The sequence below is a fragment of the Salminus brasiliensis genome, chromosome 1 (genome assembly GCF_030463535.1).
Source record: "Salminus brasiliensis chromosome 1, fSalBra1.hap2, whole genome shotgun sequence".
NCBI classification, from domain to species: Eukaryota; Metazoa; Chordata; class Actinopteri; order Characiformes; family Bryconidae; genus Salminus; species Salminus brasiliensis.
In genome coordinates this window covers 20,147,095-20,219,183 of record NC_132878.1, presented here as the reverse complement: position 1 = coordinate 20,219,183, position 72,089 = coordinate 20,147,095, and the positions used below count along the sequence as shown (strand labels likewise).

The 72,089-nt window shown below is 41.0% G+C and overlaps 3 protein-coding genes across 4 annotated transcripts in view; 2 read left to right on the top strand and 1 right to left on the bottom strand.

Annotated features, from left to right (window-relative positions):
* LOC140550377 (neuronal tyrosine-phosphorylated phosphoinositide-3-kinase adapter 1) overlaps window positions 1-23,322 on the top strand; it is a 55,054-nt gene extending 31,732 nt beyond the window's left edge. For both annotated transcript variants that reach the window (XM_072674326.1, XM_072674327.1), the window contains exons 2-9: window positions 2,454-2,704; window positions 10,936-11,333; window positions 12,541-12,802; window positions 13,016-13,820; window positions 15,197-15,809; window positions 17,739-17,972; window positions 18,517-18,620; window positions 21,630-23,322. In XM_072674326.1, the coding sequence (XP_072530427.1) occupies window positions 2,520-2,704; window positions 10,936-11,333; window positions 12,541-12,802; window positions 13,016-13,820; window positions 15,197-15,809; window positions 17,739-17,972; window positions 18,517-18,620; window positions 21,630-22,034 (3,006 nt within the window). In that variant the 5' untranslated portion in view covers window positions 2,454-2,519 and the 3' untranslated portion in view covers window positions 22,035-23,322. The remainder of the gene's footprint in view (window positions 1-2,453; window positions 2,705-10,935; window positions 11,334-12,540; window positions 12,803-13,015; window positions 13,821-15,196; window positions 15,810-17,738; window positions 17,973-18,516; window positions 18,621-21,629) is intronic.
* A 9,580-nt stretch (window positions 23,323-32,902) lies between these two features.
* atp1b2b (ATPase Na+/K+ transporting subunit beta 2b) lies at window positions 32,903-55,081 on the top strand. The gene is made up of 7 exons (XM_072674325.1): window positions 32,903-33,148; window positions 43,705-43,833; window positions 44,264-44,368; window positions 44,981-45,186; window positions 45,619-45,678; window positions 49,377-49,472; window positions 51,098-55,081. The coding sequence occupies exons 1-7, from the start codon at window positions 33,058-33,060 to the stop codon at window positions 51,263-51,265; spliced, it is 855 nt and encodes a 284-aa protein (XP_072530426.1). The 5' UTR covers window positions 32,903-33,057; the 3' UTR covers window positions 51,266-55,081.
* Window positions 55,082-61,838: 6,757 nt separating this feature from the next.
* On the bottom strand, window positions 61,839-70,848 carry gltpd2b (glycolipid transfer protein domain containing 2b). Its single transcript, XM_072693529.1, has 4 exons — window positions 70,568-70,848; window positions 66,758-66,813; window positions 65,205-65,380; window positions 61,839-64,362 (listed from the first exon to the last, which is right to left on the bottom strand). The coding sequence occupies exons 1-4, from the start codon at window positions 70,638-70,640 to the stop codon at window positions 63,732-63,734; spliced, it is 936 nt and encodes a 311-aa protein (XP_072549630.1). The 5' UTR covers window positions 70,641-70,848; the 3' UTR covers window positions 61,839-63,731.
* Window positions 70,849-72,089: the final 1,241 nt, after the last annotated feature.

Here is a 72,089-nt window from a genome sequence, read left to right as displayed (position 1 = left end):
TGGTGACGCTGTATTTCTGAGACTCTGGCCTCGGTGGCCAGGATTTTAGGTCAGGAGTAAGTTAGAAATGAACACTGTGTGATATGCCTATGTGTTAATAACTCGATAAAAACGGGACTTGGGTTTCATCTTGAATAATGAATGAATGACAAATGACATGCTGCAGATACCTCCTTGTATGTGTCGTGGTTATGTAAAGACATTAATCATCATTTGTATAATCTTAAAGGAATAGTTTGTTTAAAACAATACCATTTACATAACGTTCTTCCTACCTGAAATGTCAGTAAAGACATTTGAAATCCAGAGTTTGATTCTTTAGTTTTCCACTGGAGCTATGAGGCTATTGTATATAAGGAAAGTTTATAACCCACTGATTAACACCCTGATTGGATTGGAATATTTAGGCGGATCCTTTTAAAAGATTTACCTCAGATCTGTAGTTATTTACCACTGTGTCGTCTGCCATCCTCTAGGCGACATAAACAGACATCATTTACGGCCTGCAGCAGCAGGGTGTGTTCCCAGCAGGTAACCAACATTTCTGCAGGGGGAATATACTTGTAGTAATATCTGCAGCTCTGCTGTTTTGATCGTCGTTTTTAGCCACTCGAAAGCATGCGGGTAAATACACTACTGCCTTGTCTTTCACTATTGAAACTTGAATAAGCTCAAATTAATTGGCACCTTTCTTTGGTTTTACACAAAACTAAGAGAAGAGGATACAGGATAGGTAGATTTGCCAATGGAGGATAACTCAAGCCAACCTGAGCAGCCTATTTTGCCCTTCATTAATTAAAAGCGAGGTAAAATGTTCAATTAATCATGATAATGATTTCACTTTGAGGTCATATTTCTTAGCACTAATAGATAAGTATGTATAAATGTGTCTAGAACTATATAGAGTGAGGTGGTGTATTCAGTATGTGGCAGTAGGGCCTATTGGTGTTGTGTGGAGTTCAGTTGTAATAGTAATAGTTGATGGAAAGAAGCTGGTCTTGAACCGGTTAGTTCTGGCATGGATGCTTTTTTCTCTCCTACCAGATGGTGGGGGGTTATACAGTGTGTGGCTTGGATGGGAGGAGTTCCTAATGCGAGCATGTTTTACAAAAATAAGACCATGGCACCTGGAATCAAAAATAGTTATCTGACAAAAGTAGTCCACAGAAACACAAAATACATCAGTCCATATTTTTACATAGCATAAAAAGTCTACTATAACAAATACTTACTTTAGTATTTGCAGCATATCTGGCTTAAATTATGTGGCTGTATTGTGCGTGGAAATAGCGAGGGGGCAAAATATGATTGAGACATCCTTAAACACTAAGAAACCTGGTCTATAAAATTGACCAAATTCAGGCTTCAGGATGGCTATTGTTGTCTGTATTTATAGATACCAGTAATGGGACTGTGTATTGGCAAGATCATGGCAGTACGAATCATGAGACATTGTTTACGATTCAATATATTGCAATTTGGTTAGGCTGCAAACTGATATCTTGTGATTATTTTTAATACAATTTTAAGGAAACTGCTGTTGTATAAACAAACACCGCTATCTGCACGGAGTACAACTGTGCTAGCTAGCGATCAGGGTTTAAACACGTCACAATATAAACCACTGTCTGCCACTGTCTGAGTCTTTGTTAAGTGTAAAGTTCACTCATTCAAAATCAGTACTGTGTTTTTAAAAAGTGACGCAATTTTGCAAGACATAATATTGCGATGCTTCAATATATCAATGTTTTTTAAACCCTAAACAGCATATCATATTCCCTGTTTACACTTGGCACTGACCTCTGTCTCAAGTGGTCTGATCATGGTGTACCGCCAGACGTATAACTGTCTACACCTTGCATTTCCATGTGACTCAACTGCATTTCCAGTGACCACTTGTTATTGGATTTCATGCCTGGAGTAAGGGTGACATGCTGCATTTGTCAGGTTCTCTCTGCATATCTTGCCAGACGGGAACGTCCTGTTAGTCCTTGCTTGTGTAAATGTATGGGCTGTTACAACTTATAAACAAACTGCAGAGCAGATGAAGAAAGAAGTCACACAAAGACGTTGCGGTCGTCTCTGCTGTCGTGATGAAGCAGTTAATTTTGTGGTCTTTCGTTGTTTCTGGGATGCATTGGGAACTCACAGTTTTAGAAACAGCAATACTTTGCTGTCATGGCAACCTTGCAAGAGAAATAAAAGCCCTCTTAACTTCCAGTGGAAGTCAGTGTAAAGTGATTTCATTCCTAGTGACGTTAGCACATTCCTATTAGTCGTGATATTCATCATAACATTTCGACACAATGTGAAGAACGACTGCAGAATGACGAAAAAATGGAGATGCATGGTTCGCATGCTTATCGTTGCACGACAGCAACGATAAGCAAGTCTGTTTGAGATTGCTTAATGACTAATACTTACACATAATACACTTTGTCTCACCTGCACAGGTAACTGAGGCGGGGCCAAGCGGTGGGAAAAAGCCCTTCCCCTGCTTCTCATTGGTCTTCTATACCATGAGCTCTGGCTCCGCCCAGGATGTGGCGGTGGAGCATTTCCTGCGTGACATAGAGAGGCGGGGCCAGCGGCTGCACTGCGCTGTGATTGGCTGCGAAGAGGAGCCTCTCCGTGGCGACATGAACCTACTGTACCGCAAGAGCCGACTGGACTGGAGACATCGAGATCAGGAGGGCAAGAAGAGGTGAGCAAGAGATTTGAGTAAATTCAGAGAGAACAGGAATGAAAAAGTAAGAATGGGCGACATCAATCTGTAAAGGAAGATGGAGCTGAGAGACCATCACTGAGTTCAGTGTTGTATTTCGGAGCCAAGAAAATAGACTTTTGTCGTTCATATTTCATGCAAAGCCTCCAAATTGTATTCTCCTTCAACTCTAGAGAGAGAGAGAGAGAGAGAGAGAGAGGAAAAGAGAGAGAAGGAAGAAAGAGTAGGAGTATGGCCTATATTCCAGGGACAATCTGGCCCTCTGGTGTCCCAGTAGATCACAAACACACATGCACATGCACACACACACACATAGGCACGGTAAAACAAATGCTTGCTTTCACACGCACACACACCATTCCTTACACACACATTTACCCGATGCACAAGCACAGGCACAGACTGTAAGGACACACTATTGCTCTTCTCCATGCATTGCACTGGTTTCTCGTTTTTTTCTCCTGGTTTCCTGGCAGATGCTGAATATTAGTAAATGCTACTGACTTGAACTCATAATTTGCCAAAACAAAAAAGAAACTACACAATATTTCCCTCCTCCAATCTAGTCAAGCCAAGAAATGTTTGGTGTGTGAAATTTGCTGCTTGAGTTTTGGTGCTACAAGGCTTGCTGAAGTAGTTTCTGGCATTATGTAACATACTGTTATCGATAAAAATGGACAAACAGAATTCACACATCAAGAATGCTACTCCAGATTTGAGTTAAGTTACATTATTGTTTCTGTTTTTCTAAAAAATGTTATTTGGGACAGTGTTCAATAAACTTTTATAGGCAAATCTATTTGAGATTACTTATACACATAATCTCTCTCTCACAGCCAGGGGCCAGATAGGTTCAGTTTTGTTTTTCTGTCATTGGCATTGCTTGTACAAATTAGGTGAACTACTTGACTGAGGCCTCAACCCGGGAGATGGGTTTACCCCTTCTTCGGGTCAGCTCAAAATAAGCGATACCACTCTTTACAGTAACAGTTGTCTTTAACATACAGTATAGGTGTTTTCGGCCTGTGTTTGAAGCAGTCTGGCAGTCTGGTTGGGTTATCAGTGTTTATCTATAAGACAGTGTTCATATATATATATATATATATATATATATATATATATATATATATATATATATATACACACACACACACACACATATATACAGCTTTGGGGGAAAAATGCAGACTGTAAATGGTATAAAGTCACTCAACAGCAGTGTGAAAGATTAGAGAGCCTGCCAAGACATGAAAGCTGTGTTTGGCAGTAAAGGTTATTTTAATAGTGATTTTTAAATGCTCTCAAAGTTCAAATATTAGTTCGGTGTTGTTTAAATTTGAATAATAACTTCTTTGCATTATAATTATTATAATCATTTATTTGCATTATTTGAGCAGTTGTCATTTCTTCAAATAAATGCTAAATTGCTTCCCTAATTCCCTAATGTCCGTGGTTTATGAAATACAACGCAAATGTTCATTTTCCTACTCATTGCCTATAAATAGTAAAACCAGAGGAACTAATAATGCAGGGTGGTCTCTTCTTTTTTTCCAGAGCTATATATATATATATAGAGAGGTCAGTCTTACCAGAATGTGTTTTTTTTTTGTGTTTTACGGTCCTCTTTATGCATTATTAGTCTTTGGTTTAAGATGTAATGTCATTTAATGGTTGATATTAGGAAATTTAACAGAGGATAAACACGTTTTTTTAAATGACAGTACAAAAGTATTTACATTTACACGCCACTGTTTTTTCACTTTTTGAAATACTTTAATGCTGACAGTTATTTACATTGTCTCAAAATATCATAATGAATGACTTGGAATAAAATATTTTACATTGACTTAAATGTTAGGAAGGGGCTTTTCCTTCTCTTGTACAGTTGCTGTTTTGAAGATATGAGGTTTTTGCATGACAGCAACTATAATAAATGATACAGAATAGTAAACCCTAATATTCTGTGTTTTGCTAAATCATTTTAAATATGTTTGTCTGATGCTAAAACTGAGCATTGTATTAAATTCCCACCAATGCTTGGAGGAAAAAAAACGTATGGAAAAAACGAGAGCTGATAAAACACTGCTTCAAACAAAGTATCAGGCCTATCTGAGAACTGTCTGGGTGTGGTCCGCTTGATTGACACTTGATTGACGTCCCTCTGTCAAACACTCCCAGCCTGCTACACAGCGGAAGTAAAGACAACAGGTCGTTACCCAATGATTAGGACCACCCAGTTTTACAGGCTTACTGGAAAGTTGCTCTTAGGTCATACTTTGTACGTGCATACTGTTTGTCCTCAAGAGCAAGATTAGCCTACTTAGAAAGGATCCAATAAAGATGCTTCAACATGTTTTTGAGTGATGACATGGAAGAACCATAAACCTTTGGTTCCCTAAAGAAAAATGTTTAATAGAGAGGTGTTTATGTGATGTAAAGGCTCATCACCCTTCAAAGCACCTTTATTTTTTAAGAGCGTTGGGTTCCCATGCAGTCTCCAGTTGGTGGTCATTAAGCTTCAGGTTAGGCTCTTTTCTACACTCTGTCAACTGTATTCAAACCTTCACACTCAGATCTAATCCTAATACCACAGACCCTGTTTGTCCATGTTTACGTGTTTACCTGAGTGAGAGTGTTCAGCTGTGTGCGTGTGTATGTGTGTGTGTGTGTGTGTGAGAGAGAGTGAGTGTGGTGGGAGATGTTCTGGATTCATGACACATAGAGAAGCTCACATCACATCCTGACCTCAAAAAACAGGCCTGCTTTTAGCTGCCTCTGGTTAAAACTACACACAGATGCACACAGAAACACACACACACACACACACACACACACACACACACACACACACACACAGAGTAAATTCCTAAATGAGCTTGAAAGCATCTTCTCTCACAGACTCTCTGTCCTTCTCTCTTGTGATCACTGACACACATGCACACACACACACACACTCTCTCTCTCTCTCTAAAATACATAAACCGGTAACCTGTGTACCTATATCTCTTTCACTCTCTCTCTCTCTCTTTCTCTCTCTCTACAGGAAACAGGCTGTTCACTCTTTCTGCCTCCCACTCGTTCACTTCCATCTTCCTCCGTCCTGGTGCTGAATTCAAATCGCTCCCTTTCATTCATCCATCCATCCCTCTCGCTCTGCTTCTGGGCATCCCTCCATCTCTCCCAGCCCTGCTCACAGCAAAGCAATCAACCCTGCAGTGCCTTCCCGAATGTATAATCATCTAAACGATCATTTCACTTGAACACATCTTTCTGTTTTTTGGGGTATTTTTTTCATATATAGAAACAGTTTTCCCAGTCAGACAATCCAGCTGTAGAGAGTACAGTCATTTGCAGAATATAGTTTTTGACGTTAAACGCATAGGAGGAGATCACCATAAGTCGGTTGATAATACTAAAAAGGAACAGTCTGGCCAAATATCAGTCAGCCAAGACGAAATCACCACACACTCGCTTGGAGTTGCGTCAGGTTGTTAAGTATTCACTCTCAGACCTGCTTGTGGTTTCGTGATTTCTGACAGTGTATGACATGCTTTTATCTTTAAAAACAGTCAAAACTACGTTTCATTCAAACATTACATTCTATACATTATTGTTGTTTATGTTTAGGACAAAATTGTACTCTCTTGGAAACTTTATACACTGATCAGCCATAACATTAACACCATCTCCCTGTTTCTACATTCATTGTCCATCACCTCCGCTTCCCACATAGGAGCACTGTGTAGTTCTATAATTGCAGACTGTAGTCCATCTGTTTCTCTGCATACTTTCACCCTGCTCTTTAACGGTCAGGACCCCACAGGACCACCACAGAGCAGGTATTATTTGGGTGGTGGGTAATTCTCAGCACTGCAGTGACACACTGACATGGTGGTGGCGTGTTAGTGTGTGTTAAGCTGGTGTGAGTGGATCAGACACTACACAGCACAGACGCAATAGCTGCCCTGTGGTGGTCCTTTGGAGGTTCTGACAAAAACACATGGACTATAGTCTGTGATTGTAGAACTACAAAGTGCTCCTATATGGTAAGTGGAGCTGACAAAATGGAGAATGAGGGGTATTAATGTTATGGCAGATTGGTGTATGTATATAAGTTATGTGTGTGTATGTGTATAAATTTATGTATCCGTTTCGGAACTGAAAAAGTCGGATTGGTGCAACCCTAGTTTTAAAAGCAGGAAAAATGGTCAAGCATTAGAATCTGAGCCACATGGACAAGGAGGAAAATTGCGATGACTAGACGACAGGGTCTGAGCATCTGCAAAACATCAGGAAGGCTTTGTAGGGTTTTTCTGGTATGCAGTGGTCAGTACCTACCAAAAGTGGTCCAAGAAAGGACAACCAGTGCACCGGCAACAAGATCATGGGCGCCCAAGGCTCACTGATGCTGATGGAGGCCTCACCTCCTTCTGGATCTGCTGCTAATGTCTTAGTGCCAGATACTACAGGACACCTTCAGGTAGAGCTGGGCAATATGGCGATATTTGTATCGTATCGTGATACATTTTGTTATTGTGATAACAATATGCTTTTCTAAGCATATTGAGGATACTGTTAGTGCTTAATAAACACTGTTCAGCTGCAGGTTTCATTACCAACAGTGTAATTAGACTGCTTTAATTAGATGAAGAGCAGAAGATGTTGAATAAAAATTGCTGTATTTAGTACAGGAGAGGATCTGAACTGCAGTTTATAAAAATCTGTTGCTACTGATGTTTTTTTGTATCGTGATAAATATTGTGTATCGTAAAATGTCTTTAAATATTGTGATGTAGTATTTTTACCACATTGCCCAGCCCAGGTCTTTTGGAGTCCATGCATCGAATGCTCAGATCTGTACAATATTAGGCAGGTGGTGCTAACATTATGGCATTTTTTTTGCAATCTCTTAAATGAAGCTACTAAACAGTAATTGTGCTTTTGAATGTGGGAAGGTGTGTCTCTGTAGAGTTTATGACTTATTTACACTTGTAACACGTGTAATTTGGCGGGCATGCACAAACCTTTACCTAGGAGCGTATGTATAAGGACATGTGTATGTGTATGTGTGTGTGTGTGTGTGTGTGTGTGTCATGCGTGTGCTAGGAACGACTGACTGAAGGTAATGAGTGGGTGTGTGTCCGGTGCTCGTAGCTTCTCTGTACTGTAGCTCGGACCACTGAAGCGGAACTCTGTGTGTTTTCTGTGACATGACAGTTCCTGCTTGCTGTGTGTGTGTGCGATGGGGAGGTCACACACGCTGCCTGAGCAGCTTCTCTATTCTCTGCCTAACAACAGAGTGTGTCAGTAGAGCAGTGCACACACACACACACACACACACACACTGCTGTCATGTCGTTTTTCCACACACAGCAGCATTCTGGTCTGCAATGAGTGGTGTCCATCTGGGCCTCCACCACCCGACCTTCAACAGGGTCAGAGAGAGAAAGAGAGAGAGTGAGTGAGACACAGAGATAAAACACAACGAGTGTTTTTGAAATAAAAATGATTAGTAATTGAAGACTAATAAATTGACACAACACAGCTAATATTAGTGTATAATAGGTCATAGTGCCCTAATTAATGTTTAGTGGTTCGTTAATAACATCATGCTACTATGGTTCATATATAATATGTTATTAACAGTATTACAGATCATGTACAATAGTTAATAATACTACAGTAGAATCATCTTTCTGAGAATAATAGGGATTATTATCTTTGTCTCTGTGGCTGGCATGTGTGTGTGTGCGTGTGTGAGAGTGTTTGCATGTTTGTTCCATTGATGAAAGCCTTTAGCCTTGGCAGTATGCTGCTGTGCCACACCTAACAAGCCAGACAGCTAACATTTATGTGTGTGTGTGTGTGTGCATGTGTGTGTTTATGCCAGGCAGATTGTTAAAAGAAACACAACAAACAACAAACAAATGGTGGTCTGGTTGCCATAGTAACAGTAACAGGGGCGAATGCTTGCAAAGGGAGTAGTTCAGTACAGGGAAAAGAGAGGAGAAGTAGGAATGAGGGATGGAGTGAAAGTCATGGCCCACGGCGAATGAGAGAGAGAGAGAGAGAGAGAGAGAGAGAGAGACGGGGAGAAAGAGCAGTGGCGTTTTACTGTGTTAACAAGGAAGAGCGGAAGGAGAAGAGAAGAGAGAGATAAAGCAGAGCAAAGAGGAAAGGAGCACAACAGAGAGGAGAGAAGTAAAGAGGATGACAGGAGCAGAGCAGGGAGGAGAGGAGAGCAGTAGATAAGAGAGAATAAATGAGTAGAGAAGAGTTAGGTGTAGGAGAGAGGAGAGGAGTTAGGCAAAAAAGAGAGGAGTAGAGTGGAGAGGAGCACTGCAGAGAGTAGAGAGGAGATGAGGAGAAAAGAAATGAGTTGTGATAAGAAGAGAAGTAGAGCAGAAAGGAGATAGGGGGAGAAAGAGCAGTGCTGTTTTACTGTGTTTAGGATGAGGATGAAGGATGAGCGCAAGGAGAAGAGAGAGATGAAGCAGAGCAGATAGGAAAGGAGCACAACTGAGAAGAGAAGAGTAGAAGAGGAGGAGAAGCACCGAACACAGGAGTAGAGAAGAGAAGAAAAGTAGAGCAGATAGGAGGAGAGAGGAGATGGGTATAGAGGAGAGGAGTAGAGAAGAAGGAACAGGAACGAGAGGAGAGGAACAGAGCAAAGAGATGAGGAGAGGAGTTGAGTCAAGAGAAGAGGGGTTGAGAGGAGAGAAGTAGAGCAGAGAGGAGTAGAGGGGGATAAAAGAAGTAAAGCAAAAAGGAGAAGAGAGGAATATAGAGAAAATGGGCAGAGTGGAGAAGTTGAGAGGAGAGGGATGGAATAGAGAGAAGGGAAGTAGAGCAGAGAGGAGAGAAGTAGGGAGGGAAGAAGAGCAGAAAGGAGAGGAATAGAATGGAAATGGGTAGAGGAGAGAAGTAAAGCAGAGAGGAGAGGAGTACAGAGAGGAGAGGGGTTGAGAGGAGAGAAGTAGAGCAGACAGGAGTAGAGAGGAACAGAAAACAGGAGAGGAGAGGAATAGAGAGGAAATGGGTAGAGGAGAGAAGTAGAGCAGTGAGGAGAGGGGTTGAGAGGAGAGAAGTAGAGCAGTGAGGAGAGGAGAGAAGTAGAGCAGAAAGGAGAGGAGTAGAGAGGAGATGGATACAGAGGAGAAAAGTAGAGCTGAGAGGAGTAGGGAGGAGAGAAGACAAGTAGAGCAGAAATGAGAGGAGAGAAATAGAGAGCAGAAGGAAGAGGAGAGGAGTAGGTAGGAAATGGGTAGAGATTAGAGGAAAAGTAGAGCAGAAAGCAGAGGGGTTGAGAGGAAAGGAGAGACATAGAGCAGAAAGGAGAGGAGAAGAGGGAATTAAAGAGTAGAGAGGAGATGGATAGAGCAAAGAGAGGAGCAGAGAACAGCAATGGTGAGGGAAGCAGAGAATGGGAAAGGAGAAGAGGGGGAGGAAAGGAGAGGATAGTAGATGAGCAGAACAGAGGGGAGGATGAGAGGGGAATGCAGAGTGGAGAGGTGGATTGGTTGGTGAGTAAAGGAGAGAGAGGGGGATGGAAGAAGAGAAGAGAATGGGCTGTGTTTCACACTCTCATCACACACTCCAGCTGGAGACTACACTACATGCACTGCACCACGTGTGTGTGTGTGTGTGTGTGTGAGGAGAGAGAGAGAGAAAAAGAGAGAGCTCAGGAAATGAGCAGAGGTGTGTAAGAGAGTGTGGCTGTGGAGAAATGAAATTGACTGATCTATTTAAAGCGTGTTTTTGGGAAGGAGGAGTAGAGAGAGAGAGAGAGAGAGCGAGAGTGAGAGAGAGAGATGGCAGAGAAATGATAATGAAATAAACGGTGAGGCTTTAATGGAATCTGATTGTTACTTTCAAAAAATATCCCCCTCTTCCTGATCCTGCTCTACTAACCTTAGACACACTCACTCCCTCCCCCTTTCTCTCTCTCTCTCTTTCTCTCTCTCTGCTTGACTTGCTCTCTCTTCTCGGTGCTTCATTGGTATTACTACACTTCATATGTTAGATAAAAGAGATGGCAGATGATAGCAATAATTAATATTAATGCATGTTAATATTATTATTAGCAGTATCTCATTCTCTCTCTCTAGTGCTTTCTGGGCGCCTCTGTTATTAACCATAAAAAATAATGGCATCAAGTAACCCCTGCCCACCTCTCTCTCTCTCTCTCTCTCTCTCTCTCTCTCCATCAGCTCCAGTTGTAAAGATGCCTCATCAGCGACGGTAGGGAAGGTCCGTGACCTGGCATCATTCCGCCGCCATTTCCGAATGGGTTTTATGACCATGCCGGCATCTCAGGACCTCTCCCCACACTCCTGCGCCGCTGCCATGGCACCACGCTCTCAGTCCTGCCACGCCGTGGGCACGGGGGAGGGCGGGAGTCTGGAGAATGGAGACTACCCTGACTCAGACACACAGACGTCCCATAACGCGGCCCGCTGCCCACCAGCCAAACCCAAACGCCACCCCAGTACACGTCTCAGCTCGACGCCACAGCAGGAGCACCCGGCCCGAGGAAGCCATGGCCCTCCAGATGCCCCACCCCCACCACCTCCTCAGCATCCGTCGAAACACTCAGATAAGAAGAACGGTTAGTGGGCTGTGACTTTGTGACGGATCAGGGCATCAGGGCTTTGTACCTTCAAGTACATTTCTATCCAAAAAGCTAGGATTTATACTTCAGTTCTTAATATCACTCCAACTTAGATTAAGGAAAGAGTCAAAACCTCTTTATTTAACCTCTCAATTTGATCTCTTACAGCAGTTCCAGAATTGGTAGCCATTTCTGCTGTTTAATATATTTTTCTCTATAAATAACCCGACTCATCCCTGATGTTGCTGCATTTATTTGATATATAATTGATATCTAAGAAACCTGAAATTTCTAGACGTTTATTGTGTTAGTGCCAGAAAGTCTCAAACACATGATTAGGCATAGAATGCACATATAATAATAATAATAATAATTCAAAATTATATATAATACGCGATAATAACTGTGCTCCACACACTTGCTTGGGAAAATTGTAGTTCCTTCAGAATTAAATCAAAAACCTCACAGATTAGTCTTCATTTTAGTCTAACTTACACCGACTAAAATAGTGGTATTAGCCGATGAAAGTAATGCCATGTTAAATTCACAAACAAACTAATGTATAAAATTTGACATTTTCATGCTCATGACTTGATGTTGTTCATAACTATATTCTCTACCATTTTAGATTAAATGAAACATTTCATAATGATGCAAAATAAATGGTACTTAAATGGATGCTAGGAGCTTGAAATGTGCATGATTCATTTAGACTTGCCTTGAGTGTGGGGGAGTAACTGCACAGAGGCACTAAAGCTAAATTAGCATTATCATTACAGGTTAAACTTATGGGTACAGTGGAGCTGATTGTTTTTACAGTAATTATTGTTGATAAAATTAAAACACTCTTCGTCAGTTAATATTAATGTCATTAGTGTCGATGATATCATTCATTTTCCATTTGTTTTGACCTTCTTCGCTCTTTTAACTGCCACTCTTTTTTACTGCCACAATTAGCATCCATTTCAGCGTGGGATTCCACAATGTGTACTAAAATACACTGTTACCAAATGTTTTTTACATTATGACTCATAGCTGAATAATAATAAACCTAGGGTTTCATGTGTTAATATCATTATGGGCATATTTTTATTTTCATATTATTTTTATTTTTTTAATCATTAATTGGTTCATTCATTAATTAGGTTTAACACTACTTTACCTAATCATAAACTTTTTCAAATCTTTTTTTCTACGTCTCCAGCGATGAAGAAGTCCGATTCAGGTGAGATGCCGGGGAGGAAGGTTCCACCTCAGAAGCCTAAGCGGAGCCCAAGCACTCAACTCTCCTTTGACCCCCCACCACCCCGTGTCCCACCCCCAGCAACACCTCTTCCCTTCCAGAGTGCAGATCCATCGCCTCATGGTGAGGGTGGGGACGATGAACCTGTCTACATCGAGATGGTGGGTCAAGTGTTTACCAGAGAGACCACTGGCGCCCAAACTCCACACCCACTTACTCCCAGGTATGACAGAAGAGCGTCAAATCTTCATCTACTGACAATCTTAGCATCTCTCCCCCTCTCTCTCTTTCTCTCTTTTTCTTTCTCTGACTGACTGTCTCTTGCCCTCCCTGTTGATTTATTGACACCTTTGACTTTTATATGATATATTAATGATATAAAATGACTAGCATCATCAGTAGTATTTTTTATTAACCATTTAATGCTTTCACCCAGCGCCACCACCCCTGACTCTGACTCGGACCAGGGTGAGGCCATTTATGAGGAGATGAAGTATCCTATAGCTGAGGATGCAGCACGTGACGCCCAACGCCGCCTGCCACCCAAACACAAGTCGGCCAAAGCCTACCACCATGCTTCTTCCATCTCTTCCTCCTCAACTTCTTCCTCCCTCCCTCGGCCGACATCCTCCTCGCCTTCCTGCCCTTCGTCCTCCTCCAAACCCAAAGCTGCCGTATCCATCTCCCACTCCTCCCCTCTTCCGTCCTCCACCTCCTCTGCCTCTTCCACCCCTGTGCCCCAACAGCCCCTTTCAGCTTCGCCCCACCCGCCCCGTGCTCCCACCCCCTTCCTCCTGCCAGGAACCAAGTCGGAATCGGAAATTGGCAGCTCCAGCAAGATCCCAGCGCCGTTTCCCAACCTGCTGCAACACAAACCACCTCTCCTGGCCTTCCCCCAGCCCGCCGCTGCCTCCAGTGGCATTTCAGCGCAGCACAAGAGCAGCTCTGGCAAATCAGGCAGCTCCAGTGGTCAGTCACCTTCGAGCCTGCCTCCAAATGCCGGCACGTGCAGCTCCAAAGAGGGATCAGGAGGAGAGAAAGAGAGAGAGAAAGACAGGAAGGATGGGCAGTTAGGTCCGGCACCAGGCCTCCGAGCAAGAAGCCACTCCACCCCTCTGCCTCCATCCTCCAAATCTTCCTCACCATACTCTCACCATCATCACCATCACCACCCTCACCATCGGCCCTCGCACTACCACCACTACCGGAAACCAGAAAAGGAGTCGTCAAAATCCAGAGAAGTAAGCAGGAGTGACACACCGCTTGTATCATTATTGCGATACTGGACACTAAAGGATATAATATGCAAATGAGCACAATAATGAATGGCTATAATACTTGCTGTAAGAAACCTCATATGTTTAAAAAGAGAAATGCCCCTCAACCGTTTGACATTTACCTTCTCTGCTCTCCTTAGGATTTTGGGACAACGTCTCCTTGTCGTCGTGTCAAAAACATGTAAAAATCATTGAAAAAGACTGACTGAACAACCACTAACAAAAATTAGCTTGGCTAGAACTAACATTGACGAAGGTAGTCAGTAGCACGTTACAAATAACAGATCACTAGCTATGTAGCCAGCTAACCTAGCTAGCAGCAGTCAGTAACTGGAGGAACAAAACTGCCACTTAACCAACAGCTTGTTAATGTCTAATTAAAGTATTTGCAGGGCAATCTGTACCTTAAAACTTGATTTAGAAAAAAGCTGGGAGACGAGTCATTCATGTGTTTAAATCAAAAGTCATAATACATGCAAACTTGCCTTTCACATGAATTCCTGTGGATTTGATAGGTAGTTTTTGATATTAAAGAAGTAGGGCTCAGAGTGGCTCCACAGTCTAACGCGCTACCACTATGGCCCAGGGGTGGGGAGTTTCAACGCTAACTAATGCCGCTTTGCCATCAGTAGGCCGTGCTCGTTCCGAGGGCGTAGATGGCACTCTCTCCCTTTATCACTATTAAGCGATGTTGGCTGGCACAGGCATCTGTTGGCTGGTGCAGTGAAGCTGGAGACCAGGCGCTTTCCACCAAGCGTGTCAACTGCCTGGCAATGCAGCATCGGTGGCAGTTCGATAAGAGGCGGTGTCTGGCTTCACATGTGTTGGAGGAGGCATGTGTTTACCCTCCTAGTGTTGGGAGCATTGCTAGTTCTAAGGGGAGTTACAAACGAATGGGTTACTTGGCAGTACCAAACTGGTAGAAAAAGGCTAACAAATTTATAAAGAAAGTCCAAGCAGTCTCTATTTATGGCAGGTCTTAAAGCACCATTATTTTACTCCTAAATTTACAGCTTAAAGATCTTTTTTGTGAAGCTTTTGATGCTTCACTGACTTAGAAAGAATAGTTTTTCTGTTGTTGCCAGCTAACTGAAATCAGGCAGCTCCAGTGGGGCAGTCCACAGCAAATGCCCCTGTACATTACATGTGGAGTGTATCATAATGGTCACGTTAGATTCAATCCACGACCAGACTGCGCTAGACCTTTTTCCACTGCTTTATAATCAGACTTTTCATTAGAGTTTTCATGTCCAATAATGCATTTACCAATGTGGTATAATGCATTGCAAGGTGCTTATGTATCACTGTGATGAAGATGTTATTTTGTGTGTATTACGCAGGCCTACAGAGAAGGAGGCCCCCTGCAGTCCTCGGCACAGACGCAGACCCAGGCCAAGGAGGGCAAGTCCGTCAGCTTCCTGCTCAAGTCAGAGAGAGAGAGGGACCGGGAAAGGGACAGAGAGAGAGACACACCAGATTCCTGCCAGGCCGATTCAATCATACACACGTCCCAGACCGGCACTAGCACCACTCCTACCCCCAGCCTTCCTCTCGCGACATCATCGTCGTCTTCGTTGTCATCGATGACGCCATCCGCCTCGTCGTCGTCATCTCAGAGGCCTCACTCTCGACCTCACCTACAGCGCTCGCACACCCCCCACCTCCCTGCCTACAAGCCGCCTCCCTCCGACAGCCCCCTGCTCTGGACCTACCCTTCAGTGGGCTTCCGGCGACCCCCAGCATACGACAGCCTGCGTGGGGGTCCGCAGCTGCCCATTCTGCAGCAGCCAGAGGGCGGGGCTAAGGGTGGAGCCTCAACCTCACAGGCCCAGCAGCAGGCCAAGGCCGGGTTTCTGCCGTGGGACAGCAGCAGCAGCCTTGGCATCGACGAGCAGGCCTACTGGCCCATGCACAGAAAACTGTCATTCAGCCACAGCAGCAGAGACACTGAGAGTAAGAGACTGGGGGTGTTTACATTTTTTTCAGTCTGTAGTCTTCATACAAGGATGGAGGGAAAGGTGTTTTTTTTTCCTAAACAGCATAAGAAATGCATCAATAGATGAATTTGAACAGCCTTTATAAGTCATTCTAGATAAGAGTGTCGATTAAATGCCATAAACGTAAATGTAGTCAGCTAGTTATCCGAGAAACACAAATACCTCTTAAAAATAACTCTTAAAAGTGTAGTTTTTTTTTACTTTAGAGATGCTTCAAACATAGCCTCAGAGTCTCAGTGAGTACAGTTTCCTACACCATCAAAAGACCACCAAAAGTGGAGAAACCTGAAAAGGTCTAGTACAGGAAGAGGTCTGACAGACTCAAATAAATAGCAAATACAACAGTACAAATACAACAGCATCCAAAGACAAGTTTTTAAGAGTCAATAGCTTTGACATTGTTCAGTAGAAATCATAGGGGATTGTGGGAGATGTAGAGCAGTGCCCTCAAAATCACGCTGGAATTTCATTTTACAATTCAAACCCTAAGAGACAAACGTCCGTCAGTACTCTGTAGTGCCGTAAAAATGTGACCGGGTGCATTTCACCTCCCAATCTGTTTATATGTCTTTCCATTCAGACCCAGGACGAAAAAGGGTTGGTCTGGGGTTCTCTTCCAGCGAACACTAGTATGGTCCACTGCGCATGTGGAAGTTTACTGCTCCACACAGCTAAAAGCCTTCTCAATCGAGAACGGCTCCTTATTTTCATGTGCAGGTGTTGGTATCCAAAGACGGCGATAATAGGGTTGAGGTTTCGATACATGGGTCCACCTAAGGCTCATTTCTACTTTTTTGTTACCTTTACATATAATAAATGAATATGTCCGTTTTTAAATGATGTAACTGTCTCTGCCCACATCCTTTACATTGACATTACATTGATGTTAAGTAATACATCCACTAGAGGGCAGTTTAGGGTCAAAAGTTTCTAAAAACACCATTGGTTGTGAAAACGTCCTTAATATAAAAAAGACAAAAGAGGCAGCGACATGAACGGCCTGTGGTCTGTGAGGCCACTGAATACTTTGCAACATGTGGACAACTTCTCTTTGAAAAGTACCGCCGTTTTCTATTCTGCCTGAATTTCTTCTTCTTCATGCCCATGGTCGCAGTGGTTGTGTTTTGCTAGAACTATTGGTTACACTGCCCACCATGATTTCCAGTGGTATTGCTCTGTTTCATCTGTATATGTAACTAGCAAAACGAGCAATAATGAGCCCATCGCCCAAAAAGGCACCAGAATTGATCCTGGGTGGGCACTTAATCTGCAACTTCATACAATGATAGAGGAAGAGAGCGAGATAAAAAGAGAGACAGAGGTGGATTGAAAGGGAGAGGAGCGAGATGCTGTAGAGAAATACACAGAAAGAGAAAAGTAGAATGGAGAGACTAGACAGAGAGTGGTGGAAGGAGGGGGAAGATGGGAGGGAGTGTGAAGAAGAGGGAGAGAGAGAGGACACACGCCTGACTCGGTTAATGAAGTGCTTAATAAGGAACTAAAGAGTTCAGACAGGTTTGTTAAAGCTAACACACTGATGCAGTTCTGTGGTCTTTTTGTCACCTTTTGACACTGAGAGAAACAGAAAAGGTCAGAAGGAAAGCCTCATCCTGCTCAGCACAGAATATAAATCTAAATAAACCTTAAATGTTATTCATTATGCAGCTGAGTGTGTAATTAATTATGTAATTATAGTTAAATTATACAGCAAAACATCAGTCTCACCTAATTTCTAAATGCAATGTTCTTTGTACTCTTTTTTCACACATTTTTCATGCTTCTTTGTTTGTGGAAATCACATTTGGGTCCTGAACTTATGCTTTTTTCCACCCTCTCTCTCTCTCTCTGTCTCTCTCTCTCTCTCTCTCTTTCTGTCTGTGTATAGAAGAAGATGGCCGTGTGTGGAACGGCAGTACTGACGCTCTTTTGAGGAGAGACAGAGATGATGTTGGAGTTGGAGTGCGGGCCGGAGGTCATTCTGGCATACCCGTGCGGGCGTCCAGCAGAATTGGGCACAGTGAGAGCCTGGCGGGGGCGGATGGACCCCCAGGGTTTAGGGCGCTGCCCAGAGCAGGACTGCCCTTACCCTGCCAGACCTTCCCTGCCTGCCGAAATGGAGGTAGGCTCACTTTGCCTGTCCTCGTATCTCATTATATTACATTTTTAATTAAATATTACTGTCATAAGAAGCCTTTTATTGCCAAAACAGCAACTTTATAGGAGATGAATGCGTTTAAAGTAATTTCCAAAAGGTCCCCTGTTCGAAATAGAGCTCTCAAGTTTTCTTATGGCATCCACTATATTTTTCACTTTACCCCTTAAATTGTAACAACCACACATTCACCACATCCACACCCTCACTATATCTTACGTAGTAGTTTCACAGTAGTTTACTGCATTATTCATACCAGTCACCAGTTAATAAGGCTTAGAAAAAGCATAGTTTAAGGAGTTAATATAAAACAGCTTATAATTACACGCCTTTTCCAGTACATTTCAGATATCAGCTTTATTTTAAAATAGCCGGGGGCTGCAGTTCTCTGCCAGCTCCCATCACTACTGGACTTACAGAACAGGATTTAGACCTGTTTAGACCTGTCCTGTTCCTCTGGGTCTCAAAACTGGTCTACAAACATGTCTGTGTGTCTGCTTACAATTTGCAGAGCTGGGTCGGTTGGGGAGATCATCCTCCACGTCAGGAGTGAGGCAGGCAGGAGGAGATGTTCAGAGACAGAGCAGTCTGCCGGCAAGAGAGGCTCTCAGTCAGGTAACTGTTAGGGTCACTGATACTATTAGTGTAACAGTTTGTCTCAATTGTACTGTTACTACTAAGCTTAACTTTAATAGTACCTGGTTCTGGTATTACTAGCTATAATGTAACTGCTTCTAATGATTTTATTATTAGCATTACAGTTACTGGAAGTGTTTCTCCTGATGTGCCTAATAATACTGTTACTATTACAGTACTGGTAATGTTACTGTTATTGTTGGTTACAATTGATCCTACTGGTTACAACTGCCTCTACTAACTGTTACCATTAATATTTCCATTATTGTGACAGTGTTGTTACTATTACTGTAACTGATACAGTTACTGTTATCGTTTCTGTAACTCACATTTTAATTACAATTATTGTAACTGGAACCGGTACTGCTACTCTTGCTTTATTAGTACCAGTATGATGCAGCTCATACTATTTAACTATTCTATCCAAGTGTTATGTGTATTCATCTCAAATAAGCAAATGAATAAATTAATAATGAAAGCATGCTTAATTTAAGTAACAAAAGCACAAAATATATTTATATTTTTGTTAATACATCAGATACATGTATGTGTGTATGTATATATATATATATATATATATATATATATATATATATATATATATATATATATATATATACACATTAATAGATAGATAGATAATTACATAAATGGATAGAATATATTGAGAATTTTGTGATTTTTGTTGTGAAAATTACACTGTTTGTCTGAGTTGTTTGACCAAACACTGCTTGTGTAATCTGCATAGAAAAGCATTGCTCTTAAAGTTGGACGTGCTGGAGGAAGCAGCACATGACCCTAATCTTCACGTCCAAAGACAATCCTTATGTCCACAAACTTGTGGCCGTATATTGTAGCACCTTTCAGCGGGGTGGCGTGTAAAACGAATGACCAGATATGGTCTGGAAAATGGTATACCCCCCAAGCCTACAGACATTTAAATAAAATAAGCCAGGGTATGTGGTTTGGATGTACTAGCCGCTCTGCAGCGTTCGATGTGATTAGACTGCGCTGCCTTTAACTGGATTATGCTGTGGTACACACGGCTAATGGCGCATGTGTGATTACGGCTGGCATTTATGGTATGTGGCATCAGTATGTGTAAAGAGTCTAATGAGAGTTGAATGCAGGAGGCGAGGGTATTGGCTGGTGAAAAGTCTGAGCCTCCAGCGTCCCCACCCAAACGCGTCTGCAGAGGAGACGAGCTGTGTGTGTGTGCGTGTGCGCGCACGCGCATGCAGCTGTAGGGTCACCGAGTCCAAAAAGGAACGAGGGAGGCATACAGAGATAGAGAGTGAGACAGGAGCTGCAGTGAGAGAGCGACAGAGAGAGAGAAAGAGAGGGAGGGAGAGAGAGAGAGAGAGAGAGAGAGAGAGAGAAGAGAGCAAAAAATAGGGAGAAAAACTGACAGAAAATAGAAGCAAAAGATAAATGGTGTGTGAGTACATTGCTGTATTGTGTGTGTGTGTGTGTGTGTGTGAGTGAGTGTGTGTGTGTGTGTGTGCGTTCTATAAAAGGGATAAGATAAATACAGATGATCAAGCAGAGATGACTGTGTTGCTGCCTCTCTCTCTCTGTCTCTTCCCCGTTTTGTGACAAGCTTTGATATCCTCATCCGTGTGTTTTAGTGACAGCCTGTCTGATGTGTATAAGCGTATATGTGTGTGTGCGCGCACACTCTATCACACACACACTCATACAGTAGCAATGCCTTGTGTTTTAGCTGCTCTGCTACAGTTCTACTCCCTCGTCTGCTTTTCATGTGCCGCCGTCTCTTGGCAGAAGCTCAAATGCTGACGCAGTCGGTGCGTGTATGTGTGTGCTGCAGAGACAGACTCTGTGTGCTGATTTGACCTTCCCTCTCGCAGCAGGAGGGGTTGGGAGGCGGGGCTGGCTGTGCAATACCGCCATCTGCTGGCTGGCATCCTTAAACCTGCTCTGTGTATTTTGTGCTTTCTGCAGTGTGATACGGTCTTTCAGACTTTAAAGCCGTGTGCTCAGGGCATCGTGACTGTAGGAGGGCTTATGGCTGTCAGATGTGAGAAGTTTGCTGGCGTGAGAACTTTACATATGTTTCAAATGTCTCTGTGGTGCAAGTCTCAAGTTTATGCAGCTCGAGTCCAAGTTGATTCACAGGACTCTGGGGTGTCTGGGGAGTCTGAGTCGAGTCATCAGTCTCTGTGGTGCAAGTCAGAGTCAAATCAGAAAAAAGTGCACCTTGAGTCATTATTCTCTGGGGTGTGAGTCAGAGTTAAGTCTCAAGTCTCTAGGGTGTGAGTCAGAGTTAAGTCTCAAGTCTCTGGGGTGAGTCAGAGTTAAGTCTCAAGTCTCTGGGGTGAGTCAGAGTTAAGTCTCAAGTCTCTGGGGTGAGTCAGAGTTGAATCTCAAGTCTCTGGGGTGTAAGTTAGAGTTAAGTCTCAAGTCTCTGGGGTGTGAGGCAGAGTTAAGTCTCAAGTCTCTGGGGTGAGTCAGAGTTAAGTCTCAAGTCTCTGGGGTGAGTCAGAGTTAAGTCTCAAGTCTCTGGGGTGAGTCAGAGTTGAATCTCAAGTCTCTGGGGTGTAAGTTAGAGTTAAGTCTCAAGTCTCTGGGGTGTGAGGCAGAGTTAAGTCTCAAGTCTCTGGGGTGTAAGTCAGAGTTAAGTCTCAAGTCTCTGGGGTGTGAGTCAGAGTTAAGTCTCAAGTCTCTGGGGTGTGAGTCAGAGTTGAGTCTCCGAATTGGGGTGTGAGTCTGAGTTGAGTCTTAAGCATATGCAGTGCAAGTCCAAATCGAGTCATGATTCACTGTGATGCAAATCAGAGTCAAATCATAAGTCTCTGGGATGCGCGGTCGAGCTGATTCTCAGGTCTCTGGAACGCAAAATGTTAGTTTAGTCTAAACTGAAGCTCTACATGCAGTAAATGCATCAGCCAGATTAGCTATTACCTTAGCTGACATAGTACTTGCTATCTTTGCAGCACTCACTCAGGCTTTCTCTCTCTCTCCCCCCAGCTTCATGCTCTCTCTCAGGCTCCCTGCAGCCCCTCCCTGACCCGTCCGCAGATGCAGGCACAGCAGCAGGCTCAGTTCCAGCTCCAGCAGCTACAGCAGCACCACCTGCAGCTGCAGTTCCAGCAGCTGGCTCAGCTTGCAGCGCAGGCGCAACCTCCAGCCACCGGGGGCAGCGGTCCCGGCTCGGGCGGCCCGACCCAACGGGACGGCAAACTGCTGGAGGTGATTGAGAGGAAGCGGTGTCTGTGTAAGGAGATTAAAGCCCACCGACGGCCTGACAAGAGTCTGTGTAAACAGGACAGCATGCCTATCCTCCCCAGCTGGAGGAAAACGCCTGAACCCAGAAAAACGGGCACTCCACCCTGCCAGAGACCGCAGGCCGTGGTGTGGGACACGGCCATCTGACAGAGAGCGAGAGGAGGATGGCACAGAGGGGAGGAGGACAGCGTTTGGACGGTCATGTGTCTGAACGCAGGAAGGGGAGGGATAACATAGAGGGAGATAGATAAATAGGCTATGTTCACATTACTGTTGAAGTTTTATTCTGAAGCCCTTATGCTCTTTCACCAATGCAAAAAAACAATATATATTTTTGCATTTATTAGTAAAAACTGTCTTAAATTACAACATTAAGCTTAACATAATTGATCTTCCTTTAATAATTAGCTGACCCATTTTACCTAATATGCAGTTAGCTCGCTAATGCTAATTAAAAGAATTCTAGAGTATCTTCTTTTGCTCAGATTAAATTAATTTTTATTAAAAATAGGTAAAAGTGGGCATCCTAATCAATTACTGAATTAGAAATTAGTAGCTAACTGGTTAGCTGACATGGCTGGACTCTTAGCCAGGGCCAGAGCGTGACTATTCTTTAGACCAGGATGCAGAAGACCAGCCCAACTCCACTCTTAACAGTATGTTCTCAAATTGAAAAAATTCACTTTCATAGGTTGGGGGAGGGGGGTGGTTGGCACTTATTGCAACTGCTCTCCATCGTCATGCAGTACATATATCGGTAATTAAACATTTTATACACCTTCTGTGGCATCAACCAGACCCAATTTCAATCTACTGAAACTCAAACTATATACTCGGCTACAGCATTCACAGTGTATTATGTATATTATGCCCACCTATCTTTTTGTGGGAAGGGAACCCCCACTTGGCTCAGAAAACTCTAACGAAACATTGTGGCATGGACTGTGTTGTGTGATAAAAGGTGCTTATTATAGAGGTTAACTGGTCCACAGTGGCACGTCGATTTCACAGTACCACTTGCTGAGTCGTCATTCTCCTCTGGCACAAGTGGCCCGTGGGGCACCCCGTTAAGCCGTTGGGAGGCACTCAAGTGTGTGAGAAGTCCATTCTTCCCACACTTTTACTACGTCTTTTATCAACCCTTTTTAGACATCACTCAAATCGTGTCCTTTGCCCTTGATGACCAATTTGCTCTCTGCTACAACTGACTGGTATGCTCGCTTATTCATGGTAGCATCTCGGAAATAACAAACTTCGTGGGATATTCTGGAGCCACCATAGTAAAGATGTAACAAAATTATAACATTCTATAACATTGTCTCCTGACAGTAGCTTAAGGCTAGCTAATTAGCCAGCTGTTAGCCAGGGACATTTTTTGAAGGACCATTCTATTTTAACAAATTAGCAATTAGCGTTACAGCTTGTAATGTGAACATAGCCATAGGGCGGGTGGGGGAGGGGGGCAATAAGTAAAAGGAACAATCAAAGATAGGAAGAGTACGGGCAAATGTGCTTTACTGTAAATCTCTGAGTGGGGGGGGGGAGAGTGTGACGAAGTCACGCAGTGTTTTTTGTGCCATATAAAGACAGCACACACACACACACACTGGAGAGAAACCTCAGTTTGAACTCTCTTTTACCTACCATGCCTCATCCTGACTACTAAGAGAACCACACTGAGTTTACAACCTTTTAAAAAAAACAGAACTTGAACTTGCTGGACGTCTCACATCAACGTTTGGAGCTCTGTACATGTACGAACATATCGCAGATGAGTGAAGAGTGGAGGGGTTCTCTGCAGTCCCCGCTGTGGTGAATAGAGGGTTCATGCCTGCTTTGAAACGATGGTTTGGATGGAGGACCCGGAGATGGAGCTTCCTCTTCTACATTCCAGAGGAGTGCATGTGTACGTGTGTATGCTGTCCTGATGAACTCTGTGAGGCTATGGGTTTCACACTGTCTGTCGATGAAGGATCAGCTGTGCGTGTGAATGTGTGTGAGTGTGTGTGACTGGAATGTAGACCTGAATAGCAGAAATGTGGAGAGTTATCGTACTGTAGACAAGCACACACAGCCGAGACATAGCTCACATTGCCAAATTGAATCATATACACACAAACACACACAATCACATACAGACAATAAGGCCCCAATTCAAACACATACACACACACACACACACACTGTAATGAATGGAGGCGTGTGGTGCTGGTGTAGATTGTACATAAGTGAATATTCGACTGGTTCCTCACTATATTGGTACTGATTACTAAATGACTGAGTGTGAAGCAGACTAGTCCATGGTTGCGGCTTGTCGAGGGTAAAACTACCTAAGAGTTTGCCTGTCTTTAACACTGTCAAACAGGCAGATCTTTCTCTCACACTTTATACGACTTTTGTAGCAATACGCCTCTGTAAATGCAGGAGTCTGCTCAAGTCCAGAGCAGTCTGTCACACACGTCGAGAAACAAAACATCCTGGCCAACATCGCATAGGGAAAATTAACTTCATCACATCGCACGCGGGGAAAAGAACAAGCAGTAGCGTTCGTTTTGAGGCACGTGATGGAGACAGCGACCGATAAGACCCCACAAAAGAGCCTCGTCGCTTAGGTCAGGCTCTCAACTTAAGGGCCGTCGCATGTGTACGCAAGGCAGACCAGCTCTAGCCTCGGGAACACACCAGCTTGTTTTGACCCGCTCAGTTGCAGTCTGGCACAAAAATGGCTTGGGGTGTCACACTTAAAGGATTCCTTTGGCTAAACGTCATATGTACACAGTTTTTCCCTTCGCCTATATACAACTGATCAGCAACTGGACAGGTTTGGTGTCTGAAGTTTGCTTTAGGGATGCACGATAATATCAGCACCATATCAGTATCATCAGACAATTGCTCAAAAATCTTATCAACATTGGGCAGATAACTTAGAATGGACTGACATTTGATAATATATTCATTGTACTCTGGAAAAGCGTGATGTTTAGCCATTTTTATTTGTAACGATATAGAAATAAATGCTACATTTCTATGTAATGCTAATTCTAAAGGTAGATGTAGTCCACGTTTCTGCATTTGCAAATGTTTCTGTATCACACTCAACAGGCATGTGCACAAAAACTGATTATCAGATTGTTGGACTATTCCCACATTGGGGAATCTCCAGTGTGCTGCTTTAGTTTTGCACTGGAGCTTCAAGGCTCATGTAGCTAACAAATAGTAAAAAAAGAAGCTCATAACTGCACTTTAGCATTGCCTGGCTACATCATCAGACATCAGCTCAAGACCAGCTCAAGTCGAAGTATATTCAAAAAGCTTGTATTACCAACATGGCGACTTTACAGGAGAAGAAAGAAACCTTCTGAACTTTTAATGGAAGTCAATGTATAAAGATTTTATTCCAAGTCATATGGGAGCATTTCTATTGGTCCAACTACACTTGACTCAAGTGCACTGAGCCTCTAATGCTAATGGTAACTACACTGTTAGCCAAGAAGTGGCATATTTCAACTATGAAACTAATATTAGTGTTCGTTTTATGTTCTGTGGAGTAACTAAAGTGTGGGCCTACATACAAGCCTTTAAAATAAAAATAATACTCTGTCATAAATCTTAGCATATTGCCAGATTCAAAATGTGTAAAACATTGCAACTGCACTACAGCAAAGATATGTATATATATATATATATATATATATATATATATATATATATATAGAGAGAGAGAGAGAGAGAGAGAGAGAGGCAGTCAGCTGTCATTCAGCTGTAGATGCCTATAGGAAATGTTTTGCCTGAACCAAAAGCTACGTTTTGACGCTCTGTTGTACTGCCCGGTAGAGACAGTGGTAGATTTACTGCACCTTAGCAGTTTAAATGAATAAATGAACAAGTAAGAGAAATAAAATGTCACATGCATATCGATGCTGTTTAGCAAAAACGTTTTTCAGTTGTTCTTTACATTGGGTCAGAATTTCATGATGGCTGGACCAACAGAAGTGCTTCAATATACAATTTCATACTGACTTCCATTGAAAGTCAAGAAGGGTTTGTCCTTCTCCTGTAAAATTGTCATTTCCTAGTTCTCCATCAGCTCTTTTTCACTTCAAAGCATTGCAATTGGGTAACTCACTAATCATGATTGACAAGTAACAGTGTTTTTATCAGCAAGTTGAAACGTTATCATAGTTTTAGTTTTAATATCATTGTGGAGTGAATTTTCCACCTCATTGTCTTTTTAAAGAAAGAATAATGACTCCCCTTGATGAGATTATCACAGTAGAACACAGTCTTATCTTGCTAATATGCTAATGGATAATTTTGCAATGGTGCTGATCAGCTGCATCAGGGTAAAGGGAAACAATGCATACATTTGACTTCTTTTTTTTTTTTTTTTTTTTTTTTTTTTGCCAAAGCAAAAGGCTGGACCAGAACAGTCCTCCACTTGTTCCTGGATGGATCTGCAGGTCTACGAACTCTGTATCATACACCAATCCATGTACATAAGCTAAAGTCTTACTGTCTTACCGTCTTCATTTCAGTGGCAGCGTCGTCACAAATGTCAATCATATGGAGTTGCCATGGAGATTAGCCTAGTGTAAGGGTGGGGAGGGTTCCGTGACAACAGGAAGGCCTACACACACACACACATACACATTTACGCACACGTGAACACGTGCGCGCACTCTGCCATTCATATTGAACTCTGACACACACGTCGAGCTCAATTTTTCTGTTTTTCCGTTCAGGCAGAGAGGGTCACCTGTTTGCATCTTGAAGAAGATTCCACCTCACACAGTCTTCTGCTGTACAGCCTGTACCGGCAACAGCACTCCTCAAACCAATGCTGGAACTATCCGCACAAAAACGAAAACCAACACACACACACAGACACACGAAAAACCAACCCACACAAAACGTGCTAAGAAAAGAAGATACACCAGAGTTAAAAATTGTAAAATAGATATGTACAACTGTATTGATTATGTAGCAATTATTTCCACTTTCATACTTGTAATCAACAAATATATTGTAGCATATGATGTATAAAAGTACAAGGTGTTTAATTGTTTTATAAAGGAATTTAGTAGTTCTATCTGTGGCAACCTGTCTACACTGTACCGAACGGTTTGGCCCGCTGAAATGCAAGCCCTCTTACTAAAGGCACAGTCACAGACACACCTACACAGTATTTTCTGCTAGATTTATGCAAGTCCCTTTAAAACAGGTCTACTTTTACTGCTTTTTTACATATTTGTTTATTTATGTACAGGAACCACCAGCCCAGTTCTGTCACTGTTTGGATATTTTGGAATACTTTTTGCTGCTATATTGAATTACTACTGCTGTTATAAATAGGTTGTCATATTCCTCACTGCTGGTAACACTTCTTTCAGTATTCCTCTTCTTTGTTTTCGTTTGCATTCGTTTGACTTTTCTCTTCCGTTTCTTTTGTTTCTTTTTTCTTTTATCAGAGGTCAGATAGGACAGAGTTTGTTCTCACTATCGATGAATGGATCCTTCCGTAACCGTACTATGGCACTCGAGTGGTTTTCAGTTCTTGTTGTGGTTGTGTTTTATCGTTGTTGTTATTTTCCGAATAGTTAGCACCAACCTGTACAGTTTTCACCTTGTCAACACTACTGAAAAATGTGAAGGTGACGTTGCAGTGTCATTAATGGGTCACTGTGGTGTTGCCACGGTCCTGACATAGTGTTCCTATTGTATATCATTGTGCTGCTTGGGTGTTGTCATGGTACGCTACAATCTTACCACAGTGACGCCGTGGTGGGTGTTACCATGGTGCACTATAATATTAACCATGGCGACACCGTGGTACTACTGTGATCTTGACTTGGTCTTGACACAAGTTACCAGTATATACCATGGTGTTGCCATGGTGCACCATGTTATTGCCATAGTGACACTATGGTGGTCTTCACATGGTGTTACTTGAGTGTTACCATGGTGTTACCACTGTATACCATGGCATTACTTGGGTCTTATTATGGTGTTGCCATGGTGCACTGTATTATCCTGGTGACACTTTGTACCATTGTATACCATGGTGTTACTTGGGTGTTACCATGATGTGTGATAATATTACTGACGTAAATCTGTTGTGTTATCATGGTGCACTGTAATATTACCATGGTGTCACTACAGTGTTACAGTGCTCTTCACGTGGTGTTACGTGGGTTTTACCATGGTGCTACCATTCTATACCATGGTGATGCTTGGGAGCTACCATGGTGTAGCTGTGTTACCATGGGGTTACTGTTGTATACCATGGACATACAAAAATATAGTGTACCATGGTACCATGGCTGTTACAGTGGTGCTGCTGTTGTACACCATGGTGTTTCTTAGGTCCTACCATGGTTGTCCTTGGGTGTTACCATGGTGGAGCGTAATTATTGTTTTACCAGAGTGCTACCATGATATTACCACGTGTCCTGGTGGTGCTACCATGATGTTACCATCGTGCTCAGTAAGTGTTACCATGACATCAATGACATTTGATGGCGACACCACAGAACCCAGCTGGCTACTACGAGTACAGTCTATATCAAACAGGAAGTAGAATCACAGTAGAGGAAGAGGGCTGGTGCAATGCATGCTGGGAGTTCTTAGAGAAGTCTCTCCAACATACAGAAAGAAAGGTTGGGCTGTGTCTCAGTCTAAATAAACTGTGCCCAATTTGTACTTCAGATATACTAAGTAATCATCTAGTTGCAATTTATTACAATGAAGGGGTAACTTAAGTATTATTGAGAAAACTAGTTTACAGAAGCTGTCGGCTTTGCGTGTCTACTTAAACGGTGGCCATATTATGAGTGCCATAATATATTGATATGGTAAGATACGATGTACCTTGGAAATCACTGTAGTGCTATATTTGCATTGATATCGTCATTAAATAAATTTTATATGATGAACTGACCGGTCCTCGTGTCCGTGTGGGTTTCCTCCAGATATTTCAAAAACACGTGGTAGAGGAATTGGCTAAGCTAAATTGCCTCTAGATCTTAGAGCTTGAGTGAATGTGTGTGTGTGTATGTGTGTGGTACCCTATGATGGACTGATTCCTTGGCTAAGGGGTATTCCTGCTTTATGTCCAATGATGCCTGGTAGGCTCCAGACCCATTGCAAGAAGCACATGAGAAGATGGATGGCTAAACTGATTGATCTGCTTCTCCATGTGCGGCGCCAGGAACACCAGAGGCCCTCTTTGAACCTCTGGGAGTATTCTGAGACCTATTTTATGTCACATGCTCTTTGCACTGATTACTCGGCGTGTTTGGTACTTGATCCTGGTCCAGCTGACTCCACTGATCTGCACACAATACAATCAATACTTTAGTGCTGGCTCAGGCTCTACAGTTTCAAATAGTTCTCATGCAACTCTGCTGTGAGACAGAAGAGGGTGCCAGTTGTACGGTATTCTTTCCCCTTTTGTGCTTTCCTGTGGCCTTCCCTGGGACATCGCCTAGAGATTAGCAGTCGGAAAGCTGCTCCTTAGGTCAGGCTGCACGCACAGTTCCTGGCTGTCCTGAATCAGCACAGACTGTTCAGTAATCCAGCTCTGCCTCTACACTTGACTCGAGTGCACTGAGCCTCTAATGCTAATGGTAGCTACACTGTCAGCCGAGAAGTGGCATAATTCCCAATCTGCCTTCATTTTAGGATGTTTCTCTTTAAAGCTACTCCCTTAAACACTGGGCTTATATTCTGTCATCATTCATATAACTAAGCAGCTGTAAATTATTCAGTATTAACTATGAAACTTATACTAGTGTTCGTTTTATCTTCTGTCGAGTAAGTAAGTAAGTGTGGGCCCACATACAAGCCTTTAAAATAAAAATAAATCTTAGCATATTATTGCTGATGTGATTACGGCGTGCCCACGTGGGAAAGCCATGTCATGTAAGGTCTTGTGTTGGAAACTTGAATCCACAAGAGGCCAAAACTTCCAGCTTATTTAGATCTTTTAGTTATTTTAGTTATGTAAGGGACTGTCCCGGAAGGGCGTAGCGACACCATGTCAACCATCTCCTTAGAAACAGCCCGCGAGACACTGCAGCAGAATGAACCTCGTGTTCTGATTGGTCGAGCTTTCCGTCGGTCACACTGAGCGCTCACATTCAGACCGTTGGAGGGGGCGGGACGAGCACAGCGCATCGGGCTGCTATTGGACGAGAGAGAGAGAGAGAGAGAGAGAGAGAGAGAGAAAGCGAGAGAGAGAGAGAGAGTTATTTTATTTATTTATGTATTTATTTATTTGCAATGGCTTAAGTCACATTTTTATTTATTTTTTATTTAATCTGCAAACCCTGTAACCATTGCTTGTTATGCCATTAACACAGCCTGATTTACACTGAAAGAGAGAGAAGTAAACAGAATCAGAGAAAGAAAGGGTGAGAGATATTAAGAAGTATCGTTATTAAACAAGTCAGAGAGGAATAAAGAAGATACATAGACACAGTTAAGGGGTATAATGAGGGAAAGTGGGAAAGACAGCAGAAAGAGTAAGAAAAGTAGGGGACAGAATGGGGGAGAGAAATTGGTAAATAGAAGAAAGAGAGAGAAGAGAACAAGAGGAAGAAAGGCACTGAGAGAAGATGAACGAGAGAGAGCAAGATAGAAGGAGGAGAGAGAAAGATAGAAAGAGAAGAAAACGAGAGAGAGAAATATAGGAGAAGAAGAAAACGAGAGAGCGCGAGATAGGAAGCGCAAGAAAAGGAGCGAGAGTGAGACAGAGGAAGAAAAAACAAGAGAGTGAGATAAGTGGAAGGAAGTGGAAGACAAGGAAAAAGAAAAGTAGAGAGAGCAAGATAGAGGAAGAAGAAAACAAGAGAGCGACATAGAGGGAAAATAAAGCAAGAGAGAGAGAAGAAAGTGAGAGAGAGTGAGACAGAAGAGATAGTGAGAGCGAGTGAGATAGAGGGAGAAGAAAATGAGAGAGATAAAGGGAGAAGAAAACGAGAGAGATAAAGGGAGAAGAAAACGAGAGAGATAAAGGGAGAAGAAAACGAGAGAGAGATCGAGGGAGAAGAAAACGAGAGAGAGATAGAGGGAGAAGAAAATGGGAGTGAGATAGAGGGAGAAGAAAATTAGAGGGAGATAGAGGGAGAAGAAAATGGGAGTGAGATAGAGGGAGAAGAAAACGAGAGAGAGATAGAGGGAGAAGAAAATGGGAGTGAGATAGAGGGAGAGGAAAATGAGAGTGAGATAGAGGGAGAAGAAAATTAGAGTGAGATAGAGGGAGAAGAAAATGAGAGTGAGATAGAGGGAGACGAAAATGAGAGTGAGATAGAGGGAGACGAAAAATAGAGGGAGATAGAGGGAGAAGAAAACGAGAGAGAGATCGAGGGAGAAGAAAATGGGAGTGAGATAGAGGGAGAAGAAAATGGGAGTGAGATAGAGGGAGAAGAAAATTAGAGCAAGATAGAGGGAGAAGAAAATTAGAGCAAGATAGAGGGAGAAGAAAACGAGAGAGAGATAGAGGGAGAAGAAAATTAGAGTGAGATAGAGGGAGAAAAAAATGAGAGTGAGATAGAGAGAGAAGAAAATGAGAGTGAGATAGAGGGAGAGGAAAATTAGAGTGAGAGAGGGAGAAGAAAATGAGAGTGAGATAGAGGGAGAGGAAAATTAGAGTGAGATAGAGGGAGAAGAAAATGAGAGTGAGATAGAGGGAGACGAAAAATAGAGTGAGATAGAGGGAGACGAAAAATAGAGTGAGATAGAGGGAGAAGAAAATGAGAGTGAGATAGAGGGAGAGGAAAATTAGAGTGAGAGAGGGAGAAGAAAATGAGAGTGAGATAGAGGGAGAGGAAAATTAGAGCAAGATAAAGGGAGAAGAAAACGAGAGTGAGATAGAGGGAGAAGAAAACAAGAGAGAGATCGAGGGAGAGGAAAATGAGAGCGAGATAGAGGGAGAAGAAAATTTGAGTGAGATAGAGGGAGAAGAAAATGAGAGTGAGATAGAGGGAGAAGAAAATTAGAGTGAGATAGAGGGAGAAGAAAATGAGAGTGAGATAGAGGGAGAAGAAAATTAGAGTGAGATAGAGGGAGAAGAAAATGAGAGTGAGATAGAGGGAGAAGAAAACAAGAGAGAGATTGAGGGAGAAGAAAATGAGAGTGAGATAGAGGGAGAAGAAAATTAGAGTGAGATAGAGGGAGAGGAAAATGAGAGTGAGATAGAGGGAGAAGAAAATTAGAGTGAGATAGAGGGAGAAGAAAATGAGAGTGAGATAGAGGGAGAGGAAAATTAGAGTGAGATAGAGGGAGAAGAAAATTAGAGTGAGATAGAGGGAGAAGAAAATGAGAGTGAGATAGAGGGAGAGGAAAATTAGAGTGAGATAGAGGGAGAGGAAAATTAGAGTGAGAGAGGGAGAAGAAAATGAGAGTGAGATAGAGGGAGAGGAAAATTAGAGCAAGATAAAGGGAGAAGAAAACGAGAGGGAGATCGAGGGAGAAGAAAATGAGAGCGAGATAGAGGGAGAAGAAAATTTGAGTGAGATAGAGGGAGAAGAAAATGAGAGTGAGATAGAGGGAGAAGAAAATGAGAGTGAGAGAGGGAGAAGAAAACGAGAGAGAGATAGAGGGAGAAGAAAACGAGAGAGAGATCGAGGGAGAAGAAAACGAGAGGAGTGAGAGAGAGGGAAATAGAGATAGAAGAAAATGAGAGAGAACAAGATAGAGGGAGAACAAAACGACAGAGCAGGATAAAGGGAAAAGAAAGAGAGAGAGAGAGAGAGAGAGAGAGAGAGAGAGAGAGAAGAAAGCGAGAGGGGGGGGTGAGTGGTTAGGAGAGAGGGCAAAAATGAGAGAATGAAAGTAAGAGAGAGGCTGAGAGAGAGTGAGTGTGTGAGAGTGTGTGTCTGTGTGTGAGACAGTGTGTGTGTGTGTGGTGGGGGAGGAGGGGTTTCTTTGACAGTGTGTTTTACTGCAGTATCTCTCTCCCCCCACTCTGCGGATCGTGCTCTCCTCCAATCAGAAGCGCACGTTCATGTGACGGGCGCGCGCGCTGCTCAGAGCTCAACCGGCAACCGGCTTCTTCAGTCCCCATCAGCGCTCCTCAGAGGATATCCGCTCTGCTTAATTCTCTGTACCTCCACAGCGGAGCGTCCAGCCTCCTTCCTGACCCAGTACACAACCTCAGAGGCACAATAAGATGGCAAAGGACGACAAGAAGAACGAGTGGAAGGAGTTCTTCTGGAACCCGAGGACCCGCGAGTTCTGCGGCAGGACGGCCAGCAGTTGGGGTGCGTTTATTTTTCATTAAGCCTTTTCAGACTTACCCTGCCACCGTGCACCTGCATGCCCTTGTGCACACGACCATGCTCGGGGGTAGATCACACGCCAGATGAGCTTAGTTTCCAGTGAATGTGTGCGCTCTGCTGCGCTCGGGCTGCGGTTTTGCATTGCGGTATTGGCTCGAGCCGGCGTTAGGCTCTCAGTGCGCGCGTGAACTGTAGGGGGAGTCCAGAGCAAAGCGAGAAGCAGAGAAAGCAGAGACCACCATAAAACACCAAAAACACCGAAACAAAACAGACACGATTCTTAACAGAAGACCCCCGAGCACGAGGGTTTACCCCGATTACTGCGAAAGACAGAGAGAGCGACAGAGAGAGAGAGAGAGAGAGAGAGAGAGAGAGAGAGAGCAAGAGAGAGAGAGAGAGAGAGAGAGAGAGAGAAGGGGGGGGGGTAGAGCGTTGAGACTGCAGCAGCAGGAGCTGAAAACTGTTGCAGTACAGGATGCGACTGCAGATGAGCATCCACAGTCTTAGCTCACTCTTACAGTCCTCAGCTCACTCCTACGGTCCTCAGCTCACTCCTACAGTCCTCAGCTCACTCCTACAGTCCTCAGCTCACTCCTACGGTCCTCAGCTCACTCCTACAGTCCTCAGCTCACTCCTACGGTCCTCAGCTCACTCCTACAGTCCTCAGCTCACTCCTACAGTCCTCAGCTCACTCCTACGGTCCTCAGCTCATTCCTACAGTCCTCAGCTCACTCTTACAGTCCTCAGCTCACTCCTACAGTCTTAGCTCACTCTTACTCCCACTCTTAATGTCTTCAGATATCTCTTATAGTGTTGAGTTCACTCCTCCAGTGTTGGGTTTACTCTTGCAGTCTTCATCTCACTCTTACAGTCGACAACTCACTCTTATAGTGTTAAGTTCACTCTCACAGTCTTCAGCTCAATCTAGCCTCCTTCAGTTCACTCCTACTGTCTTCACTTTCCTTTAGTGTTGAGATCACTCTTACGGTCTTCAGTTCACTCTTACAGTGCAAAGTTCATTAGGTTCCTTATACAGCGTTCATTTCAGTCTTAGAGGGTTCAGGTCACTCTTACAGTCTTCAGTTCACTTTTAGTCATCAGTTCTTTTTTTACAGTCTTCAGTGCACTCTTACAGTCTAAAGTGCACTCTTACTATCTAAAGATTACTCTTACAGTATTCAGTTCACTCTTACAGTCTGCAGTTCACTCTTACAGTATTCAGTTCACTCTTACAGTCTGCAGTTCACTCTTACAGTCTTCAGTTCACTCTTACAGTCTGCAGTTCACTCTTACAGTCTTCAGTTCACTCTTCATTGTGAAGTGAAGCCTCGGGAATGGGGATCTTTGTAAATGGGTGTTAAGATGATGAAGATTTTTAATAGTGTGCTGCAGTGTTCAGTTGACAGTTCTAATGTAATATGTGAATGATCCCTCTAGCTATTATACTGCCACAGCAGTCCCTCCATTTTATGTACTGTGTGTGTGTGTGTGTGTGTGAATTAGTGTTAGATGTAATCCGACTCTAATAGGCTCATTGGTGGCCTTGCTGGTGAATTTGCTTGGACAGACATCAGTTCAAAGACCTCAGAATGACTACAAATGAATTACAAAGAGTGCTACGGAAAGATCTTTCTGTAGGGAGTGAGAGAACCCTATTGTAGATCATTTCGGAGGTTCCAAGGCTGGGGTCGTTACATTGTTTCGGTGAATTAGTTAAAGATGTTGTCGTAATTCTATGTTAATACTATTTTATTCCTGTCAGTAATATTTAAGATAATGTTCAAAATCCTGAAGTTATGCCCATTGAATTTTAGATAGAAAAAATAGATTTTGCTTTCATGATAGATAATAATAGTTCATTCTATCCATATTTGTTTCCCCATCTACAGAAATCATTAAACTGATGCTTTCTGCAGCTGTAGGCAGTTGATTATTGTGCATACATTGACAAAAAAAAACATTCAAAGAATGAATTGTATTCCACAGATATAATTTGTGTGTTACGTGAATAGAAAATAGTATGTTAATTCTATAATTGATATAAAATAGTATCAAAATATACAATTCTGTTTGCTAACATTTTGCAGTAATTGTGCTGAAGCAGTATATTTTTTGATCGTGTGGAGATGTACATGTACACACTTGAGTCAAGTACATGTAAAGGCATCACCTTTATTAGTGCACGTGAGTGTGAGTGTGTGTGTGTGTGTAAGAGAGAACAAGACAGGTCTTCTTAGGACTTTTCGCCCGGTTAAGCTGCCGTGTTCTCTAAGACTGCTTAATGAGTCTATCTCTGTCTCTGGCCTGAACTGTGGTATATTTGGCCCCTTTAACGTATGTCCTCATTACCTGGGCTTAGCAATGGCCCAGGATCTGCCTCACAGGCTGAAGCTCCAGGCAGAACAGAGGGGAGCCTTATTTAAAGGAACAGGATGGCCAAAAAATTCAATTTACACAATTTCCCTGTGTGGTGTCACGTCACATAAAAAAGAAACCCTGTGCCGCAGAGCTAACAGCAGTGCCAGCAGCCATTTTGAAGCGTGCCCTTTCTTGTCTTCACTTTCGACTGTTTTTATTGATAACAATAGATCGGGCCGTGTTAGAGGCCACATTCGCCAGATTAAACAACTCACTACTGGATCATTCAGGCAGGCCGTTCGCGCAGTGGTAATTGCTGGGGTAATAGCCTCCATTTGTTGTTAGCTACATTAGACTCGTAGCTCCAGTGCAAAACTAGAGAAGCGAACCCTAGAAACTAAACATGTCTTTTCTGATTGAGGACATCAAGGAGATGGGAAGGGGAATGTTGTATAAATGAGATTTTTTCATTGAATTATTTGTTATTCTTCTCCCCACTGACCTCTGAGGGGGAAATTAGCAAGATGGCGCTGAACTGAGCAAAGGGCTTCTGAGGAGATTTGTGCTACTGAGCAGATGTCATTGACATGAATGGGGGAGGTTGCTGATCACCAAGTCTAGATATACTGACAGATCTGAGTCAGAGGATGTCCTTAACCAGGTACAAACCAGAGCTGACTGTAGAAATTATTAGCTAGCTATACTCAGTTTGAGTCTACATGAGTTTAAATTATGATCATTTCTGCTATAGTTTATGTTTTAAAGAGAAGATTTCTTAATTCCACTTTAGTCCTTCATATTTAGTTCCTAATTATATTCTTATTCTAATATATTCTTATTCTTATATCAGGATTTCTTATGTACATGTATTTAAAAAAATGGAATACCAATGCTATAAATTTCTTTATTTATATAGAATTACCAATGCAGTGTAAAAAAAAACAGATAATAACAGGTTCTTTGGCCCAGCATCACCTAAACATTTAGCTGTTCTACACCCTAATAAATATATCAGCAAATATCTGTCACATGTAAACAACTTTTATTATCTGTATCGCTTTTTTACACAAACGTTCCGTCTTTCGGTAAGAATTTGATATTATCATCCCTGCTGAGAGATCTGCTATCCCTTCTTTCCATTCCCTTTAGATTAATGCACTCCATTTAATTAGATTCCCCATACTGGGTCACAATTTAATATTCTCATGATATTTCAAACAAAATTTTAATGAAGCAAATGATGAGTACATCCAGTGGTTACATAATAGACTAATGAGTCTAGAGCTGGGAAGCAGGAGGAGAGTGGCGCACCACATGACCATGCTGGACAGGGTTGCTGAATGGTGCTATTTTTTATTTTTTTTGCAAACTCGACAAGTCATTTGAACCCCACGCTACGCTTTTTAACAGCTTAGCCACTGAGATGAAGGACTTTTCTAGAATTTAGCCTCCTCTACCCAACACTGGCTATAACTAATAACTGATTCTGAGGTAACTGATTGACTCCTGGGCATGCAGACCCAGTAAACATAAAAATACCTTCACTTTGCTGGACCGTGGATTAGTTCTGTAAACAATACAATGTGGGCTCATTAGGCCTCAAAGTGTTAAGGTTAGCTGCAAAAAAGTCAACGCCATTCACCATTTCTATGGCGAGACTGAAGTGAGAACTGGTGGGTTGTTCATCAATAGCCCAGTTTTTTTTTACATATCAAAGCGGGTTTGGAGGAAGTGTCCTGTGGGAAAACAGCACATTGCAATGGAAGCCTGTAAAGTCCAAGCAGCAGCATCCCAGGAGAGCTGTTAAAGGCCCTGTACATCCCCTCCAGCTGCTGCGTCATACTCAGATATTTGGATGTGGGTCTGATGGAGCACAGTCTGACAGTCTATGAGGAGGGTGGAACTGTATGCATTCGGTCTAAAACCCATGTAGAATTATAGGATAAAAAACATGCATAGAATAAGATTAGAATAATGATTCATTGTCATTCATTCTCAAATGAATTATGGATTATTCAGTAGTAACTATGAATTATCCTGGAATTCTGTTAAATATTCATTAACTATTGTGAATTATTCTGTCACCACTATACATTATTAAGAAGCTACTATAAATTATTCAGTACCTACTGTGAATTATTCAGTAACCACTATGAATTCAGGAACTAGTATAAATGATCCATGAACTACTGTGAATTATTAATTATTAACCATATGAGTAACTACTAGAAAACGTATACACACATACAGATATTTATATAGTATAATAACGATAACTTCCATTAGTCAACTTCAAAGTACAGTTTTTGAATATTCTACACATGTGGACTGTTTTTGCATTTTTATTTGTTTAGTTACTTTTTTTTGGTCTGCCAGAACAGTTGTTTAAACTCCATTGATCCAAATGTGAGTCCCCATTTCAGTATCTCACTCTCATAACGACACTCCTGACCTGTTAGTTTCACAGTAGTTAAGTAATAAGCCCAGAGTTTACAGGCTTTATTTGGGCCCTGTTGTAAAAAAGACATTAGCTTGTATAGATCAGAGGGGTGGCCTGCTCTTTCCCGTCTGCGCAAGCAGCTGTGGCCCAACACCTTTAATGATTGATGTCTGAATAAATCAATCAGCTTTAGAGAGAGAAGCAATCAAATGATCTAAAGAGGAGTGTGTGTATGTGTGTGTTCAGGTGTTTGTGTGTGTGTGTGTGTTAGCTTTAATTTAATTAATCATTCCCCTGGTCAGTTCTCTGATTAGAGAGATAAAAGAGTACAGAAAGCATTCATCATAGATGAACAGAAAGGAGACAGAGAGACATCTTTCACACTGCAGTGACGCATTTAAGAATACATCAAAAAAATTTAGTTTTACAGTGGAGACAGAATAGCAGTTTTGTGATTATAGCGCTGCATATTCCATTACGCATTGTAATATATTAAAAACACACTGTGGAAAATATGACAGTGTAAAAGACTGCATTATTTTGTTGGATTATATGAACAAATCATTAAAACACTCACAAAAACGCTCACCTGGAACTGTGATTGGTCAGGATGCACTATACAGTATATAAAAATAATGACACATGCTAAGCTGCTCCACATCTATGTCAACTGCCAAATTAACACATTTTATAGGGGGGCAGTGAGCTCACTGATTGGTGGTGTCACATGCTGATTGAAAATCCAGATAAAAACAACATTGCTGGTGCTAGCCACACATTTTGTGATCTTTCATAGTTTTGAAGAAATGATTTTTGTTGATTACACCGCCAATATGATGTCTAAAATGTAACTGAATTCATGTATTATTATTATTTAATTTATTACCTCATTTGGCAGTACTATTAACAACGGTAATATCTATGGCCATACACAAACCATACACATCAAACACAAAATAAAATATGGGTTGCTTTGACTTTGGGTTGGCTCCGTTTCAACATTGCGATAATGATCTGTCAAAATACTGTTTCAGAGGGCTCATATCCTGCGTATTTCTCCTTTTCTTGTAAATGGAAACATTATCTGGTGTTTTTGCAATTTCCGTGAACACAGAATCAGGTGTATCATTCTATCATGTCTAGCAGTGTATAGGCCTTTAGAAGAGCTACAGTCATTTATTATGTGTGCTGCTGACTCCAGACATTGAAAGGAAGCATGCAGCAAGCAGAAAAGAGAATGAATGGATGGGTAGCAGAGAGTCTATGAAGCATGTCCTACAAAAACTAAAGCTCTCCTTAGTTATTGTGGCATTGGTATGGATGGACTGTGATACTGAACAAGCAGCAAATATCAACTTGGCCAGCTTTCAGCTTTCCTCAAGTAATGCAGCTGCTGCTCTTATTGAACATCCATTAAATCTGTCTGGAAGTTCCTCTGCGTCTATTGAAATTCACCGAGGTCTCCACATGAATAGGTCCTTCATCACTGCTACAGAGATACAGCATTAACTGCACCCTGTCTGATTGAAGACCATTTTAATTCTGATCATGCAGATCTGGCCAATTCGATGAAACACAAACCTGTGGGCTTTCCTGTCTGACTTTTCATTATCCTTCCATGTAAATCTCAAGAGATTTAAAATTTTCCACATTTAGGATCCAGTAATTAAGAAGCTCTGGTCATTTCCTTGTCATCAATGTTTTGACTGTAGAAAACATCCCATCCTATTCTCTCAGACCAAACATCTCAGACCATCATTGAGTTTACAGTGCAGCAAGCAGATTTTTCCACTGGGTATCCAGTTTGTCCAGTAAGTGTAATGTATTTTATTACAAAATGATCTACGTTTCCATGAAATAACAGTACCAGGGTTCAGCTATGTTTCTGCTGCTGCTGCGAGAGAGTCAGCACACTCCACTGACAATTAAAGAGCGCTGGTCGAAACCGAGTACAAATACTACCAAGTCCAACTCGTCTTACTAGGCTAACGTTAGCCGGCTGGCTATCAGCTAATGAGATCACATTGGCCATGTTACGCTTAACATCAGAGTTACCAGCTAAGCTGCAAAGAACTTGGCGTGGAGTGTCTGTTAATGCAACCAACATCACAACACGACACCATAAATGATACTATGATTCACCATGACAGCACTATGACAGCTCGCAGCTACTCCATGTAATGGACAGAAAGGTCCTGCAGACAGTCAATCACTTTAGAAGTAAAGACACTTTGGGGGAGAAAAATGAGATGGAAAATGGGCTGTTTTGTCGTTGAAACATAGGAGGATGGGTGGAGCTATGCATCATACTGCAACCAGCCAGTAGAGGTGCTAGACCTTCAGTGGCTTCACGTTTGAGAGATTTTACGCTGTCCATGTTTTTCACTACAGTCACTGGTTTTGACAGAAGGAGATTATTGTATGACCCCTCCACTCCAGTCCTCCACTCTTCCAGCCCTGAAAAATAATGCACCAGAGCCACTTCCTCACTACTTGTACAGTCCTAGTATCCATTTCTCGAAGAACATTTTGTAGAACAAGAACGTTTGCAAAAAAGTGTTGGATTTCACTAGTGCAACGCTTCTTATTGCTTAAAACGTCATGACAGTAGTTAAATGTGATAAGTCATTAAGTCCTAGCCTAAATAGAAATTGATTTGCCATTTTTTCCACCTAATGACTCTCTCTAAGTCTCTTGTCTGGAGTACAACCTGATTGGCTGGCTGCAGGCTTATCAGTCTTAGATCTATACCAACAATTTCAAGTCATAAAAAACTTCTAGACCTGATGTAATATGTAGAAGACCACACACACACATTCACATAACTGCAACGTAGCCTCCTGCTATTGATCAGTGGTCACTGGGGCTCCAGACGGAACAGTAAGAGAGAGGAATCCAATATGTCTCCCCCAGAGAGGGACTCCCTTGGGCTCAGCCTCATTGAGTGAATGTGGGTGGCTTACCTCTCAGCCTAGGGCTCAGAAACGCGCAGTCAGGGATGGCTGTGACATCAATGGGGATCGAAGTGAAGATTTAAAAAAAAATAACGCACTTAGGTAGATGCACCAAGTGGTAGCCCTGGCTGTTAGATTGCACACAGAATAGGCTACATGGTTTTGTATTTGGGTTAATTGTTGGTACTGGCCAATAGAATCTTTGCTTGACATTTTTCAGATGGTCACACCTACAGTTTTTTCAGTTAGTTAAATTAGACATTCAAATGTGCACACTTAGCCTGAATCTGACAGACTTTTTGTTCAAGAACTATATATATATATATATATATATATCCTTAGTGTATCTTACCTACATCACATTTGATCAACATTCATATGCAGGAGTTGTACTACAGTTATCTATGAAACAGTGTTGACAGTGCTGTGCTGTTGTTACTTTTTAGGACTGTAACTTAAAGATAGTAATGATTATTAGGTTTTTAGTCATTAGTCTTGACTTGAGACTGTTCCACAGTTTATGAAGAAGTCCTGCAGAATATTTGTTGAGAATTAGGTTAGATTAATAAAATTAGGTATTGCTAGAGATAGATACTCATTCCTGTCTTACATCATCCTGTACAAACAACTGTTATGTGTTGTTAAAATCAATTAGACATTACTTCTCTGCTGCTTAGCCTTTTTACATACCTCACTGACTATTAGTAGTAGTAGTTTTCAAAGATTTAGTGTGTGTTTTGCCAGATACAAAATGAATTAATGACAAGCAAAACAGAGAAAACTAGCCTAAACATAAACAGCTGCAAGGAATTAGGCTCCTCATGTTATGCCAACTTCAGAGGTTAAGGCAGTATGTTTAACTTAATGGTTCATTATCAAAATAATACATTCATTAATTCAACACCAAGACCACAGTGTTTTTATTAGCTAATCTGCGTGTCAGTCCACGCCCACGGAGGCAGCAGGAGCCAATAGTATGACTATGTGCAGATTGGCAGATTGAAATTCTGTTGTGGTTTTTGTCAGTCAGCAGTATTGGAGCCCCTCTAGGCTGAGTATGCTGATGTCACTTTGCTGATCTAATGCATTTTAGCCAGCACTGATCCTCTGCACAAACACACACACACACACACACACACACACTGACGTTTTTGGTGTATTATAGTTGTTGTAATAAAAATGTTGTATATAGTTGCTCAGAAATGCCATATATGACTGTTTTCAGTTATATTATTATATATTATTATTTTTATAGAAGAAACTGTGTTACAGGGGTTAAGGATAATGTTAAGGTTAATATTGGCAAACCCTTCTGCAAAGTGTATGAGTATATGTTTATTTTTGAGGTATGCCCCATGATATCATACCCCCCCCCCACCCCCACCCCCTGTGACATAGGGTAATAATTTGAGCTAGAAACATTGTCGGGGCATGTGTGAGTGTGTGTGTGTCAGTGTGGAATAAAATTAATTAACAAGACGAATTATCCATAAACATCTAAGTGGATAAATAAATGACAGAGAGAGAGAGATCAGGGGGTCTCTAGTTGGCTGCTAAGCGGATTACTGCCGCAACAAGTGTTTTGCTCATTTGTATGAAGACATGAGAGAGAAAACACACACGCTTAGCTCAAACACACACTGCCTGCTCTAAGGACGAACACAGACACAAACCGAATGACACAACCCTGTCCTGCTTTTAGATCTTCCACACAAAAAGTGTAAATCTCTATACAGTTCAGTTGCTAACCTAGCCTCTGAAAATATTATCAATTTAGCATTAGCAGTTTTATTGTAGTATTCCAATGCGTTTACATGTTTTTAAAGCAGCATTATGCAAGAATCAGAGTATGCTTTGCTCCTGGGCTCCCCCTACATCTGAGAGTGGCAGTTCACTTTTACTCCACTGCAGTAAATAACAAATTGCGCTATGAGCAGCTGTAAACGTGCATTTCTGGACAAGCTGAGAGACCCAGAACCACCACTAAAAGTGAAAAAAGCATGTGGACTGATGCAGAAGAGTAGAATTACAGGATTTTACACAGATATGACTCGGGTTACACAGTGTTAAGCGTTTTTTGTGAGAGATCTCATGCTGTGTCACCACAATTACATTGTAGCATTAAAGCCTAGCCTGACAATGATCAAGACACCATTCTCACTGTTGCAAGTCCATTGCATACAGAATGAAGTGCATTCTGTATTGATGAGTTTGAGTCTGCACACCTGACCCTTATTAGTTTGTTTTTGTGAAAACAAATTACAAACCATGAGACACAAATGCGCATGGATTGAACGTTTAGAATCAGCACGCCTCTGCTCGGTTCAGTGAGCTATGAATGAATTTACAATTAAAGCATTTATGTGCTGCCTTTTCTTTTATTTATTTATTTTTTAATGTTGTAACATGCATAGAACATATATGAGGCTCAGACCCAGATCTCTGTAAAATTGCCCTAGAATTAAACAGGCTGTTCTAATTGGTTGCCCTGTATTATGTCTTTTGCAGTTCAGACAGAGGCACTCCCTATAACTTCCCTATAACTGCATTTGTCTAGAATTCAATCTGTTTATTTTTATAATACGGTTAATATACTTGTGGCATAGTGTTGCAGAGTGTGTGTCCCAAGTGTGATCTTTTTTCTGGGCTTTTACTTCACATTTCATCATGAAATGTCAATTTTAATTACATACTTATTTATATAATATACTATATATAATATTATAATATTTATGTGCAGTATTTGGTTATTAATGTGTGTAAGTGTGTTTGTGGGCAATGTGCAGGTTTGATCTTCTTGTTCTACCTGGCCTTCTACATCTTCCTGGCTGGAATGTTCACTCTTACCATGTATGTCATGCTGCTAACACTCGATGACAACACACCCACCTACCAGGACAGACTTTCTACACCAGGTAATGACACATACACATGTACAGTGTACAAATACTGTACAATAAGTCATACATACAGTACATAAATCAATGGGCCAAAACATTGTTAGCGTGAATGAAGAGAAAACCATTAATTATTTTGTATCAACAGTAACTAAACAATTAGTTGTCGAAATTAGGCCAAATAGCTATGGCCTGGTTCAGGGGATCTCAGAAACAGCAAGGCTAGTTGGGGCCAGCTGGCCAGCAGTAGCGAGTACCTGTGGAGGGACAAACCAGCAACCCAAGGTTGATTGATGCACGATGGCAACCAAGACATACTCTTACTTGGTCAAATTATACCCATAACACTTATTATACATCCAATAATAAAGTTTTTTATGCTCATGGTCTCTTTCTTTCTCTCTCTCTCTCTCTCTCTCTCTCTCTATCTCTCCATTCCTCTCTGCAGGGATGATGATCAGGCCTAAAGGTACTGATCTGGAGATTATTTACACTAAAGAAAACACAGAGAGCTGGGACACGCACGTGCAGGCCCTCAACAGCTTCCTCTCCCGTAAGTGTGTGTGTGTGCGTATGTCCGCCAGTTACTCAGATACCTGTGGTTCCAGTAAGGGCCATTCTGGGAATTCTGAGTCTGCACCAAGGTGACACTAAGGGCAATGGCACTATTAAAAACAAACACATTAAAGTGATGATGCCTAGAACTTAATGTACGATAGCTTTTATTTTCAGATTCGGAAAGTAACCCATGCATACATTTCATTGCTTGGTCAGTCACCTGAAATTAAAACACTGCCCCCACCCGAACTTCACAGCAGACTGTCCTTAGGGCCGCAAAATAAACCCCAAACCTGACTGCAATATGGTGAGGAAAGCCCGCTAAATTTGCTGTACAAATGCACATGTTCATTCAGAGCGCAGTTTAAATAACAACAAAACATTAGTGTGTAACTTGTGTCCCTGTTTTCGACACTGACACAATTAGAAACGATAAATGTTCAGTTTTATTAGATCATGTTAATTACATATCAAGTATGTGTTAAAATAACAATTAAGCTGGCTCTATATTATGGCTTAGGTATGCATCTCTGAACAGTTTGGGATTGAAAACTATCAAAACAACCCTGACTGGTCCCTAACATTTACTGATCTTGTTCTCCCTCAGCCTATAATGATTCAGTACAGGATCAGACGAACCACGCATGTACCCCTGATCAGTACTTCTTCCAGGAGGACAGCGACAGTGTGAAGAACAACCCCAAACGCTCCTGCCAGTTCAAACGCTCCATCCTGGAAGACTGCTCTGGCCTCAACGACCGCTATTACGGCTACTACGAGGGCAAGCCCTGCATCATCATCAAACTCAACCGGGTAGGATGAAAGGGAATAAAATACGTTAACACAATATTCAATTCAAATTCATTTAATTGAATGCTGTGAATATGTGAATATTTAAATAAAACAAGCCACTGTTTAATTCATGTTAGAAAGTTTTACAGCAGTCACAGTAAAAGTATATATATATATATGTGTGTGTGTGTGTGTCTTTCCACTGTAGTTCCACTGTATATATGTGTCTTTCCACTGTAGTTCCTTCTACACCTTTGGCCTCTGAGCTCTTTAGCTAAATGTAACTCTGTACATGGAAGCCTATCAGCAGTGAGCAGAAGTGTATTCTGGGTAAAGGACACTGCTGGGGACAGCAGGTCGGCCGGCCGCCATCCATTATTCACCACAGCTAGTTAAGCTTTCTAATGCCACTCAACTCACTCTCTCTCTCCTCTTCTTCTTTTACCATGCCAGGTGATTGGTATGTTGCCAGGGAAGGACGGCCAAGCACCCTCCGTTAGTTGCGCTCCCAAGGTAATCCATCTCTCTCTTTCTCTCTCTCTCTCTCTCTCTCTCTCTCTCTTACTCACTTTATCCCTTTTTCTTTCAGTGAACAGGATCTATTTCCTATTAAAGTTTCATTAAACCCTTCACATAGCAGTCAGGCTAGATGTTAGATTAGCGTATTGTGGGACAGTGTCGCTTGCCTGGTCAAACACCACAGTGGCCCGAATAAGTCACACCATAACAATTTTTCCAGTTTGCGTTACCATAACACCACACAGAACAAACCATTCATAACAGCATGTAGACTGACAGTATAATAAATAAAGCAATAATAACAGTATGTAAAACAAAACAGTAATAGCAATATGTAGAGTAAATAACATTGGGTAGAATAAAGTAGTAAGAACATGTACATAAAGCAATAGTAACAATATATAAAATAAAGAAAAGAAAATGTCAAATAAAGTAATTATAACAGCATGTTCAAAAATGCATTACATATATTTCAGGATATGGTTCAAAACAACATAACAGTCACAACAGTAGTTTTTAATGAGCTTGGTGCATTATAACAGAATTCTGCTGCTTTAAATTTGACTCTAAGCAGATTTGTGAATTTGTAATATAAACTGTTTTTTATGTACATTAAAGCACCCATATTTAATAAAATGGTATATAGATAAATACACAGTGATTTTATAACATTCCTCAATTCACAAGATCCACTGTACATAAGAAAACTAGGCTGAAAAAACAACCTACTTCAAATTGGTTGTCACGACAACCAGTGCTTTTACAAATTCAGCCTACAGCAGTTTAGCCCCGCCCATTCACACCAAAGTTATAAAGCCACAAAACACAGATCATTTACATACATCAGTTTTAAAGACACAGAAACACTGAGACACTGCATGTTTTTTGTAAGGGATAAAATGAGCCTAAATGGTTTGTGAAGCCACAAAAAGTGAACCTGTAATTGAGATGTAGGATATGGGCCCTTTAATGTCAGCTGAGAACACCTAGTCTTGTGGGATACACTGACGGGTCTCCTCAGGAAAACGTGACTCCACCTGCTCTCTCCATTGTATGGGCTGAAGGCTGCTTTTAAAAAGGTTTACTGTTTCACAGCAGAAAACAAACACCCAGACCATTAGACAGTCCACAGGTGTTGGGTTACTGTTACATTCTCCCAGTGTGAGCTTAAACTCCTCAGATGTACAGTCCACACTCGCTGAGTTTCCTTAAACAGTCTCTTTAGAAAGTAGTCTATCACTTTGCCTTAACTTACTCCAGTTTTACTACAGTTGTGTACAAGGCAGGAGTTTCAGTGAGTGAGTGGAAGTACAGGGTAGGGGTTTCTAATAAAGTGGCCAGTGAGTGAAAGTACAGGGTAGGGATTTCTAATAAAGTGGCCAGTGAGTGGAAGTACAGGGTAGAGGGTTTCTAATAAAGTGATCAGTGAGTGGAAGTACAGAGCTGAGTTTCTAGTAAGGTTTCTATCAAATTACAAATTGCAATTTGCACAATACTCCCAATTTCCATTATCCATTACTGACTCTACAAGGACAATGACCTTCCCATTCATCCAACCATCCCTCTTTTTTTTCTATCCTTTCTGTCATCCCTTCTTCTGCTACTCATATGCTGTTACATTTATCCGTGTTGCGTTGTTTCTACCTCCTGTTCTTGTGTTCCTCTCTCAGAAATACAAAATCGGCAAAGATGAATGGGTAAGAATGACAGAAATTCAAAGACCAAAGTAGCACTGTACAAGAAAAGAAACTGAGCAGATACATTGTTATGTTTATGGGAAATGATTGCCTGGATTTAGTCTTTTCTACTGTATAATGCTACATAAACAAGTAACTTAAGTCCATTTAAATGAGTTAAGGCAATTGTTTTTCAAAAACCTATTAGAATAAAAGTGTGTTTTTCAATAGCCTTGTCTTCACCGGCTTCTTACTTTCTCCATCAAGATAAGAGAAAGCTAGATTGACTGATAATGATTCTAGCACTCACTGTATGCTATTATTACTTTTTTACTTACTTATTATTGTATTATATTACTATTCAACAGTATGTCAACATTTAGTCAGCATTGTGTTTGAAGTTTGATTTGATGATTTTAATGATGATTTGTCATCATTAAAAGAAGACAACATTGATCCTACATTTTGCTGAAAACATGTCCCTAATTCTGGAAACCTGTGTTGTAATCTGGCCGACTAAAAGCATTCTTTAGTTAGACTGTAGACTTGACGCTGAATGTGGCCGGTGAAGACACAGCGGACATAGAACTGTAGAGGTTCTAATTAGCAGTCCCTTATATTCTGTATGCTGAACACAGAACGCAGTCTACCTTTCCATGCTCCACCCACAAATGCTACCTTTCAAAGCAAGTGTTGCTAATTCTAACATTAGCCATTTTTATTTGAAATCACTACATGATATTGAGTTTAAAATAATATACGCACGATTTGGGGGGCTGCAAGGGAACATCATCCCTCCACACTGTTAACAGTATAAAATCCTTGAGGAACCTTTAGAGGTTCTTCAATTTAAAACTGTTAATGAATCTCTTAAGGTGCTTTGAGGGACCTTCAATGAACCTTTTTCTTTTTAAAACCTTTTCCTGAAGGTTCCTGAAAGAGTTTCCTTCTAAACATTCTCAAGAATCCTATCTTATATCTTTTAACAGTGCAGGGAAAAAAAATATAACAACCATCCTTTAATGCATTGCATTATGCAAGAATTGGTATTTCTTGCTCCAGACCTCCCCCTACAGTCAGGAAGTGGAATTTGCACTTTGAGACACCCCTCAGAAAGAATACACTTTACGCATGCATTTCTGGATAAGCTGATAGATACAGACCTGTCACTGACAGTGAAAGAAGCATGTGGACTGAGGCGGTAGAGTAATATTAGAAACTTTTACACAAATATGACTCTGGTTATGCAGTTCTTGCAAGCGGTTTTCTGCCCGCTTCACCAAAGTGACATACTTCATACATCCACATCCATCTTTTCGAAACTGCTGTTAACACATCATTGGACAATTTAACTGACGTAGAGGGTGAGCACTACCTGCTAATTCTGTTACATCAGCTATTTTGTTATGCTCTGTGCTGTCTAGTGATTTGAGAGACAGAGTACCATCCTGCCCACCCATAAAGAGCAAGACCAATTCCCCTCTTTTGGACTCCTAGACATGGGTGGCACATGTTAGTGTGGTGGCCTCTTTCACAGCGAAATTGAACTAGGCAGGCTGGAAGCGACAATCACGAATATTGGACACCATGCTACAATCTACACCTGGTCTGTCCTAAGCGTGTGAGCTTTCACACAAATGCAAAATAAATATCATGTGGAATTTAAAGTGCTCTAAAATAAAATTTTAGCAACAACTGACAACTTGAGCTGCCTCTTATTAGATTAAATGGGTTTTTGCCGGCATTTCATAAAACTTTTAAACATACTTTTGTGGGTGGAGCATTGCTAGGTCAATTCAAGGATAATTTCAGTAATATATAAAGTGAGACAAAAGCGTTTGGGGTACATGTCATTTCCTACATGTACCTTCCCTGGAATTGTGGGATTGATACAACGCCAGTGTTCGAGGGATTTTTCTGGGTTGAAATTAAGATCAGTCCTGGGAGGTTCATCTACGCTATTATAACCCAACTAAGTGTCTTTTTCCCTCTCTCTTTCTTTCTCTCTTTCTGTAGGTTGATGACACAGATAAGATGGGGGAGGTAGCATACTTTCCTCGCAATGGCACCTTCAACCTCATGTACTTCCCATACTATGGCAAGAAGGCTCAGGTACATACTGCACATAGGCACTCACTCATTATAAAAAAAACAAAAAATATTATTTTCTAGCACATGCTATAATAATATACTTGGTTGGTTGGATACTCTGTGTTGTAGTTTGGTTCGAAAATCAGTCTGACCTGGATTGTATGGGATTAACTTCAGATCAGAACCTTTAAGAACCTCAGTCAGCCTCAGATATCTGAATCATTGAAAGACTGCACTGATACTGATTTCTTGGCTGTCCTAATATTCCTGAAATGGTAACTTTCTAGGAAAAGGAAGACACATTCCTAATAAAATATACATTAATGCAGAAAAATCGAATATTTTTGGATATCCAATCATTTTGGACCATTTCTGTTGGTTAATTCGTTGTAAAATACACACAATGCAGAGGTCAGCTAGCATTTTCAAACATTGTAGATGATTTGCTTCCCAACAGCTGGAATCAGCACATTTAATCATTTCCCTCACACTTCCCTCCACTCTCCCAACAAGTCTACCTGCAGCAACAACACCTCATCACTTCAAGGTGAATGAGCTGTAATACTACTGTAGGCTAAACTGGTGGTCTGGTATAAATATGGCCATTTATGTGATATCACAACCACAGTGTATGCAAGACTAGCTGTTCTTGCAGCTTGGTTTTCATAAAGGTGCTACGAAAGGTTGAGTGATGCCATAGAAGAACCATGGCCTTCATTCATCAATATCTTCCTAAGAATTATCTTACAAAAAGTCATGTCAGATTCATGATAACCATTGAGCTATGCTCTTTTAATGATGGATCCCACTGTCCTCGTAAATGGAACAAACCCTGCATAAGAAAACACTGGTCAATGTAAGAATCTTCATGAGAGAGAAACAAAAATGTATACAGATTGAATTCCATGGTATCCATATTAATTTGAGATAAATACACATTGCATCTTAATGGGTCATATTTCTAGCTTCCATGTTTTTCACAAGTGTCAAAAAGGACTGCTAGGTTACATAAAACTGTACTGAACTCTGGAAAGAGTATTTTATCTTCTCTAGTTTGAGATATTGTATAACTTTCCACCTAAGGAGTATTAGTCGCCTGGCTAGTAGATTGCAGAAAGCCAGTATACTACAAGTGGGGTTTGAGAAGAAATTTGGCCCCAGGTTTGTAAAAGAGATGTGTGTTCATAAAAGTAAGTCATAAAGGCTTATAAAACTTTCTCCTGACTAACCAATTTAAAAGCTCTTCCCATTCACACATCTCTTTTACAAGCCTGGTTCTTAAAGGCAGTGGTTCCCAGCTGTGGTCCTGGTAGATCCCGTGCCGTCCTGCACCCTTCAGTGGTTTCCTGCTCTAAAATACTGCCTTCAATTCAGTAAGGTCCAAAATTGAAATTTACATGTTACGGGGTCCCCCAGGACCAGAATTGAGAACCACTGTTTTAAGGAACTAAAAGTGGTTCTTCTATGGCATCACTGAAAGAACCCTTTGTAGCACCTTTATTGTAAAGAGTGTATGGATGTTTTGAAACTGGCTATCCACTGATCCAATGATACACTGCAGGTCATTTCGAATCTCTGGAGGCTTTTCTAAACCTCATTGTGGAGACAGTGTAATGAAAGTCCAGGTTCCTCTCTGTCCACTGCAGGTGAATTACTCACAGCCTCTGGTGGCAATCAAGTTCCTGAACATCACCTTGAACACTGAAATCAATGTGGAGTGCAAGATCACCGCCAACAACATCCCCACCAACAGCGAGCGGGACAAGTTCGCTGGGCGCGTCTCCTTCAAGCTGAGGATCAACTCCAGAAACTAACTGGACCAAAGTGTGTTACCTCCTTGTACGCACACACACACACACACACACACACACACACAGTTATATGCTTTATACACACATGTACACCCCCCTTTAGTCTATTCTATCATGCGCATGGTGCTCTCGGACACACACACACACAGACCGCAGCAGTCTGCAGATCTTCGTCTTTTCAGAGAATCCGTAACTCTCACATATGAACGGCAATAAAATTACAGCAGGATGAGTGAGTTTAGTATGGTTTAGTATCACATGGTAAGGATGTTGAAGGATTACCTCCCAGATCTAGTGTGTATAAACATTTGCAAAGCGTTTAATATTTAGATGGGGACATTACTGCAGGCCCTCTTTTAAAACGTAATGGCGCCCGAATAAGGCGTTAAATGTAGTGTGCCAATTTTGGCACCCAAACTGACCCTATCTTTTGATCAGCTTTGAGCTGGGATGCCTGAGGGACCACCACGGCAGCTTCATGAACAGACATTTTCTGCACATTTTGAGTGGTGTTGTGCAGTTATTAGGAATCTGGCCTGATGTGTTTACAGTGAATTTTTCGTACATTTTCATCTCCAGTCAGGGTTGTTTCAATATGTGTGTTTGTGTGTGTGTGTGTGTGTGTGTGTGTTAGGGCTGCACAATGTTGGCAAAATACCAAACTGCAGTTGCGGCTACCTCTAGATGCTGCAATTGCAACATGCCTTGCAATTTATTAAAACGCTATCAGCCAATAATGAGACATGGCTAAAAAGCGAAAGAGAGGCCTGCGTTGTTTCGTTTAGTGTTGTTTCCATTGTAAATTCATGTATTATTTATTTATTTATTTATTCAGAAAGACCTCAAATGGAACTGCGATAGTTCAGGAAGATCGTTGTGATTGGTCAGATGGCACAAGTACATTTTTAAATGTCAGTTTGGTGATAAGAGTTAACAACACAAATCGTGTGTGTGTGTGTGTGTGTGTGTGTCTGTGTGTACACCGAGCATTTCAGAATATGACCTATTTTCTCAAGACAAAAAGCTGAGAAATCTATTTATACTGCATGAGTATCTATAAGGAATCCTAATGACATAAAGTGGAGCGATTTTCAAAGCAAATGTCGTAAAAGAGCAGCATTACCATGTGTTTCTGGACGTCGCTGTGAGCGCTGCCAGAGATGGAGACGTCCGCAACCCTGCATGTGTTTTTCCCTCAGGGTGCGCTGAGGCAACAAGTGTGTGTGTGTGTGTGTGTGTGTGTGAGGGTGTGTGTGAGTCTATTCTACTTGTACTCCAGTTTTACTGTTTGTTTGGATTTGTAAGCGAGTTGTTCGTCTTTTCTGCAGTTTCCTTTTTCGCCGGCATCACGTGCGAAATGCTGACATCATGTGCACACTCTCAAACACTCTTACACACTCTTCCTTTCTACGAGATGTGTGTGTGTGTTCATGTTGATTTCTATGTATACATAGTTCATTTTTTCTGTTTTGTTGTGTGTTTTTGTTTCATGTATTATAATAATGTGAATTTCACATGTGGATGGGATTGTGTATTTTGTATTGATTTGCACTCGTCTGGTTCCATTTAGGAATGGGGAGAAGGATAGATGTGTGTTAATGAATGTGTGTGTGTGTGTGTGTGTGTGTGTGTGTGTGTGTGAGTGAGTGAGTGTGTGTGTTTCTTTCTCTTTTATCCTCGTTTCTTGTACAATGTTTTTTTGGTTTTTTTTGGCGGTTATTTAATGTTCATTTAGAAGTTGTGCTATAGTTAGGAAAGGCAAAGTTCATGTGTCATCCTTCAGGGAAATCACTCCAGAGCTCTGTAGCGCGGTTCTGTCTGCAACCTGCATGACTGAATAAAAAACAACCAGTTTTACTCATTCCATCCCCGCTTCTGTTCATTCCCTCCATCCACATTGCTGCACCATCTGTAGATCTGGGAATAAGAATGCTTACACTGACATGAAGTTAAAGGAATACTTCAGCATATAACATCCTAATCTTTATCTGTCACATCTGTAGCATATGGTTTGATTACCCCCAAACAAGAATTCCAAGGCACTTTCCTGAACCTATAAAATAGCAAAAATCCTGGTAACCCAAAATACACTGATTATAGAAGCTAATGGGCAGTTGCTGTAGTCCGCGAGGAGATTTTCTCATGTTTGTCTCATCCTAAGACCCCGGATCATTAGCATGGGATGATTGCAATTCCATATTCCTTCACTTCAGAAACCTTAACACCCATTGATTTGTATTTGAAGTGTTTTGGGTCAGTGGGTTTTCAGCACAGGGAAATGTGTCAGTACTGATAGAGATTAGAGTGAAAAACGCTGGATTATTCCTTTAAAGGGGGTCATCAGTTCCACTAGATAGATGACATATGTTTAAGTAAGGCTACACACACACACTGTCCTTCTGTGTCATACCCTCCAGCAGCACCAATATGTGCACTCTTCCTCTAACTGCCTAATCTCTTAATCTGATTGGATAATCCAGGGCAGGTAGTGTTCTTCATCCCTTCATCAGTCAGTTTTTCCTCCCCATCCCCCCAGCACCTGCTCTTTCCTTCATTCCGACATTCTTTCTTGCTCTATTTTCTGTTCTACTATTATTCCACTTGTTTTCCCCAGGATTTTTTTTCTCCTTAAATTGTGTACTGTTTTAACACTGTGTTAATGATGTTAGCATTAGCATGTGTGTGTGTGTGTGCAAAATCCGACCCCTGCAGTCCGTGTCCCTCTCTGCCCGATGCATATTTGATAGCCATGCTGCGAGGAAAGAAGCGGACAGCCGATCCATCAGACTACAGGGGTCAAAGCACTATTAAATATTCATGAGCCACAGGTTACATATCACATCTCATTACTGCAGCCTGCCACAGACATCCAGTCTCATTAGTATTCGCGAAATCACAAAAGATGTCTTAAAGGAATAGTTTTGCGACAAATCTTACAAACATGATTTATAACTAATTAATCCCAGAAATTTACACTTTAGTTTAGAAAGAGAGGTGCTAGGCTAACATTGCTAACAAACACTGGACTTAGACTGTAACCAATCTTGTCTCCCAAAAATATCTCTGCACGTTTATTTGTTTTTTACGCAGACAAATCTGTGTGGTTTAACTTACTTTAGTCTAAAAAAGATATTTTAGAATTTCATAAAATATAATTTAATGCATAGATTTGGGACAGTCTAAATTCAGTGTTTGTTAGCAACATTAGCCTAGCATATCCCATTCGAAACTTAAGAAGGGCACAACAGATATCAAACCTGTCTTGGCTGATTGGCTGCACCCTCCAAAAATATATGTCTGTTGCCTGGCCTGTGATTGGACATCATTATAATTATTTTATAGTCTTCTCGTGGCTAAGATGATAATATTATTATATTTGAAGTCCAACATTTACAACCACAGAGCTGTAACCACAGTCACACCTACCGTAACTCATTTCTCCCATCCCTCATAGGCTAAGGATGATTTAAAAAAGCAATATTCTGCAGCATATTTTTCTTTGGGTTGCCTTTTTTGGTCTTTTTCATGAGAGTGTATGAAGACTGGTTTGATAATGTACAGCAATATTAAATACAAAATATAATAGATATCAAATATAATAGATATATTATTCACAAATGTATATTTGAAAGTTCATGCGATTTAACACTACACTGGTTTGACTGTGTGCTGACACTTCTTTTGGAAAAGAAAAAAGCTGTATTTTTATTCTTGATGCTTTCTCATTTGAGAAAAAAAAGTATTGCTAAGGAATGTAAAAATGTTTCAAGCTTGAAGTTATTAACCAAATAAAATGCAAACCTAAGAATCACAGCCACATACCTGCTTCCCTGGTGTTCTTTATTTTTATTTTTATTTTTATTTTATTTTGGCTTGCTGAATATGACTGTCTGGTCATGGCACTCCTGCCAGCACACAGTTTCAAATAGCTGTCCAAACAGTAAAAGTGATGTAAATTGTAAACAAATGAATGTTTCTATTTTGTGCATTTATAGAAAATAACTGTAATTTTTAGAATCAATATTTTTCTCACTTGTTTTTAGGTAAAATTATTATGTTAGGATCATCCTGTGTAACATTCACATGTTTGTGAAGCCAGATTGTTGAACAGGGCTGTAGATATTTCTGAAATCTACTCTGTAGAACATCATTGATAAAGTTATAAAATAATTAACATCCAGAATGCCTTGTGGTTCAAAAAGAGTTATCAAAGCTAGTGGTAAAAAAATATTCTAAAAATATATATATTATATTGGTGCTCATTTTATGAGTAAAATAAATAAAAACTTAATTAAAACGTGAATATTTAAATCTGTAAAAGTTACTATTGAACCCAAAATATATTTTAGATTTTAATTTATATTTATTGTCAAAAATCTAAGTTCGGCTATTAACTGGTGTCCCATTAATAAATAAAGTATTAATAAACTAGAATGCCTTTTGGGAATGTTGAAATCAGTTGTGTTTGCAGTCAATGACATCCCTAAGATTTCCAGGTGCTTTTCCATACATGATGCAGTATATAGTGTCAGCTAGTTGCAGTTTTGTTCAAACTCTCAGCAATTCTCTGAAGTGCCATCAATTTAATTTTGAATTTCCAGCCAGTTCACTACATAAGTATCATGAAATCTGTCCTGCTTAATCAAAAGATGATTTCACTGATGCTGATGTTTAATCTGTCACCAGACCTTCATACCAGCTCTTAAAGTCTTGCCCTAATCTTGGCAAAGCTTGCTTAGCTAGGTCTTTTACTTGTCTACTGGTCTTTTACTGACCAGTAACAGTGTTTTCGTGTGGACGGGCAACTAAAACACAGACCTCCATTATTTTTTAAATATCCAGATGTGGACAGGGCCTAGATGACTTTTGAACAATGGAGCGCTGAGCCCTTGCTGAGATTTAAATGTATCATTATAGCCACACACATGAAGAGCAGGCAGTTAGACTGTTGTGCCATTCTAGAGCTGTGAAATTATACTACATTAGTTAACACAGTTCTGAGTAAATACCCTTCTGTTCTTTGTTGGACATGTATATGCACATGGTTTCACAGCCCATAAGTGGCACAACTGTCTAACTTCTTGCTTGTCAAGAGACCTATTAACACCTATTATACCTATTAACACCATAGTGGTCCATGGTCAAAGGGGTCTGATTACCCCTCTCCCCCTACAGATGGGAAACAAAATATTTTTTGAGTTGGTGCCACTGTATGGTCTCAGTACTGTTGAGATGCAGAACTAAAAATGTGAGTTAGGGGACCTTTTGACTAAGCTAGGTTGAGTTAACTCAAATAAAATGTTCTGTAATCCATTACTTTATCATTTTAAGTTAATCTGACTTTAAATTCATGACCCATCAAAAGTTTGGACACTGGAACCTGATTGAATATGTGCTGATAATTGTCTTAAAACCATCAGATCCGAATGCTAGAGTGACCACCAAGTTTTATGTTAAACTGAAAGAAGAAGATCTGGTCCTATAGTTACTTTTGCACACTGTAGTTGCATGAGTTGAGAGGTATTTCTAACATTACACACATACATTGCCACGGTCTTACAACTTAGGCCTACCTGACTCCCCCCATTCATGACATCCTAACTACAGTAAATACCTGTGTGGCCCCAGTGTTTTTTTGTTTTTGTTTTCTAACAAAAAAATATGGTCACCCTAGCATTTGGATTACATTTTACAGACTGTATGCAGTAAATAAAAAAAGTTACAGTGGGGAAAAAGTATTTAGTCAGTCGCTAATTGTGCAAGTTCTCCCACTTAAAAAAATGAGAGAGGCCTGTAATTGACATCATAGATAGACCTCAACTATGAGAGACAAAGTGAGAAAAAAAATTCTGAAAATCACATTGTCTGATTTTTAAAGAATTTATTTGCAAATAATGGTGGAAAATAAGTATTTGGTCACTTACAAACAAGCAAGATTTCTGGCTGTCACAGACCTGCAACAACTTCTTTAAGAGGCTTATCTGTCCTCCACTTATTACCTGTATTAATGGCACCTGTTTGGCTACCGTCAGTAACACACTACGCCGCCAGGGACTCAGATCTTGCCGTGCCAGACGTGTTCCCCTGCTTAAGCCAGTACATATCCGGGCATGTCTGAAGTTTGCTAGAGAGCATTTGGATGGCAACATCATGCTTTGGGGCTGTTTCTCTGCAAAGGGACTAGGACGACTGGTCCGTGTACATGAAAGAATAAATGGGGCCATGTTTTGTGAGATTTTGAGTGCAAACCTCCTTCCATCAGCAAGGGCATTGAAGGTGAAACGTGGCTGGGTCTTTCAGCATGACAGTGATCCCAAGCACACTGCCAGGGCAACAAAGGAGTGGCTTCGTAAGAAGCATTTCAAGGTCCTGGAGTGGCCTAGCCAGTCTCCAGATCTCAACCCCATAGAAAACCTTTGGAGGGAGTTAAAAGTCCGTGTTGCCCACCGACAGCCCCAAAACATCACTGCTCTAGAGGAGATCTGCATGGAGGAATGGGCCAACATACCAGCAACAGTGTGTGCCAACCTTGTGAAGACTTACAGAAAACGTTTGACCTCTGTCATTGCCAACAAAGGATATATAACAAAGTATTGTGATGAACTTTTGTTATTGACGAAATACTTATTTTCCACCATTATTTGCAAATAAATTCTTTAAAAATCTGACAATGTGATTTTCTTAATTTTTTTCTCATTTTGTCTCTCATAGTTGAGGTCTACCTATGATATCAATTACAGGCCTCTCTCATCTTTTTAAGTGGGAGACAATTGGTGACTGACTAAATACTTTTTTCCCTACTGTATAAGGTACTGATGCTAGTGATGATATAATCATTCTATATATTTGCAGTCTGACATTTGTGCTTTTTCCACATACTGATTGTCAGAATACGTCAACATCAAAAACTACAGGGTCTGGCTGAAAGATGTGTCCTCAAGCAGATGATGTAACAGTGCAGTGCTCAGCTGTTCCCAGTACTGATGCGGCACATCTGCACTCAGCCCAGTGATAAAATGGGAATTTTGTGAGTGTGTGTGTGTGTGTGTGTGTGTGAGGAAACAGGTAGAGGGACAGATGGAGTTCAACAGGGTCACTGTAATCTTTCTCTCTTACTCTATCTGCCTTTACTTCTGTTCAACACCCTCCTTCACACAAACACACACACACACACACACAATCACACACTCGCACACATTCATGCTGTCTTGTTCCAACTTATTGGAACAGAAGAAATGAAAGATATGACGAGCTGTTAATATCTGTTTGTATTGTTGATTATGGATGTGGCACTGCAAAACAAGGGTGTGTAGTCCTATAAACTGGACTTAGAGCAGGTGTGCAGGACATCCTGCACGACGTCTCTTAACACATGCACATATCGCTCTCTATAATTTGATTCCACTATAAGTCCTGTGCCAGTCATGCGTTCCTTTAAATGAATGATGAATGCATATAATCGGCTTGTGAAAGCAACCCTTTATCCCTAACCTTCACGTCACACAGCCTCTCTCTCTCTCCCTCACACTCTTCCTCTCCTTTCTTTCTCCCTCCATGAATGACATTAACTGAGAGACAGAGATTAGGCAGTATTAAGGGTATTTGGGAGTCTAAAATAGTCCTATCAAGAGCAGGTGACACTCACGCACAAGATGACACCAACCCACACACACACTTTCTATCACTCACATACACTAGTTAGACCCAGAACCTGTCTTCCACAGACTAATGAAAGTACTACTTAACAACTTTATGTTGGGCAATATTTTACTTAATTTAATGCATTCAAGAAGTCTGACTCGGCTCATTTGCAAAATGGCTTATTTGCAGTTCGCTCTCAGGCTGCTCTACAGAAAGAAAATGCATTTACATCCATCCAGCTGTGGCCAGAAATGGACATTCACTCATCATGGATATAATGTGGCGATACTGGGACCTAATAGACTGACTATAACCAGTGCCACTCTTAAGTAAAATGAGGCCAACTCCTCTGGAAACCTCAACTTTGCAGAGCAAGGCAGTCCACCATCATCACTGATAATCAATCTGAATCAGACTCAGCTGTCTTGCTGCACTGTATAAATGGTTATCTTAAAGTTTACTGGGGAGACTGGTGACAGCATTGTACAGAGAGCTTTAAACTCTAAACTGTGGAAAGTGACAATGAAAGTTACAATGAGTTCAATGTGGCAAGCATACTTTTCAGCCTTAAGCAACACCTAAGCTAAGTTCAGGCGAAAAAGTCAAAAATAACAAACACGTGTGTAAACACTGGTTAAAACTTTGTCAAATAAGAACATTAATTCACTAATGGAATCTTTACTAATCAAACTAGCTTGCATTTCTTTACCTCACATTAATAGCATTAAGTGCTACTTAGCTGTCACTTAACTGGACATTTTATTGAATTTATTGAGAAATTATGGATTTACAGATTGTATCAATTGTATTTAGGTTCATTTGTTTTATGAAATGAAAAACGTATGTTTTCTAAAGAAGTTATGGCTTTGTTAGTTTACTCGACAAACAAGTGGTAACATTAGCAGACCATCACTCATTTATTTATTTATTTTACAAAATCTGAATCGGTTCTCTATATTGTATCAAAATATGATGATGAATCCAGGTGACCTGGAATAAAATATGTTATATTGAAAATCAAGAAAGTTTTTTTCCATTTCCCGTAAATGTGTCATAATGGAGGCAAGAGGATTTTGCATGACAGCGACAGAATGCTAGCTTGTCAAATTGTTTAAAAAAATTATTTATCTCAGGATTTCAGATCAGAAAAGGCAATTGTTGCCTACTGTCATTATTTTTCATAAGTGAATGGCACATACAGTATTAACATTACTGGGTTCACCACTGCCACCCCGTTGTTCTGGCAGTTCTTTTCTTGGTCGAACCCATTGACCTCTGATTCTGCTAATTTGCAGCATTCTGTCTGACAGGCCTTCGGTTTAGGGTGAAGGTTCTCCTCTGTTCTTGGGCTATTCGTAGCGGCTGTTCTTGGAAACTTTGCAGGTGACTGACGTAATCTGATTTCTCAAGATACATGACTTTGGCTTGGCCGCGCCTTTAATAGGATGCAGTTTTCTGCTTTTGGCAAGTCACTGTGTTCCTTTGGGTAAGTTGCAGGATAGTTGAGCTGCTGCAGTGACTCCTCTCCACTGCATGGGTCTTCACGTGTGCAGCGCTGCCCTCTGCCTGCAGGTAGCGGAGGTGCACATGACTGCATAAAGAGCATTGAAGTGTAAAGCAATTCAGACCCACACACACACACACACCAAACATGTGCTAGGCATGACTGAAAGTAGCTGAAAGTAACACATAGTATCCAACATGTAGACTGCAATTGAAAATGTATCCTTTTAATGCAATATTTTAATCTCATACAGCTTACAAACCATTTCTGCACACTTTTTTGACTGCTACTGGACATCTGGCCTTTTCTTCCTCTGAGCAGGACAGCCCATCACCCTAATTAAAAACATCCGGACCTCCAGACATTTAAAAAGTGGTTTACAGACATGATTCTGACCTGGTGAAGTTACCATTCATTGAGACTTAGTTAACTACCAAATAAGACATATGTGCATGCAAAACTTCACCAATACTCTACAACACTTGTCCTATTAAGCTGGATTTCATTATAGCCTATCTGTTAGCTATCTAGCATGTTCTGGTCAACTGGTCTGTAGTAAAAATTACTACCCACACATCAGTCCAAAGGTTTGAAAAACAGCTTATTCCTACATAAAGCAACTGAGGTCACATACCATTATAATTTCAGTTATACCTGACAAGACAACCAAATCCATCATTTGTGTTGGACAAAATGTCCCCTCCGCCTTTAACCTACCTGTTCAATGAACACACACACACACACACAGTGAGCCATTGCTGCAAAGAGGTTTAAGGGCTTTGCTCAAGGGCCCAACAGTAGCTTGATGAGCCTGGGTATCAAACCCACAACCTGTCATCAATAGCCCAGTGCTAACCACTAAGCCGCTGAACCACCACTGCCCCCTGCTTTTGCCTACCTTGGCTGCTCAGAACTGCTCAGACTCAGAACATATGAGAATAAAGGTCTAGCGGCTGGCTAGTTCTCTTAATGGGCCGATCACTTGCTGCTAATAATCTCATTCAAAGTGTGACTAAAGTGATGCTATGCTACCCAACTACATAACAATTCAAATAAAACCTATACAAATATGTCGCGTAATAAGATTGATCTTAACAGTATGCCTGTTTTTCTCTGGGGTGCGTCCATGTATGACATGCAAGAAACGTTGTAACTTTTAAAACAACGTCAGGAAACCTGATACCTAATGTCATATTAATCACTCTAGGGCTGTGTGATTCATGTCTGATATTGGCTGTTTTCTAATCACTTTTAGTTTAGAAAATAATCATCATATGATAATATGATTATATGTGATACAAACACTCGAGCTTGTATAAAAAACTCACTAGAAATTCACTTGTTCTGTGGTAATTTTTATTGCTGTCCAGATGTGAGATTTTTATCACTGGGGTGACATGTAAAAATGTATTGCAGACATCCCCTATTTAAACTAATCCAATGTGAAAACCCATTTTAGGCCAAAGGTAAAGGTGTAAAAAATACATTAAACAATAAAACAAACACACCTGAATAAATGCATTTTAAGAGTTTGTAAGGTAATATGCATGCTCTCATTTGCACACACTTAGCATACACTTAGCATCTTAGAGTTGACTGTAATGGAGGTTATATATATTGTGACACATTACGATTAGCATTATAAGTAATATTAAGGGAGTTATAGTAACTGTGCATGTGTGTGTGTGTGTCTCATAAGGGCTTGATACACTCAGACCAGAGTCCAGAGTAAATAACAGAATCAGCAACTAAGTGTCATAAAGTTTGACATGACCCGATAGCGACCTGATAAAATAAAACCAGAGCAGCTGTCCTGATTTGCAATCTGCCAACACCTTCTATCCAAGACTATTAAAGACAGGTGTACACAGCTTAAGGGCACAGGGGGGTTACTTCTGGTTACTTTTTAAGTGTATGAAAAAAAAAACATTCCCAAATGTTTTTATTAAAGCCCAAATGAAAATGATGAAACAGAAAAAATCAGCTAAATTCTTCATTGGACTGTTTTCACTTTGAACACCTAAATATCCAACATGTATCTGTATTATTGGCTTTTATTCAGCAAAGATGCATACAGATTGATCTGTACAAAATAATCTGATTAGTATTTATTATACGTACTATTAAAATGAACATATTCAAAATTCACTAACAGTTTTGAAATCAGTTTTATCCTTATCTTATCGAATTCACATCTGGTTGAAGTATGTGTAAATTAGTATGTAAAAATCAGTCAGTAATAACAAAAATAGATAATACTAATGATAATACTAATTGGGCACATGACCATGGTTGTAGAAGTGAATGTACTTTATGTGCTCACCGATGTAAACAAACACTGAGAGTATTAAGCTTCTTTTGAACCTTTATTTGCTTTATAGCCACTGATACAGTGCACCACCACTCCAGAGTCTGCTGAATCCTGCTGAAAGGTTTTTTGCAGTCAAACAGGGTTTTGCATTTGCCTTTCTAGCAATCCCGTGAGCAGTTTTCTCTTAATTAATTAGCTGTGTCTGAAATGGTGCTCTATTGACTATCCCCTACATGTGAAAATCCAGATCACTATAGAGGTCTATTGTAGGTAGTGTAGGTATGATTTCGGACACCTTGTTTTGTATGCGAGCTCACTGCTGTACGACAGCAGATTATGTCGATTTTCCTTCCTGCGTGGGAATTTTTAAACGTTAAATGTTTTTGGACACCACTACAAAAAGTAGTGCTCTAGATAGTGAGGGGGGCATGGATTCAGACACAGCTTTGGTCTTTCAGGCCTCAACTCGACCTCCACTGTTCTTGTTAACTGCCAGGAAACGACTACCTGAAAACGGCCTGCTATTTCCTAATGGAAGTTGATATTGTTCAGTTCAGCCCATTTTTACTTAACTCAATAATCAAAGTAAAAAATATGTATTATTATTATTATGTATTATTATTATGTATTATTATTATGTATGTATGTATTATTATTATTATTATTATTATTGTATTATCAATTATGTATTTCCTCAGGTTCTCACTCTCATAACACATGTCCATCTGCTATGACAAGCATGCCATGTGTCCTATTGGTCTCAGTAGTATGCTTCCTTCCAGAATCACTAAAGCATGGTAAACCCAGCACGGCAGATTTTCCTCTTTAGAACCATTAACATGCTGCTTCTTTATGGACCCACTTAAACGTGTGTCGGAAAACGTCCAGAGAAACTGTCCGTCAGGGAAAGTGTTAAGTGCTTTGTGACACTCTCACTTAATCTGAAGTTAAGTAAGCTAAAAATATACAGTCTGAGGGAAGACATCATCTGCACACCTGCACACTGTATGTCTTTACGGTAACTCCAGCATGCCATGCTCCTCTAGTGCCACTTGAGTCCTGTCATACACCTTCTGTATGGCCCTTACCACCCTGCTGAGAATGGCTGTAGCCTCCGCCTGTGTCTCTACACACACCAGCCTGTAGAAGAAGGCCCTGTCAGGCATGGCCACGAAGGCCAGCTCGGCTGCTTTCCTCACCCACCACAAGTGGTGCTGAGCCAGGGTGAGCCGGTAGGCCTCCCGGCAGAGCTCGGCAGGGCTACGGGCTCGCCCTGCTTCCAAATCCTCATTAGCCAGGCTGTGCAGAAAGAGCTGCAGCCAGAGCAAGGCACGGTGCAATCTCAGAAGGGTCCGACAGCCCGACGTTGTCTGCTGGGTGAAGTCCACCAGACCCTGGTCCAGCTCTGCTTTGATCATGGAGCGGACAGACGTATAAGCTCTGCCCACAGTTGCATCTGAGACGGGAGAGAGTTCAGGAAGAGGCAGTGAGGATTCTGAAGCTTGATTATCTTCTGCAAACCCTTCACTCTCTTGTGTTTTGCTCTCTGCTTCTTCTTTTTTGGCAAGTTCACGGATGATGGAGGTCTTGGACTCAATTTCTTGAGAGATTAAACCCACCATCGGGCCTAGTGTATCTATAAACCTTAGGAAAAAGAAAGGGGAGTATTACCTAACCTTAAAGTTTTATCATGGTTTACAATGTTAAAAAACATGTAAACATATCCTGGATATCCAGATAGATAGATGGATGGATGGATGGATGGATGGATGGATGTGTCTAGGTGAACTGCATGATCTTAATTAGATGTCTTTCCTCTGGGAGTGTGTTTGTGCATATACACTAGACTCAATAGGAGGCAAGTGGAATGAGTTCACACTAAACAGATTAAACAGGTTAGCCTGTGACCCTGATATCATCTAGATTTCCTTCCATTGACTGGACAAAGATAGTTGTGCCCCTTAGTAATTTAGTTTGCCCCCTTGTCTGTCTAAAGATCACATTGAGTATGAAAAGACAACACTGAGCACTGCAACATTTACTATAATCTGTGCACTGTAACAGCTGTACGAACATTAATAAAGTCACATGATCAGAGTGTGACAGTATAGTGGGAGATTGTGAAAACTGTTCTCTTCTGCATGTTTAAAAAAAATCTTTGGTGAAATTGTAAAATGCAGTGATTGTATTTCACAGTGTCCACAAAATCAATGTGTGTTGAATAACACAGAATACTGTATACTTTGTAGTCTCGGGCACTGGTCTAAAGTCAGAACTTTGAATGTCAGTTTTTGAGAAAGTATAGTATAGTACTGAAAACACAATGCAGTAAAAACAGAAATAAATATCTTCACTGTTGATTTTTTAAGGAGTCACTGTTGACCCCTTAAAAAAACTTTACAGTAGAAGACCAAAACTTTCAATTGAGGTCTATGGAAACAGATTTTACTCCAAGCCATTCTGTGTGTGTGTACATTTTCACTCACTTGATAAGCTCATCCCAGCTGGCCAGGTAAGGCTTCAGCAGCACATCATTGGTTGACACAGGTGCAGCCTGAAGGTGCATCAGCAGAACCGCAACCTGGAATTTCTGCCCCGGACACATCTCCATTGGAGTCATGTCATCTTCTTCTGATGTGCCATTTCTGTGCAAAGTGAGGGACTGCGGACAAGAGACAGAGACAGAGAGCGAGTGAGAAAGAATAGACAAACGGAGAAACTTCCCACTGCTGTAACAGTGTTAGGAATACAGAGAGTCTTGGCCAGATGTACATACGTACATGTACATGAACTGGATGCATTCTTCCCACATGTGGTGTATGAAACTGGCACATATACCTAAACATGCAGTTTTACTATGTGGATCATGTGCCTAGAAAACTGCTAAATGCACTTCTCTGCTTCAGATAGACTGTATGTATTTCAGGGAGTAACACATGGAAAATGAATGAAGATATTGGAGATGTCACTGATGATGTATGTCACTCTACAATTTCCCAAATTCAGTTATTTTAGCCAGAGTACACTTTCTTTGGTGGGATGGGCCTACAAGCACAGAGACATCTGGTATTCTGTATTACTGTTGAAATAGAAATTGTACCAATCTGTGGATCAACCTGTCACTACCCAAATCATGCCTCCTGTCCGATTTGTCTAGAGCATGCACATGGCTCGGCTAGCCAGAAGCAATCTGTGCTGCCCGCAGACGATCACAAAATGATAGAGCTAATGTTAATTGAGCATTTGACTGTTAGACAGGAGGGTGTTTCAGTGTAGATCAGCTTACGTTAGCTAGCTAGCCAAACACCTGCTGCCCTATATACAGCTATATATAATATATAATGTATGATATAAGTTAATTTTTCAGTAGAGGACATAATACGGTCTTTGGTTTCCCCTCAATCAGGGGTGTCAAATTTATGGCCAGTTTCTCTAATAAAGGTTCTAATCCAGCCCACCAAAATAAATCCACATTCTTTACTCTGTGGCATTTCTATTCAAAATTAAAGCTGCTTACTGAAAATCACACACAGTGACATATTGGCCCAAACAGACAACCAGTCAAACTCCCCAGTCACCAGTCACCAGTCAAAGTTAACTCAAAAAGCCTATCTGCACTACGCATGCTTGCCACAAACTGGTCAGGGGACGCAAACCAGATATGGACACAACCATAACAATAGCTAGGATAGCATGATCATCAGCTAAATGACCTATAGCATGGTGGTGGTAAGAGTTAACATTGTAAGCCAGCTTGCATTAATTATCAGCTAGAAAAACAAACTGAGGCCTAGTTAGCATTAGTAAATGAGCAATGAGCCGTTTTAAGTCATCCTAGTTGATTCAGATGTCAGGGCTTCTCGTACTCTTAAAATATCACAAAGCTTTTTTTTCTGACAGATAGTCTGGTTATATTAGCTGGTGGAATGGTGGAACCCTTTACACACATTACAAACAGTCCACAAAATACTCTTTCAAGCCTATTAACCAAGTGTGATAGAGAATTTCACTCCTCTTGCAGTTACAGTTTCAGACTTACCTCTTTTTCCTGAATATACACCTTCAAGCAATAGTCCCAGCGGTCCAAACCTCCATCTATGATAAGAGAAGGAGGAGACGAACATGATTACACAGTCAGAAGTGCTTGAGACACATTATTCAACGGGTAAACAGATGCATAGCTAAACTTTGCGAGCAATAAATCTCCCCCGCGCACACACAGTGCACACAGCATGGGGCCGATCTCATCGCCAAGAACAAAGACTGTGTTCTCTTATGTATGCAAATCTTCCTCTCGTCAAACGGTCTAATCCAACGCCTTCTCACTTTATCTCTGAAAGAAGCCCGGTAGAAATACACGGTTCACAAAAAGTGCCAAATAAGCGTGACAGAGACAGATGACACATTACAGTAGGCTGATAACAACATTGCTAGATGTTTAGGCCCGGAGGAACAGAATTATATCTCAGGCTTGGCAGGTCAGAGGAACAAGGTCGCTGGGGAATCTCAGTGGATTCATGTGCACTAAAAACAGCCACTGTGGCCATTTTAAAGGCTGTATGTTTACTCATTTTAAAGACAGTGTCTCTATACAGTGTCAGAAACCACACAAGCATGAAATGACTTGACCACTCAGTGCAGTTTGAGGTAAGCATGTGATCATTTAGGCACCCAGTTTGCACAATGCTAATTGCTAGGTTATTAGCTTCTTTTTTAAGCTTTACTATATGGACACAAGTATTGGGACATCTAACCATTACACATTACCGGAGCTTTTAAGACATCACATTCGAAAAATTTATACGTATTAACATGAAGTTGGAGCTTTGCAGCTATAGCAGTTTCCACTCTCCTGGAAAGGCTTTACCCATTCGTCCTGAAGAGCTTTTGTAAGGTCAGGCACTGATGTTGGACCTGGCTCATAACCTCTGTTCTAATTCATCCCAAAGGTGTTCGATGGGGTTGAGATCAGGGCCCTGTGAGGGCCAGCCACATTCTTCCACACCAAACTCACCCAACCATGCCTTAATGGACCTTGATTTGTACACTGGGGCACGATCATGCTGGAACAGAAAAGGGCCTTCCCCAAGCTGTTTCCACAAAGTTGGAAGCAAACAACCTCATAGCATTATGCCTCCTCCACCAAACTTTACAGTTGGCACAATGCATTTGGGCACACCACACACTAACACATTTCCACTGCTCCAGAGTTCAGTGTGTTTGACACAACTCCATCCAACACTTGGCATTGTGCTTGGTAATGTAATGCTTGCATGGAGCTGCTCAGCCATGGAAATCTATGGCATAAAGCTCCCAGTTTTTGTGCTGATGTTAATGCCAGCGGAGGTTTGGAACTCGGCAGTTATTGAGTAAGCAGAGCATTGCATACTTATGCACTCATCCTCAGCATTTAGCGACACCACTCTGTAACTATATGTGGACTGCCACTGCATGGCTAAGTTGCTGTGGTCCCTAAATACTTCCACTTTTCATTTCACAAACCCAAAATTTTACAGACCCATTCTTTTACTAATGTGTGTAAAGGCAGACTGCAGGGATAGGGGGTTAATTTTATACACCTGTGGTAATGGGATTAATTGAAACACCTACATTTAATTAGCAAAAAGTGGATCCCAATACTTTTGAAAATGGAAATCCTGTAACAACCGAATGAATCACTGAAATATGGATACACTGATTCTGCATCCATTATGTAAATGTGAAATTGTGTGATTATCTTGGATATATGCAAAAATATGCAAAAGTTTGGACGCCCCTGTTTAAATAAACATTTCTAACATTTCTCCTCCTAATCTAACATCCTCTAAATACCATCTCTACCTTGTTCATGTGTCTATGATAAGTCTTTGCAACCCTTCACCATCCCACCTCCTCCCAATAACTGTTATTTCTCTCATTCCTGTCACCACATATCAGAGAGGGTACTAGTTTTCTACCACCAAGCAGAAGCCCCCTGAAATCCAGCTGAAAGCCCTGAAGGCATGGTCCAAACTGCAAATAAAGTGAAATGTAGTAATAGTGAAATATAGTAATATAGTAAAAAAACAAAGTAAAAATAAAGAAATACAATCTCCACAAGAAACAAAGTAATAATTAGGAAAAAAAACAAAAAAAGAAACATCCTTTTTCACAGTTAAAATAATATCAACAGTAATGGTGCAATAAAATATACAAAAGTGTGTATGTACTTATTTGTTATTTACATGTTATTTGATCAGGGGGGTGGGGTCCTGCCAAGGATTTTGGGCACCATGCAATGATATTTCACTCAGCTCTGATCCAGTATTAATATAAATACAAATAAATAAATAATATATATAAATACAAAGATAAATGTGAACGTAAAAATAAATGCTTGGTAAAAAAAAGGGGGCTTGAGGTCACTAAGGTAGTGTCCCAATTGTACCTATTCACTGTGCTCCTCTCTTCTGTTTATACTGTAGCATAGCCAAGAATGAACAACATGCAGGTTACAGAAAATGCTGGTTTCAGGACTTTGGTACGAAATATTTTTATGTAAACACTGAGGATAAACCGACACACACTGCCAAAGCTAACAAACACAACACACAGACCAGGAATTCATGCGTTTCAGTATGCTAAGCTGATCACATGGCTATGCTGACTGATCTGCACTAACACAGTCACAAGGGTCAATGTGCTCAAGACAATTCACAAAACACAACTGGCTACTTTTATATAGCAAAATAAACTGTGCAGTATGATACTGATGACAGAAAGTTATTAGATTAGAAAGTTAAATGGAGCATTTCCCTTGAAATATTAAAGAAAGCTAGCTGTTTTGTAGCTCTATAAACTAGAGCTACAAAAACTCAACACCAGTACCACAGGCTATTTAATTTACTTGAATCTAAACAGGAATTTTATCGTTGTGCGTGGCTTGTGCAGATACCCAAGGTGGTGCTTGCAGTAGCATTAGCGTTTAGCCTTGGTAGCCTCGCTTTCACATTCTCTCAAAGTAGAGGCTGCATTTAGCCTTAAAAGGTTTTAGCTAGCAGGCTTTATGTGTGCAAGTTCTTGAGTGTTAGCTCATTAAATGAGCCAAAGCTGTAAGGCAGCAGTTTTAGGGAGTTTACAGCTCAGCTTTTCTTGTGTAGGTTTTGCTTTTGCCATGATAGGTGCTTTTGTTCCAAAAAAGTTTGTCACACTTGGAAGAGGACAAAAGTTTGAAATTTACATTATTTCACCAAACTCTCATTTATACTTTGCTGAGTTATGCCAATATAGTTTTCCATTCTGGAGCACCATGTTAGTTTCTGGCCAGAATATTTATAATCTTTAAGCAGATCAGAAGAGTAAGAGTCTTACTCTTTTAAGGAAATCTTTACAATCAATCCGTATTCTCCTCATAAAGTCAAAAAATAATCATTTATTACACATAGATGTTCTGTATTTTCTGTAATTCACAAAGTGATTTATTTATTTAGACACTATTACACTAGATAGAAAAATAGAATTGAATTAATGTTTGAGTAGCAATTCTCTCACTTTCTCATTCCTGCAAACACAGCTGACATTAAAATGCTAGAAATCCACAATATTGAAACATGAAGCGACACAGCAGATCATACATTCTAATGTATTAAAACATATCAATTAAGTCAAGTAGCCTAAAGGCACTGAACTGAACTGAAATGAGAGAGAGAAAGAGAGAGAGAGAGTGAACAAATGAGTAAAGGAGAAGAGAGACAACAAAAACACTGAGGAAAAAGAGAGAGAGAGACATATAGAGGGAAAGGGAGTGAGGGAAGAAAGAAAGAGAGACTGATTATGATAACACTGTGGGAATGTTACGAGCTGTACTTACAGAGCCACAGAGAGCAGAAAAAGAAGACGATGAAGAAGATAGCCAAGGCCGCTCTGCCTTTTACTCCCATCATGGCCTTCTGCCTTCCTTCACTCCGTCTGTTCACTCACTTTCTCTCTCTCTCTCTCTCTCTCTCACGCTTCCACTCTCTGTCTTTCTCGTGTTGGTTATTAGAGTTTCTCCTCGTGCTCAGGCCACTCCTGGCATTCTGCCCCCTCTGCCCAGGCCTTTGATTCCTCCAGAAGTGGACAGATACCTCTCTCCTCTGTCTCTCCTTCTGCTTTCCTGTTCCTTCCTCACTCCTTGTTTGTAAAGTCCACAGCTGGAGGTATGGAACTGCTTCTGAACAGCGCAGTTTAACACTAATATTTAACACTTATATTGATCTCTCTGTGTTTCTGTCCTTCGTTGTCTTCCTGGAATGCTGGTGTGCTTCGGGACCCCCCATGTCTTCTGACTCTCTCTGTCTCTGTCTCTCTCTCTCTCTTTCTCTCTCTTTCTTTCTCTTTTTACTCTGTTGTTCAGTCTAAGGGTCCATAGATTAGTCCATAGATTAGTCACGCGTATCCAGTCACTCCTTATAAGGCAGGCGCTCTGTGTCCTACAGTAACCCTCCCACACACACACACACACACACATGCACACACTCTGTCACAATGAACTACCTCATTGTTTCATGTGTTACCATGTCATGCATAAAAGATTAAAACATACACACAAAAAACATATTTTAGTTCTTTTATGACATTTTTAAATATATAAATATATATTTTATTTTTATATCCTCAGTCTCTGTAGCATTATTTGGCATGGTAATAAAGCCATAAAGCTTAAAGATATATATATATATATATATATAACAGTGGGCCAAAACATGAAGACCACCTGAACAGCTGACTCTGAGATCTCTGAATTGTTGGTATCTGTTAACAAGATATTACAGCAGATCCATTAAAGCAACTTTACCATTAAAATAGCAGCTTCACAATTGTTGCCTTGTAATAATGGAAAGAATGCTAACTCTATCATTGCTATTTAGACTCTATTGCTCTATGTAACTTTGGTGAAGTGTCATTTTTGTGAGTCATGTTTGTGTAAAATCCTCTACCACATCAGTCCACATGCTTCTCTCACTTTCAGTGACGGTTGACAGCGAGGTGGCTCAAAGCATGAATTACACTTCCCAACTGTAGGGGGAGCCCAGGATGAAGAAATGCCAATTCTCCATAATGCTGCTTTACGTTCTGTAAGTTGTGAGGTTGATCAAAACGTGGCTCTGACTTGTGACACCTTCCTCCCATAACCATCATTACAGGTTTCTGTGTCTTTTGCCACAGTAGCCTTTCTGCCAAGTATGTCCCCGGACAGACCACTGTCGGTAGGAACTCACCACTGCTAGCCGTAATGATTTGGCACTTGTCGAAGTCTCAGACAAGATCCAATTTTACTTTCCTGTGTAAAAGGCACACCACACATACATCATTTCTGTTTTACTTCCTGTCTCATTAAGACTATGAACAGT

Excerpts from the sequence above, each read along its gene's own strand:
- atp1b2b (XM_072674325.1), top strand. The coding sequence starts at position 33,058 with ATGGCAAAGGACGACAAGAAGAACGAGTGGAAGGAGTTCTTCTGGAAC. Across the intron at positions 44,369-44,980 it reads CCTCAACAGCTTCCTCTCCC|CCTATAATGATTCAGTACAG; the intron begins GTAAGTGTGTGT and ends GTTCTCCCTCAG. Across the intron at positions 45,679-49,376 it reads CCGTTAGTTGCGCTCCCAAG|GTTGATGACACAGATAAGAT; the intron begins GTAATCCATCTC and ends CTCTTTCTGTAG.
- gltpd2b (XM_072693529.1), bottom strand. The coding sequence starts at position 70,640 with ATGATGGGAGTAAAAGGCAGAGCGGCCTTGGCTATCTTCTTCATCGTC. Across the intron at positions 65,381-66,757 it reads TGTATATTCAGGAAAAAGAG|TCCCTCACTTTGCACAGAAA; the intron begins GTAAGTCTGAAA and ends TCTTGTCCGCAG. Across the intron at positions 64,363-65,204 it reads AGCTGGGATGAGCTTATCAA|GTTTATAGATACACTAGGCC; the intron begins GTGAGTGAAAAT and ends CTTTTTCCTAAG.